This window comes from Cajanus cajan, chromosome 7, assembly GCF_000230855.2.
Source record: "Cajanus cajan strain Asha chromosome 7, NIPB_CcT2T_4, whole genome shotgun sequence".
NCBI classification, from domain to species: domain Eukaryota; kingdom Viridiplantae; phylum Streptophyta; class Magnoliopsida; order Fabales; family Fabaceae; genus Cajanus; species Cajanus cajan.
In genome coordinates, this window is record NC_138523.1 from 49,062,018 (window position 1) to 49,132,192 (window position 70,175).

Below are 70,175 nucleotides of genomic sequence, written 5' to 3' on the forward strand. Positions count from 1 at the left end.
TGGTGTTGAAAGTAGCCATGTTATGTTGTCAATGCTGATGCATGTAGTTGATTTGTGTTTGTTGACTTAGGACTAAAGGAGAAATATAATTTTAAAAACTCTTGTTGATCAGGATGATGTATAATGGTATTTAAGTTTCTTAAAGTTATATGTTGTCAATGCTTGATGCATGTAGTTGATTTGGTGTTGTAGTGCTCTAAAAGCCTAATTGTTGAAAAACTCTTGTTGAGTATAGTTGTCTCTTGAAGTGAAGTGTTAAGTCTCCTATAAGTCTTTAGTTGATATAGTATTGGGATCAGGTTGAGCCATACTGATTAAAAGTGATCAATGTAGAACTGTATGGGGGCAATGTCAAACCATACGTGTATGAAGTGACTAATCGAGTAAGGCATAATATCACACCCAAGTTGTTCTATCTTCGACAATGGTATTAGACCTTTTTAGTTTAAGTTGTGAAATGCGAGAAACCATATTGTGTTGTGAATTGATATTCAAATTTGTTGTTGATCTAGCAAGTCTAAAAATATCGCATTGTTAAGTTGGTTTGGTATGGTTAAGACATTTAGATTGTTCACTTGTTATAAGAGATCTCTTAGTTGAAATGCATGATGATGTATCATGTTGTTGTTTTGATATATGTTGCTATGTTGTAGGGTTGTTTAAGTTGTTATGTTTGATTACATGTTGTGTTGTAAAATGGTATTAATGATAAATTCACGTTGAGAGTGATTAAGTGGAGAATTATGTTGTTAAGTTGGGCTTTGAGCCATAACTGTGTTGATATGATGATGTTGAGAAAATAGTTTTATATATATATATATATGGGGAATGCTAATATACTCCCACCTATTTTTTAGTGGGAGTATGTTAACAACCTACACCAAAATTTTAGGACAAAAAAACTACTCATTTCTTTTGATTTGGTTAATTTATATAAATGATGTTATAGTAATTTAATTTAATTTTAAATGAAAATAAATATATTTTCTCTCTCTTATTAATTTCATTCTCTAAGTCATTTATCTCTCCTATTAAATTTCTTCTCCAACTCATTTCTTTTTCTTATTAAATTCTTTCTCTAACTTATTTATCTCTCTCCTATTAAATTCATTCTTTAACTCATTTCTCTCTCATCTCTCATGATGTCTCCTCCCCCTCTCTGAACAAATAAAAAATAATTAATAGAAAAAATATTTTATTTTCATTTAAAATTAAATTAAATTACTATAATATCCTTTGTACGAATTAACCAAATCAAAAGAAATGAGTGGTTTTTTTGTTCTAAAATTTTGGTGTAGGTTGCTAACATGAATTAAGATTAAATTTGAGCTATTAGATATATCTAATGGCTATTAATGTTGCAGGAGAGAGGCTGGAGAGAGAATATTGCAAAAGAGGATCCAAATTGTGCTAACATACTCCCACTAAAAAATAAATTGTTTTATCTTCTATATGCTTACCCTAATATTTTATTGTTGTTGGATTGTAATAATTATACTTATTATGAGAGGATGATAGGAATATGGTGGAGGATGAGTATGTTTTAAGGGCTATGTTGGAAGATGGTCATGTTGGTTTGGGTTTACTCTAATGTAACTTATAGATAATAGATATCTGATCGACAACTGATGATTTATGTTTTTAATTTTAAATTATTATATATATATATATATATATGATTGTGATATAATTCCATTAAAAAACATTTATGTTTTTAATAAATTATTTTCTATATATATAGTGTTGCATGTATATAAAAAATTACTTGCATGGTGGTCGTAGGAGTCTTTACTATTGAAAATCTCCTTTGACAGTAGTATGTGGCAGAGACATATTTCTTTCTAAGTTTCTAGTAATTTAACAACTGTCAAAAAAAATTTAATATATGATTTTACATTTCACTTTCACTCGTGTGGAAGTTTTAAAAAACTTTGAACTAACATAGTTATTTAGTAACTTTTTTTGGTTTATTAAGAAAGTATAACTTCTTCCCATTGGAGTGGTCCTTTAGAAATAGTGATATTTTAGTTGCAATCTGATATCTAAACTATGAATTAAACTTTGACCATTAATTAAGGATCATAAATATTATTGAATCATTTGAACTAATATATTATATTAGTTAATAATATATGGCTGTTTATTTGAGAACAATATTTACCTTTTTAATTATCCCAACAAACTATATAACTTTTTAAATGATTGAAAAACATACGGTTATAATTTACATTTATTATTAATATAAAGATTTTTCATTACCAATTAATTAAAAATCACGTTAAATATAATATTTAAAATAATTATTGAAAAATTACAATTTTTCTGAACACAACCACTTATAATTGAATGACTATAAATTTTTTATATGTCAAGAATTATAATAATGATAATAAAATTCAACTTTAGAATTCTCAACATATTATCTTAACTCTACTATTCGACCGATTTTAACTATTTCCACATTCAATTACTTATGTGCTTGCATGACAAATATAATTAAAATTTAAACAATTAATTCTTCAACCAATAATATGAACCTTATACAACTTGAACTTCCGATTTCCTTCTAGAAGATGATATACATGATATGATTCTCTAAGGGTATTGAATGGTGGTGCCTATGATTCTGGCAACTTGGTAGGATTCAGCATTGGACCAAAGAGACGGCTTGCCAAGCTTGACTTGGCACTCTTGTCCTCTCCCATAAAACCGAAAAACAATGGCAAATAGGAAAACCTAACTTTTCTCTTTTAAAAATAAAAATAAATAGAGAAGGTTATCATCATCAAATGCCCTTTCCTTGTTATGATACAATCAATAAGACGGCTCACACTATGCCTCATCACTTCCAATTGTCTTTTGGTGCAAAAGAGAATTTTTAGCCTATGTAATTATTCTGTTGCCGTCAACACAAGCTCAATAGTTACAAGGAATTAACTCGACAGTTCTTCCACCATTGTTTTTAATTTATGCACTCAACTATTAGAGTGTCTTGAAGGACATTCTTGTGGGTTTGGCTAATGCAGAAAATTAATAAACAGAAATTTTCACACATCAAGGGAAATCAATATATAATTATTCATACATAAGCCTAATAATGAATCCATTAATTTAGTCACTCAAATTTTTTTAATATGTTTAAAATCTTATATATACTACTTCAACTTTCATCACTAAATCGTTTCTAGTAATTTAAAAGTATTATAATCATGATAATATATTTTAAAAAAATTCTATTAATAACATATGTTCCTCCCCTAGATATATGAAAAAGAGTTTGTGATAAAAATTCAAATTGAGATACTCACATATATAATAAACAATGAATTGATATATCAATTAGATACTATGTATTATTTACATAATGTAAAGATAATTTATTTAATAATAAATTTTATATTTGATCTCAATCACTTAGAGCATGTGGGAGATGCTTGTGCGTTTCTTAACGCCACGTGAGCGTTACTTATTAAAATTTTCTATTGGAGAGACACAATGACTTTCTTAAATTTTTGCAACGTTACTTATATAAGCTTTGTTGCTTAAGAAAAAAAAGGAAGAATTTATTATAAAATGTAGTATAAGTTATCAAAAAGTGTAGTATGAGTTGTAAAAAAATAGAAGTGCTTATAAACATTTTATTGAAACAAAATATAGTATAAATTATTTATGAGTAACATGGCACAATGAGATCCATTTAAAGTGATTGAGAGTCATTTTAGATGTTTTTATAATCAAGTCTCCCTTTATATATATATAAATAAAAGATTTGAACTCAATACATTATTTAAGAGAATTGAATACAATACTACTTATACGATCAATTTATTGGTGATATAGCAAATGTTTTGAATTTGAGGTGAGAAATTCTTATTATATGAATACTATAACGTTGAAGTTAATATTAAAATACTTTGATTATGGTTTTTATTATTATCTTTATTATTTGATATTATTTGAACGTTTGGTTAATTGTATCTATAAAACATTTTAAGTGTGTAAAATTATTCATCCGTTTGAATTGGGGTCAACAACCAACGTTTTATTTTATATTTTCTGCATACATGAAACATGTGACCATTTCAAAACCATGTCCGTATTCGACATTTCATCACGGGAAGGCAACATCTATGTTTTCTCTGACTTAGTCAATCTTGTGCTCCAAACAATTAATCACTATTGATATCTGAATATTAAATAAAAATTTTAATTAGTTGAAATCAAATAAAGTAAAATTATAATAAGGACGTTATTTTTTAATTCTTTTTTATTATCTTAGAATGTCTATAATACGATGGGGTTAATTTTGAATATTTTTTTAAAATGTATAAAACTTGAATGGAAATATTCTTAAAGAAAACCATGATAGTACTGCCTCATATAAGTATGGGTTTTAAATTTTTTTTATATGATCTTGATTGATTCGTGGACATCTTTGTTTTATCTTATATTATTTGTCATTTAAAATAGTGTATACTTTTAAAATCTATGAGAAAAAATACAAGACCCATTTGAGATGATTTTTAGTTGTAAGTTGTAAAAATTATAATGAGTTTTTAGTTTTTCTTAAAAAATAATGTTTTTTTTTTCATTTTTCAGTTTCAAAGTCAACTCATTTAAATTTTTTTATATATTGTTAAAAATAGTTTAAGGAAACATTTGTATTGTGAGGATAAGAGCAAATTTCTTAAACAAAAGAGTAGTTCAAGTAATACATAAACAAAAGAATGTTTCATCAAAGCACGAAAACTCATGAAATGAAAGCATTAATACCATGGGAAAATAAAAAATTAAGCTATGAATAGTGTTAATGTGACCCACGATATTGATTAAGAATCCAAGATTGGATTTCCTTCTGAATTGTGTCGCTTTTGGTGGTGTTTTTATTCCCACTAGAAGCTTCGTGGGGGAAGGGTGACAGCAGCCCTTGGAAAAACCGAAACTTCACATGAAAGTAACAGTTTGGTCAATGGATGTATATATTATGGACCATACTCATTGCTTCAATCTCATCATTATCATCCATCTTCTTCACAATGCTTATTTCATCCGTCAAAAGAAAAATCGAAGGCTCTTGTTGACTTTAAAGTCATTTAAATTTAATTTTACAAACTAAAATTATTTATGAGTGCTCTATACGTTCTCCCAATTTCGTTTTATTTGATTGCATGAAATTTACTGCGTAGGAAACTCCATGGACTCGCTTGGATATGAGAATTTTGGAAAGAAATTTCGTTTACTTAGTAAAATTAAAACATATTCCCTTCTTTTTTTCTCTTCAAAAAGGGCTACAAATATGATAGATTTTCAGTTTCGAAACAATAGAAATGTTTATGATTTGTTGTTATACGAGCCATTAGGCCAATTAAAAAGATTTTTGATTTCATATATGGGATAAGTTTTATGTTGTGAGTTTAAGCATATTAAGTATCAATTTAGTATCACATGACTCAAATTTAAATTTTATGTAAATAACATAGGTGTCCAAGATATGTTGAACTCCCTTAACAAATAACGTGCACTCTCATATTTTCTTCCTTGACCTTCTTATTTTGACACCTTTATAATTAGTTACGCAATATTTTTCCTTTGTTTTGATTAGTTTCATCCAAACATGTCCTTCAGTAGCAATCTTAATTATGACATGCCCTCATCGAATGGTTCAAAATTGTTCTCCTTTAATTAATTTAATTGAAGCTTGACGGTTTGTGTGGGACATGGCACTGGCTATGAAGTTAATAGTGAGTGGAAATAATGGCGGCCGCTGAGAAAATACCCAAATAAAGAAAGATAGAGATCCCTTTTCTTTAGCAACATACATACCTTACTAGATCAAACTATATAATAGCAAACGATTTTTTTTTCTCACTTATACTACATATATATACTGTACCGGAAGGACCCTCTCGGCCACGTGGATCGGCCACGTGGATCGGCACGTCATGTCCTATCAGATATTGATGCGGCCCAAACATCACCTCGGCCCGACCACGTGGATCGGCCACGTGGACCGACACGTAACACGACGCAGCCTAGATACCACTTCGGCTCGACAAGGAGTTCAAAACTGTACTCCACCCCTATCGGCTCGGCCGGAAGCCGAGAGAAAACGTTTCGGTCGTTTTGTATCGGCTCGGCCAAAAGTCAACATTGAGTAACTAGAATAGCGATCATGGTTAACAAGGGACAAAGCACAATTAAGGCATAACCTGCCGATTAACATCGTATTACCTAATTTGGTAAGTGTCAGAGTAGTCCCACCACGCTCAGGTCCATGTCAGGTGTTATAAATAGGTCGCTTGTAGCGAGGTATGTCACTGTTCATTTAATTACCCTAGAAAATAATGCTTGCCCTAACTTGAGCGTCGGAGTGCCTTTTGCAAATACCTCCCTCCTCCTCCGAAGAGTGCATTAGAAGATCTCGTTCGGCCCTTCCCCACAGAAGATTGAGTGTGCCCTCTAACAGGTACATATACCATCCAATGATAATCTTATTAACTCGAATAAGACTATCATGAATTACAAAACTCCTCTTTTTAAATATTTAAAATAATTACATATTTAAAATTTCTAATTAATTTGAAAACAATAGTGCACCAATCACACACTCTTCAGTTAGCAAAGAAACTTTTGTGTTTAAAAAATTTAAACTTTAATATTATCTTTAAATTTAACATTTATGATGAAGTTTATGTCTAATATCTCCCAATTGCTCCTTTATAGTAAAAATATTCCTTGTTTGCTTCTTACTAGAACCAAAAGATGCCTAATAAGTGACATAATGCTCATCCACTTAATCTAATTTTAGTTATGACAGAAAAATAAGTATTCATCTCATTACGGGGAAAAATTTAGAAAGAATATTCTAATCCAAAAAAGTAAATAAGAAACAGTTATTATGGAATTGATCGGATCTACGAGGCACATGCATGGTATAACTTGTCCAAGGAAATAAACCTTTGATTTAAATACATCCTTTTTTTTCTTTCTTGAATTTAAGATAAATTTATTTTAAGTCTCTTAAATTTAAAATTATTTTTTTTATAATCTTAAAAAAAATTATTTTATTTTTTAAACTCAAATTTTGTTAAAAAAATTGTTAAATATTATTTTATAAAATTTATTTATTGATATTTTTATTAATAAAAACATCACATTAAAAACTAATGTGTATAACTGTCTCAATATGTATTTAATTGTGATCTAAAAAATTAAAAATTATAGGAACTAAAAATAATAATTTTAAATTTGAAAAACTAAAAAAAAAAAATTCTTAAATTTGAATGACTAAAAACATATTTATATTTAAGTCTTTTTATTTTTTCAAAAATTATTTTAAAACAAAAAATAGAGTAAAAGTTTGATTTGAATTTAGAAAAAAAAAAAAAAAAAAAAGTGGACACGTTAGCCCTTAAATAATATATTGAAAATTTCGCACTCATGAATAATATATATATAATTTATATTAATTTAAGATAATTTTATATCTCATTCATATAGAACAAAATTAAGGTAATATATACATTTTAAAGTATACTAAAATTTAAATATTTTGATTACCTTTAAATACTTGTTTAATTTTAACAAAATTTAATATTTTTTTGGTTCGTCTCTGGAGTATCCACCGCCGACAGCAGTGACTAATCTCCTCGCTATGTTGGAGGCACCTCAAAGGGTGGGATAGCTGGCCCCAAGTAACAAAATTTAATATAAATATGTAAGTTGAGATGAACTTATAAGTCAATAATTAGATCAATAAAATTTATTTTTAATATAAAGTTATTTAGTAGTGTAATAGTTAATAAAATTTGTAAGAACAAAAACAAATTTATCCTAAATTTGAGAGATTAAAAAAATATTTAAATCAAATAAAAATTATAAACTTATTTTATATTAACTAATTTTTAAACTAATAAATTAAATAGAAAAATATATATTATCAAAATAATAATATTATAACAAATAAAATTATAAAAAAATTGCAGTTTAGAAATTGGTTAGTTAACTAATTTCTCAATGCATAAATACAAATATATATATATATATATATATATATATATATATATATATATATATATATATAGAGAGAGAGAGAGAGAGAGAGAGAGAGAGAGAGAGAGAGAGAGAGAGAGAGAGAGAGAGAGAGAGAGAGAGAGAGAGAGAGAGAGAGAGAGAGAGAGATAAAAAATTGGTTAGTAGGAGACCAAAATTTAAACATGAATAATCAATGTAACAATTAGATAAATATATTTTTAGGTATAATATTTTGGGAAAAATTTTTAATATTTAAATAAAAAGTCGTTTTTTGAGCATAAATTCGATTCATTGTGTGTGATATCAATGTTGTTTTTTTTAAGCAGTAAATCACACCGAAATTTTATGAAATTGGACAAATACTTTTTTATTATTTTAAAAGTAATATTTTTTATACAGTTTTATAATGTAATATTTTTAAATAACTAAGGAGTTATAAATTGAAAAACATGAACGTTAAGATTAAATAATTCGTATGTTCAAACTTCAAATCTCACTTCACTTAAAAAAACAAAAAAAAAACCTCATATACTAACATAAAAATTATCATATAATAACATGTACTCTATAAAAATACAATATTTATTACTAAAAAGTATTTTTATTTAAAAAATATATTAAATTTTCTTTAAAATATATATTAAAATTATGTATAATTATATATCAAAATAAATAAATAAATATATATATATATATAATTTATAATAATACCTTTTGTATGTCATTATATATAATATATGTTTTAAATATTTTACCATGATATAAGAAAACAAAAATGGAAAACAAGAACTCTGAAAATCCTCTATTTGCTACTATAATGTTTAAATCAACTCCAGGTAACGTGTTTTTAATATCTCAATTAACATGAACTTCAAAAACCAAATATTTATATATCAATTATTAATTTCTAAAAGAGAGAAATAATATGGCTAACGCTTCACAAGTCAACCGTGTGATGCATATGTCATGCTCCAATAAAGTAATCTCGTCCAAAATGTTTGATAGGACCACGCAACAAATTACGATAAGATCAACCATAATGTTGTGGCTTCCTCACGTATATTCGATTCATGGAATTTCAATATAGCTGTATAACTTAAATCAACTTAGTGGAGAATATATAATAACTGTAATATCATCTTTCAGAATTTTAAACCTCCCTTATTGAATTTCTTGTCTGCATATCTCCTTGATATTCTTGGTATCAAACAAGAATACCTTTCATGCAACCTGTTGTTAGATATTAATTCTTTTTAAAATAAAGAAATTACTAAAATAAGTGTTTATCTATTTTAATAAAGTCTTCTTTATATACACAACTAAAGAAAGCAACTCAAGTGAGAGCGAGAAAGCATGGCTTATTTATATATAATATATATACTTGGAAATGAATTTGTCTTTTATTATCGATCAGAAAAGATAGTTATTGTGGAAAATATTGTATGGGTGATTGTGATATACGATGGATGAAACTGATATTAGTCTAAAGTCCAACTATGGTGAAGTTGTGGTGGGGCAGTGGCATAAGAAAGAGACTAGGAGAAGGAGTATTGACTTGAGGGTTGGAAGTTTTTTAATAAAAATTAGGAGTGGTTTATATTGAAGACAAGGAAAGAGACATACAAATACAATGACTCATATATGGAAGAGGAAGTGTCATAATGACGAATGGGTCAAGACCACAACCAAATTAATGGAATCATTATTTAATTTTATTAACATATGTCTTTTTTGTTTTATAAAAATTAATAATAAATATTTAAGGGGTTTCCACTCTCTTAAACAAACTTTTAGTATAATTTTTTTTAACTTGAATTAATTAAAGATTATTATAGATGTAATTTTTAAAATAGTTATTATAAAAATTACCAAATTTATCACACAAATACTAATATGTAATTAAATAATAGTGTGAAATAATTACACTATAAGTATTTTAATTAAATCCATTTTTAACTAGAATACTTGAAACGGTGTGACGCAAAAATTTGTTTTTTATTTAATGTAAATGACTACGTGTCAAACTTTAATTAATGCGCATGTTCAAATTGATTAATTTTAAATAAATATTTTTTTTTTTTTATATTTATGAAGATTACAAAATTAATTTCTTTTCCATATAAATTGTAAACAAATGTGAAATTAATCGACTTATTAGGCAAGTTGTGTGAATTTACATAAAGTTTTCGTCATCTTGGAAGCCAAATAAGGCACTGCATGTTTGAGGTTAAGGGCTTATTTGAAGAAACTTTTCATAAGCACTTAAATTGTCAAATAAAGGTATTAGCCCATTGTTAATTAATACAATAATAAAAAAAATGTTCAACAAAACTTAATAATGATGTATAGACAATGAAAAATATTTTTTTTATAATCATAATATTAGTTTGAAGTATATAGAACAATGAAAAAAAATTAATTTACTATTGTAATAATATACTTAAATTATTGTTGTAGTTTGTGCACCAAAAATAGTGAAAATTCAATTTTTGTGTTGAAATCATCAAAAAAAAAAAAAATCATTTTTTCAGTAAAGTTATTTTTAATATACACATACGATTTAGGATATGATTATTTTGATAAACATACTTAAGAGACCGAATATCAAATTACATTATTATTTTATTATCATAAATTATAAATTTATCGAAAATATGGTTTTATACGTGTGTCACTTTTAATTTTCCCTTCACATTCTTGTCTTATTCTTGATTGATTTTAAGCCTCTATCACTGGCATGCCATCTGCTTGGAATATACTTAATCAAGTTGCAAGCAAAACCATCAATTTTTTAGTTAGAGAGTTCACACGGCATGGTCGTCAACTTGTTTCTTTTGACTGTTGAAGAGCCAAATTGGATCGTGTAACACAAAAATAAACCAATAAATCGAACATAAGAAAATAAATTATGTATTATTAAGTTAGATTTTGTTGTTGTTGTTGTTCAATGCAAACCAAACATATAAAAAGAGGATGACTAATATTTTTTTTCCAATTTAAATGAAATATATAGTTTTATACTTCTAAGTTCTAACCAACGTTAATTAAGTTGTAATATCGTTGAAAATAATTAATTTTCATGATAATTATGCACTGTGAATATATTTTTTTTAACATTCTTAATTAATTAAAAATATTATAGATATGATTTTTAAATCAATTATTAAAAAAGTTTTTTTTTATCACAAATGACAACTCATAATTAAATAATTGTGTAAACAAGTTTATATTATTAACACATTATAATTGAATTCTTACTTTTAAAATGTTATGCAATTAAATGATACACGTGTATCAAAATTAAACTTTGTGAATTGGTTCACAAAATCAGTTGCTCGCTCCTAACTAACTTACTTTTATCATCTTCAATCTGATTATTTAAATTCATAACTTATAAGGGATCTCCACCTATTATATCACTATTGTTTTTTTCTACCTCTTTAAAAAATAAGTAGTATTGGACAAATATAGAGTTAATCATCTATATATTGTCAATGTAAAGTTTTTTTATACTGGCAACTAATCATATCTTTTACTAATATCATGTTAGTTGCTTATTTAATGAAATAATAATAAAATAAGCAACTTTAAAATATATGATTGGTTGCCAGTGTAAAAAACTTTACACTGACAATGTATAAATGATTAACTCTTCGTATTATTCGTTCAACATACAAAATCCTAATGTGTTATACTTAGAAGAAAATGTTTAATGTAGAAGTAAATTGAGTAAAAGGGTGAAATAAAGTAATGCTCTTAAATATTACAATATTTACATAAAGATTGTTATAAAACAAATTAATTACCTACTAAAGTCAATTTCTATCAAAGGACTATTTAGAGGGAGGAAGACATGTGGTGTGTGAGATGCAAAAATGAAGTGGAATCAATTAAGATAATTTGTTCCATGAGTTCTTATAGTTCTTCCATGTTTGATCACTTTGTTTAAATTGGGTGAATTGCAAATCTGTTTTACATAAAGAGACTCAAGTTTAATTTTATCAATTCATGAGTTTGGTGGATAACAAGGATATAAACACGGAATGATGGAGGAGAATTTGGTTTGTTGTCCTGTGGGCTTTGCGGAAACCTCAAAATGTCATAGTGTTCCAAGATAAATAGAATAAGTTGATAGATATAGTAGAATCAACAAATATGAAATTTTGAAGTTGGTTGAGAGTGAGGAGAAGTAGATATACTCAATAGGCAGGGACGGAGCCAGGATTTCAATACTGGGGGTGCCATATAGGGGGTGCCATATAGTAATATACATATGAGTTTATATTAAAAATATGAGTTTATATTAAAAATAGGGGGTGCCATATAGTAATATATATGTATATAAAAAAAAATTAAAATTGTTGGGGGGGCCGTGGCACCCGTAGGTCCCCCCTTGGCTCCGTCCTTGTCAATAGGCTCTTCGATATTAAACCTAATGACATGTTTATAGGTGTGTATTGATTAGGTGAAGCATTCTTTCATTTTTCTAAAATTCTTTCTCTTTTCTTTCCTGTAGTTGAATCACTTAACTGAGTTGGAAATTTGAAGCTTGTGGAGCCAAAAACCTCATGTCAAAGATCGTACGAAGCTCATTTCTTTATTCTTTTCCTCATTTTCTTGATTGGATCGACAAGAGGTAAGAGAAACTTTGTATTTAATTTTTTTGTATTGTATTTGGTGATTTGGTGTTTGATTTCATTATTGATGACCGTTTTGGATTGAAAATTTGAATGAGATGATGAATAATGATGTTGGGGCCTTTGATTGTGTTTTGAAAAAGATGTGGTGACTTATGATTTATGGTGGTTGTATGTTGCAAATAAGGTTGTTTGTGGTACTTAGATGTTGTATGATGTGTTGTATGTTGGTGGATTGTTGATTTTCAGGTGAATTGGGCAATTTTGAGTTTTGCATTAGGATGTTATATAGAGGTGCCAACCAGTGATAGGATTATTTTTCTTATAATTGTGTAATTATGTGAATGATATATGTGTACATGGTATATGTATAGCTCTAAACAAAGATTTATGTTTCAGTTATTTTATTTAATGTCTTATACATGTGCAGATTGCATAAATAACTTGGTAATTATTAACTTGATAACCCTATATTGTAAGTTGTATGTTGTTTAACCTTTTTATTACATAGTAGCTAAATTATAATAAGTGTATGACTGTCTGAGTCGTTACACCTATACATTAAAAATTAAAATAAATATTATTTATGAATTTTTAATATTTATTGTATATATAAAATTTTATAATATTTAAATTTAAATTTTAATAAAATATAACAATGTGTATTATTAATAACAAATTTACTTAATATAATATAAATTATATAAAAAATATTAATAAAAAATGTGTTCGATTGTTGTCACATTGAAAACTTTTCAGGTCATCGAGAGCACATTACTGCGAATAGAATTTGTCTTTGTACCAATAGACTGGAAATATATCTGACAGGATAAAAATAAATAATTTATTTATTTATATTTTCCTTATGTCTCTAACTTACATGAAGTTTATTATTACTATTATTATATATATATATATATCTTGTGGGTATGATCAAATCTCATGAACACCACATTCCAGGCAGTAGCAAAGATTAGTGAAAACTCAAAAAGGCGAAATGCTCTTCGTTTTACAGATTCGGATCATGCTGAATCTCTCTTCATACTGATTTTTTAATCTCTATTTTGTTTCTTCTCCATTCTTTATAGGATTTCATTGGCACACCACCATGCGACGAATACAGAAAAATTCCTCTTTATAATTGTTTTCTATACAATATTAATAATAATAATAATAATAATAATAAAAAGCTATGTTGCGGTCCAATTTGATACAGCCTAGCAATAAGAATAATAATATTTTAGATAGATTAGGAAAAGAATAATAGCATAGTTTGTTAGATTATAATGTAGACACGAATAAATATTAAATAATAAATACAAATTATATTAAATTATTCTTTTATTCTTACAAATAAATTTTCAAAAATTTAGTAAGGGAAAGATAAATGTCAATTTAAGTTTTAGCATGAGAAATTGAAGGACAACTTATAGCTAGATTTTCAAATACACGTTTAAGTTTACAAATTCTACTGTATACTTATTGATCATATGTTTCCTGGGTTGATCAATAAATAAATATGAGTAGATCAATTTGAAAATAAATAATTATAGTTATTTCCTTAATAAAGTCCGACAAAAATAATGTTAAGAAGAAAAAAGGTGTATCAACAAAGTTACAAAAAAAATTTTAAGACAGTTTAGAATTTAATTTGCATTTTCAACACAAGAAATTTGCATTTTCTACGTATGAAAATTTAAATTTTATGATTATTTCCTAACATGTTTTTCTAAAATTAATTTACTGTGTTAAAATTGATTTTTTTTAATCTAAACAAAATTAAATATCATATATTTTTTTAATAAATTTACTCAAACAAAAATTAATTTTAATATCAATAATTATAACAATAACTAATTATGTATATAATCGGATACTCAAATAATCTAATTGTCATCGTTGTACAAACGTTACTATGAATATGTCCTTAGTTTAAGGGTTAAGTGAGTACTTTTGGTTTTTGCCTAATATTTATCCAACAATGATGGGAATAACATGTTTCTCTATTTGATTAAAAAAAACATGTTTCTTTATCAAACGAGAATAAAGTAGGCTTATATGGCTCTTTACATTAAACAAATATAAAAGTAAGGTTTGGTTTGCATGGAAGGTCATTCTAATTTGATTCTCTTTGGGTTAGGATGTTACTTAATCAATTTGATTAATCATCAATAATGCATGCCAAGCTTCAAGCTCAAATCCTAAACCCATTCATTATGAGCACTTTGCCCACATTTATATATATGTAACAGCTCACTTTAAGTGTTAATTATGCCCTTATTTTTCATGATCTGATTGTGAATAAAATGGTCTTATTTATGGTTGGGGTTCAATTGTGAGATAAAGGAGCCACTTAGATTACACCGGCTATTTTTTTTTTCTAATTTAAAATTATTGTAATAATCGTTTGGACACAGGTTTAAAAAGATTTTTAAGAATGTCTCTATTAAAAAATATTTTTTTCCGATTTTTTTTTTAAAAAAATCTCTTTTGAACCGATCCAAATAGACCCTATAATTAAGCTTGTTTAGTCAGACAAGTAATGAATAAAATGTTTTGCATAGAAAACCTCGATTCAATTTAAATTGCGCAATGCAATCTTTGGCTAGCAACATATATGTCAGTAAAATTGTTTATTATTTCAGATTTATTTTAAAGTTTAATCAGGAGTTGGTCGGGAGTTAGGAGTGGTTGTTGATTTTTTATTTTTTATTTTATTTTTAACCTAATGCATGAGAACCAAATCATAACTGATAAACTATTTACCAACATTTGACTAATTAATGAAATATTTAGAGAATGTGGTACCAATCAGCTTACATGTGAAAAGAAGTGGCGAATTCGAATTCATTTAAGGTTTGGCTGACGCGTAGAACACGGTCAACATGTTCATTGTAATATTTTTTATTTTTTTTATCAAACATACATAATTTCCGTTAAAATATTTTATTTTCCCTTTCTTTTTAAATCCTTACATCTATTTGTGGGTAACATTGGTTTCTCTATGATTCAAGTTAAAGGATTTTAAGATTATGAGAAATGATAAACTTGGATCGAGAGTAATAATAATTAAATACAATATATATTCTCTATTTTATCCTCTATTTAGATGGAGTTATTGTAAAATTGAATGGAAAAATGTAAGATAATTATGTTTCATGTGGAAAATATGTAATATATAAAGGGACTAATAAATAAATAATTAAATAATTAAAGACTAAATCATAAATGGGTTTAATGGAGCATTTATGAGAATAATTGTTATTTGATGGAAATAACAATATTTAGGGATTATAAATATCCACTAATGTGAGACAAGGTCCACACCCCTGACAGAAAGTATTCTCTCAAACCCTAGCCATCACGAAAGATAGAGAGAGTAGAAAGAAAAATCAAAGGAAGTGAAATCTTGTTTCTCTTCAAGAAGATCAAAGCACTCTAAAGATCAAATGAGTTTTCTACTATGGAGAAAGGTACACACTTTCTTATTATTATTATGTGAGTATCATGAATTTCAAAGATCCTTTAATTTTTCTATAATTGATGTATTAGAAAATCATAGAACTTACAAAAAAGTCCAACAAAAAAAATAGAAAAAGATGGTTATTTAAAAATATATTTTCTTTATTAATGATTATAGATAAAACTATTATTTAAATAAATTTCTTTCATAAATGTTTAAAAAATAAAATAAAAAATTGATAAGGTACAATGTATTAAGCTTTTCCATAAGTTAACTTATGTATGTTAATTTTTGGGAAGTTAAATGAAAATAATTTCTATAAATGTAAGTGCATATATAATTAGTAGGCTTTATCTTATGCAATAAACTCAATTCATTTAATTTTTTTTAATAAAAAAATTATTCAGACAAGATCATAGAGATTAACTTATTCGATTACAATATTAGGAATAAAAAATGGTTTTTTAAGTGATTAATGGCAATAATATTTCCAAAATTAGGAATACATTATATTAATTTTATGCAAAATGAAATAAAAAAAATCATCAGATTTATGTTTGTAAGAGAAAAAAAAAAGTTAATAAATTCATTGATTTAGTATTTTTTATTTTTATTTTTTAAGTATAAATTTTATAATAAGTATGTTATAATTAATATGTTGTTCATTATTTTTTCAAATGGTTTAACACTTATTTAATGAGGATTTTTCAACAACTGATATTCCAAAGTGTCACACCAATATTCTTACAATGTGATCTAACTTTCAAAAACATTCAATATTTTAGTCCTAAGTCAATCAACATTCTTAATGTCTATAACATTCTCAGCATCACACCTCAACAACATACATTTATATGGATTACCTAGGTCAATGTATATAGAATTATCAACATAAATCAATTTGTGGCATATCAATACATCTCAACAATCGAACCATACAATCATCTATTTATGCTATCCTTGATCAACATATATAGAACAATTACCACCAATCAACATATAACATGCAATAGATTCACCTAACTTATTTATGTTCACCATTTAATTCATCAAACAACAATATATCATCAAGCAACTCGTGCTCAACACCACAAATCCAAAGCCTGACGCCATTAAGGCAGGAGCTTTTTGCCTTGCCCACTCCTAGCGTCCCACAACCCATGCTTGACGTGGATTAAGTGGATACCCCCTTGGCCCTTGCGCCTAGTGTGGCAAGGTTCCATGCCCAATGTCAATCTAAGTATAGTCAATTCTTTTCGTCTCACACTCGATGTCATTCAAACAATACCTGACGTGACCAAGTCAAAAACTATTCTCTCACCTCACAATTAACGTCACCAATCATGCATCCAACATGAGCAAGACAGAGGCCCTTGATTTAAGCCACGAAGGTACACCTAGTGCAATGATGAGTTTTGCACTTGCATACTCACGAATTTAGCTCAAACTACTTGAAAGACAAAAAGATTCCAAGCATGTTAAACAAGATAACACCTATATATATTATCCATAACTCAATTCGCACCAAAATGGCTACATGCAATAACAACTCAAATAAATCACCAAGATTCACCTCCATGAACTCAAACCACCCAAGTTCAACAAACAACAATCTACACCTCCGAATCATTCATACAATCATGCATTAAACAAATTCAAGGCACATACAACTCATCAATCCGTTAAAGATCCAGGTTCTAGCTTTCTTTATATCAATTCAGAGAGAATGAGAAAATAGGAGAAGAAGAAGAAAAAACAACTTCAAGTTAACCTCGAAAGCTTTGCACCAACTTAAATTCTCAACTTCTCAGCTTAAATCTCAACTTCTACTATGCCAGCTAGCCAATAGGGGAATAAAAGGAATCTTCCAGTGAAATCGGATTGACTTCGATGGCCTCAAAACACTTGTCTGTAACTTCTCTCTAAAATTCTAGAATGATAAACTTATAAAATTTACTTATCAAAATCTACCTTATATACTTCAGCCTCCCTAAATCAATTCTTACACATTTAAACTACAATAATAAAATAGCACGAAATAAAATATTTAATTACATATATTTTAAATATACATAATTAAAAAATATGGTATTATATATATATATATATATATAACTTTTTTTTATATACCTTAAACCCTGACCCTAAAGTTTATATGCCTTTTTTTTTCTTTCAAAAAGGATGAGTAATTTTATATTTTTCATTTCATCCGATAACAATGTAAATTTGATCAAAACTTTGACTTTTTTTAAAATCTTGCAGCATCATTCTTTCGATTAACATGAGTTAGCTAAGGGTCAATTCCAATAGGCAAAGACCAGAGTGCAGTTTGATTCGGTTGAAAGGATCACGAATACACATTTCGAGAAGAACTGTAGATACAGTCATAATCTAAGCATCTAAAACTTTGAACAAGATATATACAACGATTTTCTGCAGTAGTTAATACCCCAATTAAATTTTGTTTATTCTTCTGATCATTTCTGACAATGAGACTAATAATGTATTAGTTTTGGAACATGATTTATTGTATTTTATTTCATCTAAAACTTTGAACAAGATATATACAACGATTTTCTGTAGTAGTTAATACCCCAATTAAATTTTGTTTATTCTACAGATCATTTCTGACAATGTGACTAATAATTTATTAGTTTTGGAACATGATTTATTGTATTTTATTTTCCCGAACGCTTCCATTGAAATTTGGCAGCCGATTGTAGAAGATTTTGCTGGGGAAGGTTTATTATGTGGGCACTATATCTGCCAATAAATATTTATGTAATTTCTTTGATTTATTACTAGAAGCTTAACTTAAAAGGTTTGACAAACAAGTTGAGTTGATAAAAACCATGCCTTTTGAGTTTTGAATATTCGTGCTTGGAGACCAATTATCAATTGCCCTTCTCCATCTCTCTGTCAACTTGAATATCAAGGATTACTACGAACACATCCATGTATTATTCTAATTTAATTAATAGTTATAATTGTAAATCATCGAATATACATGCAAGTGTTTTAAATATTTGGATAAAAAACTTTATCGATTATAATGATTATATTTCACTCGAACATAATTATTTATCGCAAGTAATACACATGATTTACAAATAGAAATAAAAAGAAACTTAAGTATTAAGTATTCATGTTTTGAATAATTTTGTCCAATTCTCTTGATAATCTTAACTTTCTTATTTGAGTTAATCACTTATATGTGTAAAATTTATTTACATTGACAATTAATTATATTTTTTAATTATATTTACATTTATATTTTTTAATTATATTATGTTACTAACTAGATAAATCAATGTTAATTTTTTTTTAATAGAAAGCATTCAAATTGGAATTGGGAAGTGTGAAAGTGAAAAAGACCTGACTTTATTCTGAAACTTCTTGGTTGGAACCGAGTTGTCCTGTGGGGTTCAACAAATAAACAAGTATGGTCCCATATTTCATATCTGGTATACCTTGCAATTTCATTGCTAGCTTCTTGTCTTTTTTTAATTGGAACTTTTTAAGGCTGTTTTGTATTTATGTAACTCTTTGCCTCTTAAGCACACAAAGTAGGAGGGGCTACGAGAGAACAATGGTTATCTCTTATTAGATCATTTTGGATATATATTTAATGACAAAAAATATTAATTAGAATAATATAATGGAAAGGGGAAAAAAAACAAGATAAAGAACCTTTTCCCCCCTCAGTGTAAACACTGTCCATATTCTCCCTCCACCACACCACAAAGAGAAATGAAATAAAAAATATATAATAATTCGTTTCAACTCCCTATCCGACGTTACATTATGTATCCCCAACCAACATAATTAATCACCAATTAAATTAAGTAAAAGAGCTTTTAGAGAACCGTATTTATTGAAATATATAATTGACATTTGTGGCCATGATATTGTCTCGTGCCAGATATCCAAATACGTAGAGCTGGTTCTTGTAAAGCATAAGTTGGTATGTTAGTCATTTATCGTTTAACTTTTCCTTTTATAATTTTAATAATGATATATTCTTATCTCATGGCTGGGTTGTCCTCATTTTATAAATAATATTCCAGGCTGTATGAACCTTGGGTCTTTTGTTTATCAAACCAAACAATTTTGAGCTCTTCAAGGAGCCATGTCAAGCATTTTGAATGTGTATCTTTGCCCTATGCATAGAACATTTCATTTTTGTGCTTGAAAATAATTCATTTAAAACAAAATGATTCACAAGTTCTTAAAAGAAAAAATATCAAGGATTGGATCTAAAGAAAAGGGCTACTCTCCCACACAGGGATGAATTATAGTTCAACTTTTTTATTGAAGAAATGATATCATTCGATGTTCAATCTTAAATTGAGCAAAATTAAAAGAAATACTCAAAAGAATGTACAATTCTTAAATAATAAAATATTAAACACAAAATATTTTGAAAAAAGATTTAATTATAAAATTAAACGAATTTTAAATTACTTCTTTCGTTTTTTATTCATAGTCGTTTTCGCATTATTTTTTTTCTTTTTTATTGTTATTTTTCTAAAATCAATGATTTAACTGAATAATGTGTCTATTTATTTTTTAATATACTTATTTCTTCCCCAACCACTTAAATAGTATAACAGGAAAATAAATAATAAATACTTTGAAAAACTAAAATATCAATCATTTTCTTAATTCTTGTACATAACTTAAAAAAAAAAAAACGGAAGGAGAAATTCATAGTTGTTAAAATTCATTCATCTTTAAAACTTTTGGGTATCCCAAGGTGAAGGCCTTGAGGCTTTAAAGCCATATTCTAGATAAAATAGCCCAGCTTGAAAATAATGAGGTCCAAGTTGAATTTGTAATGTTATATTTTTTACAAAAAAATCCCATAAAAAATCAAGTGAAATCTAATTAAAAGAATACAAAAATTGTTCATTGAAAAAACTCTTAAGGTAACTAATCATAGTCCAACCTTTTCCTTTTAATTGAATTCATTTTGCAAATTTGGAATTTTACAAACATCTAAAAGAACTACCCAAGCAATTAAGCAAAGCAAGACAAGGAATTGACGTAGACTTCCAAGATTTGGATTCCATATCTATTTTATCAAAACTAACTATTACTTGTCAATCGAATTGAAACTATAAACAATCGGGAAATTATCAGCACAAATAAACAAGTGAAACAACTGTTTTGATTACAAATGAACATGCCTTGAAATAGATTCTGTAAAAGCACAATAAAGATACACCTAATATTTTAACAAGTTTTACACGTAACACAATTTCATCAGTAATATCCATCTTATTACACGTTCCATCTACATTAGAATCAATCATGTGTTTCAAATTCTATTCTTAGTCATGACACCCACAACGTGACAAGACAAAATAGAATCTACAAGGAAACTATAACACGGTACAGAGCAAGAATGTTCCCTGACCCAATTGTTCCCTGTCGTGGACACACACACACACAACATTTATGTATCAAACACTAGATTATGGAATCAGTTGTACCATTCAGATTCAGATCATCAAAAACAGTACAAGCTTTTTGTTATACACATGAAGCTTGGGGTTAAACCAACGACTGAGATGAATGAGTGAGACATGCTCTGAGCCAATGGGTATCAGTTGTTGGTCCGGATTTTTAAGCTGTGTTTGTTTGATTTTGTCATAAACTCGTAATGATCATCGCTTTCTATTTTGATTTTGCGTGATATACGGTTTGCTGAAAAGCTATGTAAATATTATTTTTCACAATGCAATTCCACAGTTCTAACACCAATTTCATGCAAGCTTATCCAAATCAGATAAATATATATAATATATCACGCTCGCAGGTCAGCATACAGATCCTGGACCTACAATCCAACAAATACAGGTACATATTTTTCTTTCTAAAGAAAAAATAAATAAATAAAAGAATGACCAACTCTTATTTCATGAAAGCAACATAATATGAAAAATTCAATATATACAAAAGAACTCAACTCAATGAGTCAAGCACATACTAAGCAAAAAGGAAGAGAAGAACAAAAACAGAACAATATTTACCATTGGAGTATTTTCAAGTTAATTATCCCCACCCCTATGAAAATAAAAAAGGAAGCAGAGATTGAATTTATTTTTTAAACATCCTTGTACAGTATCTGGTATTTTGGTACACGTTCAGGCGGGAGAGGACATTTCACAATAAGCTTTCCCTTCATTGCTCCTCTAAATATTGTCTGCAGAAATTTCATGAATACTGATAATAAATACCTTGGAAGTAGACAATTCAATTAGAATACTGGGGAATTTTACAAATAATTAGTAAAACAAAAAAAAACATTTAAAATACTGAAATTTAAATATTGCCAAAGAAAGATGTTCTCAATATATCAAGGGACGGATCTAGTTATTGTGTTTTAAAAAAGAAAAACTAAAATTTTAAATATTTATGTGAAATGATGACAGAGCAAAATTCCCTTAGTTTATCTATTGAGTGAACCACTTTCTCCTTTTCTACTAGTCTAGTGGGTTTACTTAGATTAAAACTTTAGGATTTTTTCTGTATTAACTTTTATTATTCATTTTCATTAGAAATTAGAAATGAAAGACAAGGATGGCTCTGCTCCGTAGCAAGGACTCCTATATATTGAAGGATTTAGAATGAAAAGGAACAGAAAATTGATCTATAACAGCAGTTATAACAAAATATCTTCCCGGAGTTCCCCTTGCAGTTATTACGATACAACACTAAAATAAGGTAAAGTTATGTAAAAGCTAACCTAACACCAAATAAATAAACTCCAGATATTCAATTATTCATCCCATCCCCTATCCAATTATCAAGGCAAATGAGAAAAGAAAAGGAAAGAACAAAAAAAAAATCAAATACTTGAATATTGAAATCAGTTTGCAAATTGTGAAGCCAGTAAAAATAAATACAATTAATAAAAAGGGAAAACATCCTAGCAAATAGCAGTGCTCCCACAAGCCAGTAAGTCATTTTTAAGCATTCTTGATTTTATCCACCAACCAAAAGGGTCTGCTGTGTCCTCTTGACAAAATTAAAACTAGCAATCAAACAAAGATTTTTCTGATTGAATATTTCAAAAGGCCTCTTGATTATACTATGATGTTTAGATAAAAAAAAGATTTATGAAACAAAAATCAGAGAAAAAAGAAGCAAATGCTGACAAAAAAGTAGGGAAAAGTTAGTAAGTTCACTTTATATCTTCTTATTGCTAATTTTAGTATCTACAAGACTAAAAGCATAGCTTTATGCTTTTACTTCACAGTCTTAGTTACTGCTTTAAGAATAAATTTAGTGCTAAATAATAAATAATTAGCAGTTAAAAGTAATTTATGATCATACCAATTGGATCAAAGATCTACATGAATAATATTATTAGTCAAACAAACCAAAATAGATACCTCTACAACATCTATGAAGTCTTGCTTTGTGTAAAAAGAACCAACCCATTTAGTATGATCAGCAGTCCTACATACAGTAGCAAAAATGTCAAAGACTTGCTCTGTAAATTTATTCATACAAGTCAGAAAAGAATACAAGATAGACACAGCTCAAAAATTGGGTGGGGGTATCTTTTCTGTAAAACAGTGCTGACAAGATTACAACATGATAGGTTCCAACTGATATGATAGAAAGATTGAAATTATTGAAAAGAATTTAAGCACGAGCCTTTCTGTATTATTGAGTAATCCTCCTAATCAAAACAACCAAAGTAAATACAATGAGGTATTCGAGAGACCTCTCCTCTCCTACAACTTTTGTTATAACTTTCTACCCCCACTAACACTCTTTCCATTCCCTATTTAAAGACTATTCAGTTACAATTGAATTTCTCCCTCTATGCCTTACATACACCCTCTTAATCATTGGTCTCCTATCACAACACTTTACCAATACAATTCTTTTTCAAATTTTACAAAATAAGAGATTAGAAAATAAAAAGGCAATATTATGTTTTTACACCAATAAAACTCTCCTATCAGCATGCTGTGTGGCATGACAAATTGTATGGCGCAACAGTGTGGAACTAGCTCTCCCCTGCCAGTAAATTTTTTTTTTCCTTACGTGTGCATGTTTTCGATATTGTGGGTTTCTATGAATAGAGCACACTAGCTAATCCATGTCTTGCAAAAACTCACTATCCATTACTCTCTCAAAGAACAACAACAACAACAATAGAATGAAAATCTCATCACTTTTGGAAATTATCATTTTTTCCTGTATCCAGCAACACTTTTAATCTAACACAAAATCTACCACTTAAACAAACACACTGAAATGAAACAATCACACATGAAGCTGCAATAGTATGCGATAAATTGAAGCTAAAAAACAAAGCAGAGACCATACCCATAATCCATTTTCATGTGATGGGCATTGAAAAAAAACACTGTAGATGGTATCAAAGTGATGTCAAAATACTTGATATAGACTTGAATCTCCTCGGAGTCAACATCAACCAATGCCACAGTTGCAAACTTAGAGACCTCCCTTGCTGCTTTCGAAAGCTGTATCAACAAGCCACGAGAAATGAAAAGAAATAATCGTTATTGCGGGGAAGTGTGAAAAAAATAAATAAATTTGAAATGAATGAGAAACAGATGATGAATGAAAATCATACAATGTGATCTAGCTGGAGACAAAGTGTTTCAGTAGCACGACCAAAGCGGAGAACCAGGACCTCATCGAGGGTGTCTCTGATGATGGTATCCACCTCTATCTTCTTCGTCAATGTTGGTAACACGTGGCTCATCTTCCTAGATCAAATTCTTTGGACATTTGATCAAATATTGAAACACACTATTAGGTTTTCCAAAGTGTCACCGAAATTTTCAATGATGAAGAAAAAAGATTGATAGAGACAGGTTTTAGTAGTGTAAGGTTTTCCAAAACTTACTGTATGTGAATTGTAAAGATACCTTGAATCGAAACATGGTATCCTCAAATATGATATAAGCAAGTTTAATTAACAGAAAAACAGAACTTAAAACTAATGCATATGAAATCATAGTGATAGCTAAACATAGGAGGACGAATTTCATTGATTCGATTCCTAAACATAGAACGCGAATTTCATACATTGAATACCTAAACATAGAAGGAGGAGAAAGAGAGAACCTGACTTGAGAAGTGATTTCCCTCTGCCCACACAAAATAAACGCAGAGTTTTCACTTTGTTTTTCTCTCAGCTTCTCCTCTCTCCAAATTTTTATTTCATCGCCATTTGATTTTTTCTTAATGTGCATAGTGCCACCAAGAAGGTTTTCCATGTTAGTTACATTACATGTAAATACTGCTTTCATTTTTTTTCACCGAAATTTTCCTAAAATATGTTATTATATTATTATTCTTTTAATTAAAAGAAATATTGATATATAATTATAACAATTAAGTAATTACAAATATATATATATATATATTCAAAATATACTAAAATTTAAATAATTTAATTATTTTTAAATTATTGTTCAATTTTAACAAAATTTGACAAAAACATACAATGTAATATAAAGTTATAATTCAATTGTTAAATTGACAAAATTCACATTTAATATAAAATTATTGAACGATATAAAATAATAAAAAGTTACATCAATGTCATTTGAATCTTCTTATATATTTTTGAGAGTGAGAGAAAGAGGAGGGATTCACTTATGCTAAAAATAAGTCTATTTAAACTTAATTTACTCAACAACTCATACTTTATATCAAATTTTAACGATCTAATCATTGAAATAAGAATTCTTAATTCATATATCAAGTCTACAAAGTTATTAAAATATTGAAAACTGTTTTGATATATATATATATATATATATATATATATATATATATATATGTGTGTGTGTGTGTGTGGGATGTTTAAGTAGAAACCTCTTAATATAAGAAATGAAAACTATTGATAATAATCATTGGATTAAAATAGAAAGGTCACATTAAAAGGAAAAAAAACAAAATTATCATGTACTATCATATTATTAAATAATTGTCATTACAACTTTCATTGTCACAATAACCATTATTGTCTCTACTACACCATTACCACCACTACCATCATCATAATTATTATTGTTGTTGTTGCTACCACTGTTGTAATCTTTGCCACTATCATCACCATTGCCTTTGTCATCACTATTATTGCAATCATCATTACCATCATCGTCATCAAAATCATTGTTGTCGTTACCACCATACTTCCCTTTGTCGTTGTCGTTGTCATCGCTACCACCACCACTACTAGTTGCAACAACAATAGTGGTGCAACTGCCATAACCACAACTATCATCATCGTCATTGCAACAAGAATAATAGTAGTGGTTATCACACATTTCAACTTAAGGATCTCTTACAACATATGTGAATAGTTTAAGTGGTTTGATCTTATCGAAATAATACAGTCTCACCCTTTTGGCTTGTTAGGTCAACAACTAAGTTGGATACCAATCCATTTTCAATATAACATGATTTCTCAAATTTCGTCACTTTCACTAGAAATGTTTAGTACTAGGTTTCAGGTATAACGTAGTTTGGATGTGGGTCCATCACGATATTGACATGCATTAACTAAGTCACATATGGGTATAAACTGCTAATTATCCTATCGATACCATGCACTCTTCTAGTAATTAGTTAAGGATTTCACCCCTCAAATTTATATCTTACTCAATTTGGTTACTTATAAGCTAGTATGGCTCAACTTGTTTACCATATAATATCAACTAAGAATTTAGAGGAGACTCAACACTCCACTTCAAGAGACAATATACCTAAGATTTTTTTATAAATAAAATTGGACTCCTAGAACACCATAACACATCCACACAATGAGATATCTCACCTTTTAAAAACAACACTCTCCCCTCTAGTTTTAAGTTCACAACACAACTGAATAACATAGTTATACAACACAACTGAACAACATAACTATATAACATAGTTCAACAACATAGTTATACAACACAACTCATCTCAACAACATGCATCATGTATTCTCAACACAACACAACATTCACAACACTTGGTAATATTATTCAATTCAACACAAATCATCTCAACTTGCTTCATATAAATATTTTACAACATAATCTTTCATTATAAACAACACGATACAACACCACTTCCCAATTATTCAACTTACAACACCAAGTACATCGAAATATTCAACTTAAACAACTTGACATAGTTTATCTTTAAATTCTACAATAACACAGTTGAGGTGAAAATTGGTTAAGTCAAACTCGTCTTGCTAAACCAATTTAAGAGAAATACACAAGAGGCCAAAATTAGATAAGTCAAACTTGTCTAACTAAGTCAATGTAACAAAAACATAACAAATGCCAACATTAGCTAAGTCAAACTTTTTAGCCAAGCTAACAAACCCATAAAACTTTTTATCTAAGGATTTTCAAAGCCCCAAATCCTTATCTCTTTCACTCAAAAACAACAATCTAAACCATCAAAATCATATAAACTCAACATGCAATCATCAATTTTTAACATTTTCACGACTTCTACAACTTAGATTCACCGAAATAATTATATAAACAAAATGCAACAACAACATGATCTAAGATCATTCATTCTTCTTCTTTCATCGAGAAAACCACGAGAACAAAACACTTAGGATTCAACCCTTCAAAATTCAACATAATAACATCAATTAAGCATGAATTCAACACAAAAATTCATCATATTCATTATAAGAATGTTAAACTACAAGCTTCTTTTACCTAAATTGTTCTTGAATCAAGGAAAGGTAGGACGAAAAAGAGAAATCCTATAACCTTTTATATGATGACTTCCCTCTTAGATTCTTAGCTTCTCAGCTTGAATTGTGGCTTCTACTAAACTAACTATGTTGATCAGGAGAAGGAAATAGATGTTTTGGCAAAATTGGACGAAGGATCAAACTCTGTTGGATTTAGAGCACCTTTATCTAACTTCTCTTTAAAATTTTAGAATTATAAAATTTTCATTCATTTTTTAGAATCCATATTATATACATTCAATATTCCTTTGATCAACTCTAACTTTCATTCTACATAAGATAAAAATAGCATAAATTATCACTCTTAATTATATATGTCATTAATATATAATTAAAAAAAATACAGTGATGCATATATATATATATATATATATATATATATATATATATAATATATATTATTTCATAAAGCAATTTTTGAAACTACGTATAATTTATTAAATCATAATCCTAAAAATTATTTTCTAGAACTATTTATCTTGTTAAAATATTGTTTTGAAAGCTACTTCTTAGAAATGTACTTTTGGGTGAAACGAAACAGTTTTTACACATGAAAGAGAGGGGTTATTCGAATAAAAAATATATTTTAAGTATTGTATTAAAAAAAGTAATATAATAGGTGTGTATTAAGTACATAGGGGGTGTAAGTGGGGGTGTAAATAGCAAAAGCTCAACGGCGAGTAGCGAATAAAACATAAGTCCACAGTCGAAAAAAAATTGTCCAACACGAAATTCGGGTTAAACTGGCCGCTGAACTTAAGCGCAGACTAAACATTTAAAAGATGGATAATGATATATACACTCCTTTTTCTTTTTTTATATAAGTACACCTCTTTATAAAAAAAATTCTAAAATATTCATAATTATTTTTATTTTTAAAATTTTTAATTTTACATCTTTAACTTTTAATTTATTATTTTTTCTTTTCACACATCTTTTTTTTTTTTTACATGCACCATCTTGTCTTTTTCTAATTCATCACATATTTCAGTGAGTAGTTTTAATTCTCGATTTTTATATTACTCTCTTATTTTCTTACCTTTTTCACTTTTTCACATGCACCCAAATCATAGAACTGGAAGGCGACAATATTGTAGGTACTTATAGCTTCCTTGACAGTTTATATCAAATTAGACACGCATTTTTTCTTCCAACACTTTCTTTCCTTTCACCCCTCCAAAAACCTTAACATTAAGTTTAGTGTTATAAAAAAAACATTTTCACTATTTTAGAGTACTATAAAAGTAGTAAAATCAATGAGAAAACTAAAAGAGAAAAGAAAAAAGAATAATACAAAATTAAAATAATTAAAATTACTTATCAAAATAAGTGAGGGCAAAGAAAAATTAAGGAAGTGCATATGAAAATAAGGGAAAGATATATGTAAAAAAAGTACTAAATTAAATGTTAGGAGTATAAAATTAAAAAATAAAAAATAAAAAATAAAAATATTTTAAAATTTTAATTATTTTATTTTAAAAGAGAGAATATACTTATTAAAAAAAAAAGGTATATATATCATAATCCTTAAAAGACTGGCTCAAAAGAGCCAATTGGCCCAAACAGCCCACTTTAAATTTCAATTAGCTTTAGAATCCTCTATCTCTCCCTCTTCCTGCTTCCCAACATACTCTTTAATAAAATTTCTTAAACCCTATTTAATTTCAGTCGAAATTCATGGAAAGTAAAAACATTTGCGTGACTCAATTCTTATTTGATTTTTTTTAATGTGTATCTGAGACACACTTTAATAATTATTAAAATCCACTATTTAATGTTTTTTTTAATATATTTATTATGTGAGAGAATAAATAATAATAAATAATATTAACTCTGATTTTTAAAATTAATTTGATGTCATTTTTAACCTTTCCCTTCCGTTTGCTCTTTTCACTTCCAATCAAAACAATAATGAAATAGATTTTAACAATATTTTACTTAAAGTATTAAACATTATTTTATATTTTTTTAAACTTTGTTATGTTTTTGTTGTTGTTGGTTTAATAATATTTTATATTAATAAATAAAATATTATGTGATAATATTTAATAATTTTTTTTAATTAAATTAAAATTTGAATATAAGAATTAAAATAAATATTTTTTAAAATTATAAAAATAAAAAATATTAATTTAAAATTTGAAAGACTGAAAAAAGTTATTTTAAATTTAAATGATTAAAAATATATTTAAATTTCATCAAAAACTAATATGATTATCTCAAGTAATACTTATATTATATGTAATATTTTATTTGTATGTGATATATGTAAATTTTTTTATAAAATTTAAAATGTGTTATATATCTTAAAATGATTGTTAAAAAAATAATAACTTTAAATTTTAAAAGAATAAAAATAAATAAAAAAAATTGTACAAATAATTAAAACACTTTATTTTATCTGGAGTAAAAAATATATTTAAATCAATTTTTTTTTTTACATGTTATTTATTCTTTTTAAATTTTTAATTTTTATTTTCATCAAAACAGAAAAATAATTTTTATAAAATTATTCATAGACTCCAGTATAATACTAGAAAATGAGGAACATAACACACTGTACTATAATACCAATATAATTTGAAACATACCTCATAGCAATGGTAATAGAAAAAATCAGTAGCAACAAAAACATAATAGAGTTTAAAAAAATAAAATTATGTCAAATACTTTAAGTGAAATATTGTTAAAATATGTTTTATTATTATTTTGATTCGGAGTAAAAAAAATAAATAGAAGGACAGGATTAAAATTGACATCAAATTAGTTTTAAAGTTCAGAGTTAATACTATTTATTAATGTTTACTCTTTCACATAATAAATATACTAATAAAAGAGATTGGATAGTAGATTTTAATAATTGTTAAAGTGTGCCATAGGTTATATGTTAGAAAAACCGTAAAAAATATAAAATAATGTCTAATACTTTAAGTGAAATATTGTTAAAATTTATTTTATTATTATTTTGATTAGGAGTGAAAAAAATAAATGGAATGACAGAATTAAAAATGACATCATATTAATTTTAAAACTAGAATTAATACTATTAATTATTGTTTTCTCTCACGCATAATAAATATACTAAAAATGACATTGAATATTAGATTTTAATAATTATTAAAGTGTGCCAGCAACATACATTAGAAAAACCGATTCTTATTTAATAAGGTACATTAATGACTGCATTATTTATTTATGATTATTATCACTAGAAGATTGTCATGACACACACCTTGTAGTGAGACTATACATGTCACTAAAAATTACTTTTACCCACACAATAATTATAATATATGTTGATAAATTATTAAAAAGTGTGAGTATAGGCATACACGAAATATATTGTTAAATCTCATTTAAAATCAACACTAAAATTGTGTGTAACTTTATGTAAAATATATATATATATTGTATTTTTGTCTGTATGTAACATTTCTTGTAGTATTGTTTGTAGGGGTTTCAATTTTGTGTTTCGGCGTGATGGTTTTATTCACAATGTCGTTTTATTCTTCAGTTTTTATTCTTGCAGCAACTCTTCAGTTTTTTTTAATCACTACTTTTATTTTTCTTGATTTTTTGAGTTTAGTGATCAATTATTTTCTGATATTTTTTTTAAAATTAAATTGACACGCGTTTGTTGCTCGTGTGAATTGGTGGCTCTCCATCAAATTGAGGAATTTTGATTGAGGTTATGAGTAAATGGACAAAGTCTCATGTTATCAATATAATTGTAAAAAAAACATAATAATTTTGTGAAAATTGATGCGTGTGATTCTTATTTACATATGTCCTTTAAAAATATTGTTGACAATTGTTTTAATTTATTTATATTATTTAATATATGAAAAGAAAATAGTTATTGATAACTTACAATTCAATTATAATATAAATATTAAATTGTTTTTATTTTAAAATTTAAATATAAAATATCTTTTAAATATTACAACATATTTCTGCCACACATAATTTATCACATCATATCACATAAAAGTTAACTCAAATAAATATAACATTTAACATAAATTGTACTAACATTTAATCATATTAATTATGTATTCTTAAATTCATACTGTTCGTTTCATTCACTTAATTTCGTTTACAATATTTGCTTGATGTTAAATTAATGAATTCCGCAAAAATATTAGTGAAATAATTTGTGAGTTCTTTTAATTAGTTAAAAACAATTTTCTCACTTTCATATGCTATGATGTTTATCTTGTCTATGAAAACTCATTAACCTGAAGAAAGCAAACACTATAACTAACCAAATCGTCCATATATGTTTTTTAAACATAAAAAAATCTCTCTCCTACAATTCACCATGGTTGCACCGTTCAGTTATTATTAAATAATATTGAATCAACATGTTGCATGGCACCTGGCACCCATGCTTCAGCATTTCTGGAAAAACATAAGAATATGTTAGAACACAAGTTATACCAAAAGAAGTCATAGGTTCATGTCATAAAGTTGTGAGTCATCCAACTACACAACCTAAACATGCATTGCTTTCAACTTTTTATTGGTATTTTTTTTTTTATCTTTTGTGATGGACCCAAAAATTGTTTTTATAGAACTTTAAGATAATAACTTTATTGTAGTTTAAGTAGTTTCACATTTAGAATCTTTAACTAGAGATCATAGTTTAATTTTTAAGTTGAATATATAAAGTTACAATTGGAATACGGAAATACCACTCTGCTTATAACTCTTTATGAAAGTCAATTCAATGAAAATGAGTTATCACTCTTTATAAAAATAAGTAAATAAATAAATAAATGAACTGAACAGCTATGTTGAACAACTTGGAGCTTGGCTCGTACCCCACGATGGTTAACTAGGCAACAAAAGCTGGTCCACACTCCACGATATTTTTTTTGGGCATAGTTTTAATATATAATACTCTTTATCTATAAATAAGAAGAAAAAAAAGGGTTATTGAATGAAAACATTTTCATGAAATTTTTTCCAAGGAAAGTGTTTGTAGGATTTATTTTAATCTTATATTTCTTATTTATAATTTTTATTTTATAAATTAAATCTTAATTTTTTTAAAATAAATTATTAACAATTAAAATAAATATTATATATAAAAAATAAAAATATTATTTATGTTTAAAATTATTTATTTATCACGAATTTTATTAATAATATAATTTATATATTAAATAAATTTTAGTTATATGAATAAGAACTTATCTTGTGCATTGTGCACCTTAAAATACTATTAAATAATAATAAATAAATTAAAATACAATAATATAAAAATTATAAACTGTAAACTTAATATTTGTAGGGCACAAGGTACCAGGCTACTTTTGAAATAAAAGAGGTGAATTTATTTTTAATTTAAAAGTAAATAAAGGAAATATATAATGAGAATTTCATTTTGACAAGAAAGAAATGAACTCATAAGAAAAATTAAAAAGTTCATGAAAATATTGATTTTCGAATGAATGACATTATTTTTTAAGTTTAAAATTTAGAATTAAAGAAGCTTAATTTTTTTTTATTTTAAAATCTTAATCATAGATTGATAATGAAGGATTTTGCTCATATATCCACTACCAGTGAAGTAGAACCTTAAAAATAAGGCAATTTTTTTTAAAAAATAAAATAATCGAGAATCGATTAATTATATATTTTGAAAACAAATTCTTTTATAAGACAGCCAACACAAATAACTCTTCTAAAATATTTACACATTTTTGGGAACTAAATTATATTATTCATTTTTGTTTTGTGAATCCAATTCACTTGGGAAAAAATATCTTCTCGAAATGAATTTTTAATAAATGTCTAGTATTGAAAGAAAGCTAAATTTGAGTTATATATATAATTTTGCAACTAGTTCTTAATAATTCACTAGGCTTGTTTTTGTATAATTTTGAGTCCATGATATATGAAGTGTTTGGTCAATTGAAGAATTTGCGTGGTTGATAGTTGCCATTGCCCATTTGCAATGCAAATGAATTAAGGAACAGAGCCACCGATGGCTTATGTTGTTGTCTGGCTGGTAGTAAACATGAGGAGGGCCCACCACTTTAATTTTCGAGGTAGGGGAAGAAGAGGCTGCTTCCTTGCAACTACTCTATTATACACGATAACTATGTTTGTCAAGTAATATAATTTTTTCATTTTATTCTTCAAATTTTTAATTAAATAATTTTGGTTTATAAAATATTATAATTATGCAATTTTAATCATTAAATTTTAAATAAATAATTTTTAACATTTTAAATATTATAAGTGTGTGATTTTAGTTCTTAAAATATGGTAATTATACAACTTTTAATTTATTTAAGTTTCATATACTATAATTTTCATTTATGTTAAATTATATATATATATATATATATATATATATATATATATATATATATATATATATAATCTAACATAATATGTGAATATCGTTGGATAATTTTTTTTTTTTGACAGCATGGATGATCTAAATTTTTACTTTTTATAATAATCAAATGTTTTCATAACAGAGTCGCTATATTCATTCACGATAATCAAATATTTTTATAAGAGTTTCTCTGTATATAACATATGTTCACATGGCGTAAAAAAAAACATATGTTCGCAGTAATCAAATGTTTTTCAAGAGTTTCCCTATATATAAATCCAGATTTATAATTTATATTTTGTGTATGTGATATTGATGACCATCTATTAACGTTTATTTATGATATAGATTTATTGTTATAGTTTCTTTTTTATTGTTTACCATGATCAAATATTTGTTCACAGAGAACAATATATATCCAAAATTATAGCTTTATTTTTCACAATAATCAAATATTCTTACAAGTATTTTTCATAATAATCAAATATTATCAAAAGAGTCTTCCCATAAATATGTCACATAAAATTGGTCCATAATAATTATATTTTGGTGTATATAATAATTGTTTTGTTTGATAGTATTTTTGCTTTTCTTATATATTTTCTTTCAGAAGTAACCATAATTAGTTGAGACAGATGAGATATAACCTTAGTTTGCTACGAAAGATTTATTAGCATATTTACATTATAATACAAACAATATATTATAAAATATATTATTTGTGAATTAATTTCATTTTTGAAATACTTAATATTAAATTTATTTTACAAGTAAAAAATAATACGTTTATATAATAGAAATACAAATATTTTATAATAAATTATATAATTTATCATTTAATGTAATATATTCACACAATAAAATATAACCATATATGTAATCTCTTTTGTCTTTCTTGTTTTTTTTTTTGTTTTTTTTATTTTAAATCTCATTGTCTTATAGTTTTTCACATATATATCATTAATGTTATATTATATATAATTTTTAATATTTATATGTAATATAACACATAGTTTTAACATATAATCCCTATATCTTACGATGTGTTTGGATTGATTTCATGATAAGAAATAATCAAGTTTAGACAATAGCAGAACTTGGATAAAAAATTTGGAAATGCTAAATTAATCTTTTTATATATAAATTAAATGTTTTATTAATTAAAAAATAATAAATTTTTTCATTTTTTATACTTAAAATAAACATACATAATAATAAAATTAAAAAAACATTATCATTTATTAGTCATTTCATAAAATAATTATATAAATAAACAGTTTTTTTTAATATAAATAAAGCACAAAACTTTTTGTCTTATTTTTCTCTTTGCAATCTTTTTAATATAAAAAATGTATAAATTTTTCCATCATTACATTTTAAAATTAAATCTTTCACCTCTAAAATAACTTCAAAGACTAAAACTATTATTAATAAATGAATAGAGGAAATATTCTAATCACAACTTGTCCATAAGAATTTGTTTAACACATTCAACAGGATTGACAGTTCACTAACAAAAAATAAAAGAAAAGGTAATAACATGTTTATCAGAGATTATTTGAATCGTGAATAAGGTTCAGTCTTAATTAATTTCGCTAACAAAATTAAGCATTATGTTTTCAAGTTTTGATCCCTAAATTCATGTGTATATAATAATACTTGTTGGAAGAATTTAGTTTCTTAAATAAATCACAATATACCTTAAGTATTAATATTTACAGAGAAAAATGTCTTAGATTCATCACCAACAACAAAATTCTGCTACATCAAAATTAATTATTAACATTTATTATTCACAAAAATCTCATATTCACATGCTAAGATAGTTGTCCTTGCTACGTGGCTCTTTTTTCCCCATGTAACAAACCTCAACTCAACTTAATTTTGAAGGAAATTAACACTTTTCCTTTTCCTTCTATTTTAATCTTCTTTAATATACACACGGAGTCACCGAGTGAGTGAGAAATTAACGTACGAAACGTAACGTGTATAAAAACAAGACAGTTATAGTAATCAGAATAAAGCAAGGAAATCTTCAAAGATATTTGTTCACATGCATGCATCGTCAAAGCTAGTTTAAAATAACTACATGATAAGAAACGATTGTATAATTAACGAGTTTAAACTTGTTACAACTATTATTGTAATTCAAAACAATTATATAATAAGTCTTTAAGTATTTAAAAACTGTCTAGTCAAAAATGTGTAGCGTCCCGTTCCCACCATTTTTTTTATAATCAGCGAAAATGATGGATGATTAGTTATATATTATAGAGTAATTCGTATTACACGAAATTTTTCAATATCATAATAGTATGAACGGGTTTCGCAAGAATTTCTATGAATTTCAGAATAATCAATCACAGTTTATATTTTATATCAATGTTATAGATTAAAATATATTTACTGTGCAATTAATGCATAAAACAAAGATTATTTAATATAAATAAAATTCATAATAAATAAATACTTCCAAATATATAAATTATATTATAATTAAAAAGTTCACAATAAATAAATACTACAAATATATAAATCATATTTTAAATTTATAATAAATAATTTGTTCTACAATATAAATTATTTTTAATTATTATTAGTATTTTAGTATGTGTAATATGTACATGTTAAATATTTATTATATATAACTAAAAAATGAAAATAAAACATGTATATAAATGAATACTATATTTAAATGTATAAATTATATTTTAAATTTATGATAAATAATTTATATTATAGTACAATATTATTTTATGGTTGTTAAAACTTAACACTAAAACAGGATGTTAGTTAGACCAAATTAATTAAGGGTAGAGGACACACAGATGGTGGTTAAGAATTGACACTGACACTAAAATTCGATAACAATGTCATTCCAAATTTAAAATAATACCTAATTAGTTCCTCACTCGTTTCATATTCGTATAATAAATTCTGAACCATATATATACTTATCCTCTAGTCAAATATTCAAACTCATCAAACCAATTTTCTGTTTTCTTAGTCTTCTTGGCGGCTTGTCTTTCTTTCACGTGAATATACATGATTTTTCTGGGTTTACAAAAATAATAAAAATAAATCACATCCTGAATGTTCATTATCTAACACACACAGTTTGGAGAGTGAACTTTTGATTTCCTACTTCTTTAATAATTCATATACATGTGGATTTCGCACTAAGTACTTTCATAACTAGTACAATAATTTACCCCTCTCAATCGTTTATCTGTATCTATATATTAATTTTATTTTCTTAATCATTCATATTTTATTCCTTCTCTAAAATAATTTTAATATTTTTTAAAAATTAATAATAATTACAAAAAAAATTATATAATTTTTTTAAGTATTCATTATAAATCTAAAATATAATCTATATATTTAAAAATATATTTAATCGCATAAAAATAAATATTTATATTGTACATATACTGAAAACTAGTTCTAGAACGAAGGAAAATGGTGTATAGATTAAAAGGTTAAAGCTCATAGTTGACTAATTAAAAATAAATAAATGAGAGGGATGAGGTCGAAGTCTCACTCTGCATACATATGCATATTCACTAACCCAAAAAAGGGTTTCTCGCAAATAATGACGTATTTGCGGGACACGTCATGGCAGAGAAATTCACTGCGTTTTAGATGCTCTAATTTCTCAACACGTGTTTATTAACACGTAGTGTATCATCTATTATTACTCTCTATATCATATATAATTACATGTTATTAATTTTTATTATCGTAAATTAACAAAAAAAATTAAATATTATGTAGAGTTTAATCGAGACCTGACGATCTTAAAATGTCTAATAACATTCTCATTAATAAAGAATTATTAGACGGTTCATGACAATATATGTATATTCCCAAATGTTTTTTATTTTAATTTTATTTTACATCATATATTATTAACTTGATATCAATAGTTTTATTTTTTTTATATAAAAAATTAAATACTACTATAGACTGATTAGGATACATTTGATAGTCATAAAGTCATAATTTCTTTCTCTGTATTAATTTTAATTAATTTTTTTTTGTAATAATAAGAAAGATTACAAAGATGGTCTCAATGAAAATTGAACTAGATCCTCGTGCTTTTAACTATTCTAATCCTTTCTCACCTAACTATTATGATAACCCTAGTGTTATTAATTTTAATTAGTTAAGTACTATTTGTGTAGCTCAAATGAGTGTAGCGAGGTTGGTTCCTACATTATGTTGTTAATAGATAGTATTGTAAATATAATATTTAATGTTTAGAGATTAGGGTTTAATTTGTTTGGTATCCTTGTTCTGCCACGTGACGGTAGAAACACACTTGTACCCAGTTACGAAAGTTACGTTGTGGTTTACATTCTTCGAATAGCTAGCGCAGTCAACGTGCAAGGACAAGTCTAAAACCGCGTAAAGCAACGGTAGATGAATCATTAATAAACGGTTTAAATATTTATTGTAAAAGAAAACATGATTTTGATGGTGAAAATATATAGTAGAGTTAGTTCAATCCATCTATAAAAGGAGGAGAAGAAGAAAGCAGGTGGCAGGAATTGTTTGAGTGAGTTTCTTCTTACAAACAGCTTATTAAATTAATTGAGAGAGGTATGTATAACGAAGTCCTTACTCCTCTAGTTTCACTTTTCAGATATATAGATATGTATGTTAATATTAATGAATAATGATGAATGCATTAATATATTAATTCTTACGTAAATTTGATTGTGTTTATTGGCTCAGAAATATAGATGGATAGTGTGGTAAGCACAGTGATGGTGGTGTTGGCAATGGCAATGGCATTGGCATGCAGCCTCATGCAAATGCATGCAAGAAGAAGAAAATCGAACTACAAGCTTCCACCGGGACCCTCCCTAGTGAGCATAATCAGAAACTCGTTGGAACTGTACAAGAAGCCACAGCAGACAATGGCGAAGCTAGCCAAGGTGTACGGCCCAATAATGCGTTTCAAGATAGGCCAATCAACGACAGTAATAATCTCTTCCACAGACGCAGCCAAAGAGATTCTCCAAACCCACGACACGTTATTCTCGGACAGAACAAACCCCGACATCACCACAGCCTACAACCACAACCATTACAGCTTGGTCTTTCTCCCCGTTTCACCCCTCTGGCAAGAACTCAGAAAAATCTGCCACGGAAACTTGTTTTCCACCAAAACCCTCGACGCTAGCCAAGACCTTAGACGCAAGAAACTGCAGGAACTCCTGGCTGATATCCGCCATAGCAGCCTCAATGAAGAAACTGTGGACGTTGGAAGAGCAGCTTTCATGGCCTGCATTAACTTTCTGTCTTACGCCTTTGTCTCTCAGGATTTTGTTCCCTCTGTAGGTGATGGCGAGTACAAGCACATAGTGGGGACTCTCTTGAAAGCAACTGGTACACCAAACTTGGTGGATTACTTCCCCATGTTGAGGATTTTCGATCCACAAGGCATCAGAAGGCACACCACCAATTACATTGACAAGCTGTTCGACGTGTTGGAACCCTTAATTGACCAACGCATGAAGATGAGGCGAGAGAAGAAGGATTATGTCACAAACCACGACATGTTAGATATCTTGTTGGAAGTTTCTGAAAGGAGCAGCGACAAGATACATAAGAAGCAGATCAAACATTTGTTCCTTGTATGTATATACTTAATTTTCCACATGCAGATAATGAGCTTTTTTAATTACTAATTATATATGTTTAATTTGTAATAATATATATATAGGATCTTTTGGTTGCGGGAACTGACACAACAGCGTATGGATTAGAAAGGACAATGAGTGAACTGATGCACAACCCTGAGGCGATGTCAAAGGTGAAAAAGGAGTTAGCAGAAACCATTGGAGTAGGCAAAGCTGTTGAGGAATCGGACGTGGCAAGGCTTCCTTACTTACAAGCAGTGATCAAAGAGAGTTTACGTATGCACCCACCAGCACCACTGTTACTGCCACGTAGAGCCAAGAGAGACGTTCAAGTGTGTGGATACACCGTCCCAAAGGGTGCCCAAGTCCTGATCAACGAGTGGGCCATTGGTAGGAACCCACAGGTATGGGATAACGCTCATGTTTTCTCCCCAGAAAGATTTTTAGACTCTGATATTGACGTCAAGGGTCGACATTTTAAGCTCACACCATTTGGCAGTGGAAGACGCATATGCCCTGGCTCTCCTCTTGCGCTCAGAATGTTGCATCTCATGTTGGGTTCTTTGATCAACTGTTTTGACTGGAAACTCCAAAACAACATGGATCCTAAGGATATGGATTTGGATCTCTCCCTCACAGCTCTTCCTGTTATCGTAAACACCAACTAATTCATTACTTATACCTCGCTCTATAACAACATAAATAATAAGCACCCTTTCAGTTCAATGCAGAAACCCTAGGATTTTATGTATTTCTGTAACGTTCTTCTACTTTCATTTTATTTTCTATCCATATGTAAAATAGTGCCGGCTTGAAAAAACTCAATATTGCTCTCTAAATTTTTTCCATCTTGTCCAATTATTATTTTATTTTATTTTCTCGCTTGCTTTGTCGTTTGGTTTAATTAAATTTTAATCATCCTACATAATTAACTAGGATTAGTCTTAACTATAATTTTATATTATAGAATTTGTACTTTTGCTAAAAGTTGATCTTGTACAATGTTAAAATATCTTATCCATACGTGAGGAAAATATCTTATCCTATACGTTGTGGCCCAAAAGTGAGGAAGACTAGACTGCATGCTCACACTCACTTCATTTGTCATTATTAGACACACAAGCTAATCAATTGATGTCCACATATTACTTCGGTGCATGTTTTACACGATATCTTGGTCCTCTCCATTATTTTCTTTATATATATAAGTAAAAAATATTTAAATTCTTTTAACTAAAATATAAATAAATTTTCATCAAAATAATTTTATTTAATGTTCTTAATTCAAAAATATTCTTAAAATAATAAATAAGAGCATTATTCACTATGTATGATTATGAATACTATAAAATAAAACTGTGTACAAAGCAATTAATATAGTGTGAAATTTTATATTAGACATAAATATAATTCATATTTATAATTTATTGCAATGTCAAAATGATTTTTTTACTTCTAGTAAAAATTATTTTTTTAAACAATGCACAATATCATACAAATATTCTATGCAATTAGATAAATGAGTTGTAAAAACTGTCCACAAAAAAATTAAAATCATATTAATACAGATAATATTGTATTCTTCAATTAATTATTTTGAATATTAAACTATAAAAAAATATATGAAATATTAATTTTATGCGATTAAATATATCTTAACATATATTATATTTTATATTTATAATGAATACTTAAAAAAATTAAATAAATAAGACCTTCCAAAATTCTTCTTTGATTTGAACTTATCGAGTTCAAAATCTTGACCAAAATGATGTAATGTAATTCAAAAATTAAAATAAAAATTCATAACATATCATAAATTCAAAGACAGAAACATGGTTCAGAAACTGAAAACAAAAATTCATAGCATAACATATACTAAAAAAGTTCAAAGAAATTACTGAGAATGCACATGAAATAACATATACTGAAAAAGTTCAAAAATTCATCCTTGACTGTATAGTGTCAATTTGGTAGTAAGTGGTTCACTCCAGTTTGACTAACAATGAAATAAAATCTGCTACCATTGTTCTTAGTTGCATCGTCCTTAATGATATACTGTATAGCCTAAATGTTTAACAATTGAAGTTATCAATCCCCATTGACAATATTACCAAATCTAGTGCTTGATATACAAAATTTACACACCAAGAATACAACTAGAACGGGTCGTTCTGGTTTCAGAACGGGCCGTTCTGATTCCAGGTGTATTCAAGACATTTTAGATCCATCTACGTGGCATCCATGTGACATCCACATGGTCACCAGTTAATTCTGTTGAAATCATTTGGACGGAAGTCCCAAATTGCAATAATTTAAATTATTAGGGACCAAATTAAAACCAAAAATTAAAGTGAGATTAAATTGAAACAAAAAAATATTATAAGGGACCAAATAAAGGTTTTAACCGATATTTTTTGTAAATGGAACATGTACTATCCATACCGCTATGTCGAGCTCGAGCTCGGCATCACAACGTGGAGTGACCTCGGACACACGCTAGGCGACATCGACTCGCTATCCAATTAGGTCATAAACTGATCTCGGGCCCAAGGCCCAACAAAACCCTAATACACACAAAGGTACGTGCGTTACTTATACGAGACATATACTCACACAAACCCTAACTTTAGCATCGGAGTCTCTTTTGCAGGTACCACCCCCGTCTTGGAGCAGCAAGCGTACCAATGAAGGAGGCTCACCGATCATACCCAATAGATTGTCCCCTACGACCGATCTCCGGTAAGAACATTTGGCGCCCACCGTGGGGCCGATCAAGACAGCTCTTATCGGCCACGCTTATGGTATTCACCCGAAGTCATAGTAGACGCGCAACAGATGGCGCAGATCGCACAACAAGCATGGTCAACGAAGCAGCATTGAGAAGGCTGATCGAACAAGTCGAGCAGATGAGGCAACAACACACCGCCGATCTGTAAAACATTCGTGCCAAGCACGAAACTGACCTAGCGGTGCTGCGTACCGCGAATGAGGTTGACCTAGCGGCGTCGCGCGCCGAGAACGAGCGTATCCGCGCCCAGCTTCCTCGGTGCCTTTCTGATCAGCCCCCTTAACCGATGAACACATTGACTTATACGTCACACAGGTAAACCTATACACTAATGAAGATGCTATTCTGTGTGGGGTTTTTCAAACCTCGCTCAAGGGATCGGCACTCGCCTAGTATACCCAATTGCCAATGGGATAAGTCGATAGCTTCGACACTCTGGTGAGGTGATTCACGGCGCAATACGCAACGAGCCGACCTCATCACATCACATCCGCCGCCTTGGCCAGCCTCAGACAGGGCAACGACGAACCATTAAGGACATTCATGGAGCGCTTCACTAGCGTCTCTGTCAAAATTCGTAACTTAAACCCCGAGGTCGCACTGCACTCCATGCTCATGGCGTTAAAGCCAGGACCTTTCGTCGACAGCCTTTGCCGACAACCTCCTCCCAATGTGGACGAGCTCCGAGCTCGAGCTGTTGGGTACATCCAGATGGAGGAGCATGCCGAGTTCCGCAAGGCAATTCGCGACAAACCACAAGGAAAGCAAGACCAAGGTCAGGCCACGAACATTTAAAGTTGGCGACCTTGTTTAGCGATTACGGGGAGAAGCAAGAACAGACCCATCCAAAGGAAAATTTGGAACTTGGAATTCCACCCACCTCAAATTTTATTTCTCTTAACTTGTAAATTCAGGTGATGTACTCTTTTTCCTCCTCAGCCTTTTTTCCCACTAAAGAAAAGGGTTTTTGGCCAATGAAGGTTTTAACGAGGCACACCTCAGAAATAAATCAACAAAGCAACTCCATTCCCATACATTTTCGGGATTGGCACATTAACCATGACGACTTGCCAAGATCGAGTTCGAACCTTGACGTTAAATTCGGGTTCGAACCTTCAAATACAAATTTTGTTGCCAAGGTCGAATCCGAACCTTGATGCCAAGGTCGAGTTCGAACCTTGAGATCACATTTTCTTAACCAAGGTCGAGTTCGAACCTTGATATGCCAAGGTCGAGTCCGAACCTTGAGATCACATTTTCTTAACCAAGGTCGAGTTTGAACCTTGATATGCCAAGGTTGAGTCCGAACCTTGAGATCACATTTTCTTAACCAAGGTCAAGTTCGAACCTTGATATGTCAAGGTCGAGTCCGAACCTTGAGATCAAATCTACTTAACAAGGTCGAATTTGAACCTTCAAACAACAAATTTGGGAACTCCTCAGAAGCCCCTTTGCTCTTACATCACTCGGTGCTTGGGGGGCAAGTGTACTGGCCAGCCGAGTTGCCGACTTGTCCCTCACCAATCTGTTGACTCGGTCAAAGGTTTACCAGCCTAACCAAGTAGTAAGCTCATTATTGTCGAGCTCCTCAGCCCGACCATGAAACAAGGACATCGGAATACCACATCGGCCCAAAGAGGTCACGTCATCAAACAAATAAAAATACAATCTTGTCACCGCGCCGCCCACGCGTTATGGGAACGAGGTGACAGTTATGACACATGGCGTCATGACAAATAGGCGTACGCGAAAAGTCACGACCCCTTGTCGAGCTCGGTCTTAACTCCTCGACCTACGGTCTTCGGAGCTCGGGGGGCTAGTGTACTATCTGTACCGCTATGTCAAGCTCGAGCTCGGCATCACAACGCGGAGTGACCTCGGACACGCGCTAGGCGACATCGGCTCGCTATCCAATTAGGTCATAAACTGATCTCGGGCCCAAGGCCCAACAAAACCCTAATACACATAAAGGTACGTGCATTACTTATACGAGACATATACTCACACAAACCCTAACTTTAGCATCAACGTCTCTTTTGCAGGTACCACCCCCATCTTGGAGCAGCAAGCGTACCAGCGAAGGAGACTCACCGATCTTACCCAACAGATCGTCCCCTACGACCGATTTCCGGTAAGAACATAACACATTTTTTTTCGGATGGGAAACTATTTGAATTTCATGTCAGGCATCAATTGACAACTACTTTTGTTTTCCTGTCGAGAAACAGGTTTGGATGAAAAACGAATTTTATTTAGCTTACAAGTTTCAACCCTTTCTATCCATGCATGTAAAATACTGCCGGCTTGAAAAAACTCAATATTGCTCTCTAAATTTTTTCTATCTTTATCTAATTATTATTTTATTTTATTTTCTCGCTTGGTTAGTCGATTGATTTAATTGACATCATTAAATTTTAATCATCCAACATAATTAGAATTAATCTTAACCATAATTTTATATTATATAATTCGTATTTTTTCACTACAAGAAATGTGATTTTTTTTTACTATTGTTAGTGATGAAAGTAAAACTTGTCACTAATAATATATTATTAGTGACTAAATTTTATTTTGTCACTAGTGTTATTTACAATAGCGACAAAAAAAATAAGTTGTCACTATAATATTATTAATAGTGACTAAAATATCTTTGTCACAAAAATTTGACACTAATATCTATAAATTTTGTTTTCTTAACTTAAAATCGTCACTAATACAAATTTTATTATATATATAAATGTTTTTGTCACAAAAAGTTAACTTTGTCACAAATATTTTAATTCATGATTGATTATTATAAAAATTATGACTTATTTTTAATTACAAGTGACAAATTATTCATAAAAAATATGAAGTGTTTCTATGAATATTTATTGTTATTGTATTAGCAAGTTATAAAAATCAAATTAAAATAGTTAGTTCTATAATATACTCATTTAGTGGCCAATTAACCTTCTAGCCCTCAAAAATTAACTCAACTAATATAAAAATAGAGAAACACAAATTGAATTGACCAAATAGATAAATATTAAAAAAATATATCGTCTATAAATCATGGTTTGAACATGACCTTTTTCACTTACTATCATCATTGATTTATGTTTTGAATATTTATTTGTCTATATACTTACTTTTATAATTAATAATCTATTGATTTCTATTTAAAATTAATATTATGACATAATTTAAATTATTTTTAATAAATTTAAAACTTTAAATAATAATTTATATATTTTAAAATATTTATTTTATAATTTTTAATAATATAATTTATAAAATTATAAATGCTTGTTTATTACATATTAAATCTTATTTATATATAAATACTTATAATTGAACCCCAAGCGTGTGGTTCAGCGATAGGGGTTGATCCATGTTTAAACAAGGTCAAGGGTTCGAATCCTGCCTTGTGTATGCAGCCGTGATAAAATATTAGTCATATTTATTTATAAATTAAATTTTAATATTTTAAATAAATTATTAATAATTAGCTTAATATATTTATTTATCTTAATTTAAAATATAATTAATATATTTAAAATTATTTATTTATATAATTTATTATAAAGTTAAAAGAAGAAAATAACCACTAAACTAAAGTTAATTTTATATTTTTAAGTGAAAGTTTTAAATTATAAAAAAAAATTAGTATAAAATTTAAAAAAATTGTATTTTCCTTATTTTATTTTCTAATTATCAAATATTCATAAAATAATAATTTAAAATCTTAACTAATTATATCATAATATTTTCATATCAAATTTAAAGTCAATTATTAACTATACAAAAATATTAAGATCATATTGTAAATTTTTGATAAGATTATAGTTAGATAATTTAAAATACTTAATTTATCAACTAAATTCTTATCAAATAATTTATTCTAGTTCTAATCAATTTTCCTCTATATTAATTATTAGTAAAAATTAAATTATATATTATTTCTTAGAATATTTATTTAAATTTTAAAACATTATTTTTATACTTAATATATTTTTTGTTATTATATAATATCATTATACTATAAGTACTATTTTATGATTGCATACATAGTTAAAATTATAGTTATCTTGATATATTAGTATATTATTTATATTCAAGGTATTTATCTCCTAATATTTATATATCAAATTAAATATTTAATTTATTATGTCTATCAATTCATTGTTATAAATATAAATTTAGCATATTAATTATATCCAAGCTATTTATCTCTTAATATTTATATATCAAATTAAATTTTTGATTTATCATCTCTATCAATTCATTGTTATAAATATAAATTAAATAGTTTAAATTTTTAATTTTATTAAAAGTTTTTCAAAATAAATACTTCTAGAAGATTTATAATATTATATATAAAAATTTAAATCTAATCTATACCCAAAACAAAATAATTGAATTATAATGCTAGACTCGTATATATGCAAAAATTTGCAATACAATAAACATAATTTGTAATTAAAAAAATACTAAACATAATAATCATCATCAGTATCATCTTCCTCAATATCAATACTTTCTTCATCTTCTATTAAATGAATATTCTCGTCGTCACTTTCTTCATCAATATTGTCAACAACTTCTCCAGGTACTATTGGTTTTCCATTAGATGTGGATTGAGCTAAGTCATTCCTACTTAAAGACAACCCTTGTTCATTATCTAGAGCATTAGATGTAAAGGGGATCAAGTCCATATCTTCATTTTCTTGACAAGCCTCATCTATGGCTTCCTCGAGCATGTCATACAAATCTCGAGGCTTTGTGTTCACAACAACTAGCCAATTAGAATCTTTGGTATCTATAACACTCTTTTCCATTCATTATGCTGTACTAGTTAACTTGATCCTAAAAAATTAAACTAACATTTTTTTAAAATATTTTATTTTATTATCTCATACAACAAAATTTAAAACTATTAAGGTAAAGAGTTTGATGTGAATCAAAACATTTTCTTCTTACGAAGATTAAAAGCTTTTTTATCTTTTCAAATTTTTTATTTTGTAAGTTTGTTTCAAAATTCTAATGAAAAAAAAGATTTGTTAACCAATCCTTACAAAATTAATTTAAAATAAAATAAAATGTTATTTTACTTTTATTCTCTAAGAATAATTTATTTAAATCCAAAAGAAATATATTTAATTTTTTTTATTATTTATTATCACCTATTTTCAAAAATAAAATTCAAAATTAAATCAAGACACAATACTTCTTTTAGAAAATTGATTTTTTGTTTTATTTTTAAATTACCAAATCATCTAAGACAATGAACAAAGAGAAACATGTCAATATGCATCACACCATATAGCAAAAAAGCTAGATCAAATAACACATATATTATCAATTTAAAATGTCAAATTTAATAAAAAATTTACTAACCTTTGTATATATATATATTTTTTTGTAGAATCCACAATTAAAACAATCTTCCTCTTGTGATAGATATCTTTTTTCAAGTACTCAATCCAACTGCATATCAATGACTCAGACTTGAAATTATAGTAAAGGAAAATATTATGCATTCTCATGTACTTATCATGACTATATATAGAACATTCAAACCTGAAAAAAAAAAACTTTTATTAACAAATTATCTATGATGATAACATTATCCAAATTAAGATAATAACATTATCTCTATTAATAAAAAATGTTAAAATATAACAAATATTATCTAAATGATAATTAAATCAAATAATTTAAATAAGATTATTTTAGTTGTTAATTAAATAGTCTTTTTCATTTATTTACTTAATAACATTTAAGTTTGTCCATTGCACATAATATTTATATTATGAATTAAAATATTATAATAAATAAATATTTTAAAATTTATTACCTAACTCTAAAAAAATATCAAATAAAATTAAACTAGTTTATTTTCTCTGTATAACTAAAATAATTATCTTGAATGGAAGTGATGAGAATATTTTTAGGATATTTTAGAATAAATATTTTTAAAATTATTTTACATTTTAAAATGATTTTCTTAAATTAAAATTTTAGAAATTTGCATACCTTCCGTATATTTTTAGTTACCAAACAAACCTTTCATGTTTTATTTTGTTACAAAACACACTTTTCATTCTCTTTTTTTTTGTTACAAAACATACCTTTTTTGTGTTTTATTTTCTTTTATAAATCATACATTCTTTCTTTTAATATGCAACTAGATTTTTTTTTTAAGGTTGGAGCATCTGAATGTGTTGCCCTCATGGTGTTACTTTATTATTGTTGTGTATAAGGAAGGACCTACTTGAAAGTTAAGGAGAATCCTGGCCCCTATCATTTTGCACCTTCTAATTTTTTTAATATATTATGTTAATCCTCATGCTATGGACAATTTATTTTAGTAAATTAGATAAAATGATATATAATTAATTTTGTAAATAAAAATTGACAACAAAAATATATGCAAAGTATAATTATATTAAGAATAAGTAAAAACTAATATTAAAAAATAAATATAAATTAACTTGTTATAAATTATTGAACATTTTTTTATATATAAATTATAGCCTATATTTGAATGAAATGTTAGCATATGAAGGAGATAATGATAACCTAAGTATATACATATCTTGACATCAATTTGACTACTTGACATGACTTTTCTTTCTAAAACATATTTTTCCTAATAGTAATATATTAGTAATAGAAATTTTTATAATTATTCTTTTGATATTTTAAAGAAAAAGAATTGTTGCAGAAGTTGTTTCTTGCATATATTCATTATTTTTTAGTATATAATAGTAATAATAATTATTATTCTTATGTAAATTTTATAATTACTTTTACTTTAAAATGACGATAATTTAAAAATAATGTAATTAATGTTTTATGATACTTTTTGTATTATTTTATTTTATTTTTATAATTAAAATTTATATAAAAAAGTTTTTTTTTGAGAGTTTTTGAGGAAGTTGTTGAAGAACATCTTTCCTTTATATTGTTAAATTAATAGATTATATTCCTTATATTAACATAATACATAATAATTTTTATAATTATTTTTTTTGATATTTTAAAGAAAAAATAGTTATTCCTGAAATTGTTCACTTTATGAATGTGTGTTATTTTGTTCGTTAATATTCATTAGTTTTAGCATATAACCGTAATTGTTTTTAATAATTAATTTTTATGTAAATTTTATAATTGTTTTTACTTTAAAAACTATAATAATTTAAAATTAATGTAACTAATGAATTTTTGAGAAAAATAATTGCAGAAGAAGTTATTTCTTGTATATTTACTAATGTTATATTATATATATATATATATATATATATATATATATATATATTATTTTTTAAAAATAATTTAAAACTGGAATAATTAATACTTTTATATAAATTTATGTTTAATTACATTTCTTATATTAAAAAAAATAAATAATAGTTTTTATAACTACTATTTATGATATTTTAGGGAAAAAATTGTTACAAAAGTTGTTCACTATGTTAATGTGATATTTTTACCGTTAATATTCATTATATTTTAGCATATAATTATAAATATTTTTATATTAATTTTTAATTACTTAATTACAATAATTTAAAATTAATATGATTAATGTATTATGATACCAGTATAGTATTAATAAGTTATTCTATTATATAATTTTTATAAAAAATAGAGTTTTAATTTTATTTTATAAAATTTGTATATAGAAATATGTTGGAAGGAAGTACTTACTGCACAACTTATTCTCTTCATATTATTAGTAGATAATATGTTATTTAATATATGTAATACAATAATATTTTTAGTGTTTGAATTATATTGTTTTGAGAATTAAAAAATTAATTATTAACTTTTACAATATGACAAACTTGCAAATATTTTATAAAAATTTTAAAATTTATACCTTTTGAGACACACTAATAAATGTTTTTTATTTCAACTACTATTAATCTTTCTATCAACTTTTATAATAATAACAAAAAATATTAATGACATAAAATTAATTATTGAAATTTGTAATCTTAGGTCTTTGAAAAAATGCGTAGCTTATTTTTTTTTTTATGAAAATTTAATTTATATAACATAATCTTGAATTATTTAATAAAAACAATAATAAATAATATCCTTATTTTAAGGAATTAAAATTTATTTTTTTATTTATAATTTTTTTATTATTTTATTTATTTATTGTTTAACTTTTTTACTTAACCTAAAACAAATTCACGAGGCACACTGCACACTGATAAACAAGCGTGAATAGGTAACCTCCCACTTTCTTATTTTTCAGGAGACACACTGATAAACTAGCGAGAAGGAAAAAGATTTTAGGTAACCTCCCTCTTTTCTTTTTATTTTCTCTCTCATCAAGAACGTTGAAGAAAACGAAGAGCGTGGAAAAATCTAAGGTAACATTCCAACTTTATTCTCTTTTTCCTCTTGTCAAGAAAGTTTGGTTCGCCTTTTGCAATCAGAAACATTGTACGGTATTTTTATTTTCTTTATATCATCATTCTCTCTTTCCCAATTCAATTCTCTTGATTATTGTAATTAGGTCATCATCAATTTCCATTCTATTGATTGTTGTAATAAGTTTCTCTGGACAGTAAACTAATAACTAAACCCTATCACAAAATGATAAACAAAGATTGTGATATATGATTAAAAAAATGTACAATTGGAAAAAGAAGAATCAATAATTTCAAAGATTGATTTTTTTTTACTGTTCCAATTGGATTCTTAAATGCTAATATAAACTTAATATATCTAATATTGAAAGGTTTATTATTTGTAGTGAAGAAGAGAAAAACAATGTCAAAGCTTGAAACTTTCAAGTATGAGGAGCAGAGGATGAAAAAAATTGCAGAAAATAGAGCAAGATTAGAGGCTCTTGGGTTGCCCCAAATCTCCTCCATTTTTAAGGGTCTGATTCAAAATTCTAAGAAGAGAGATAAAGAGAAAGTTGAAAAGGATGATGAAGACTACATACTTGAAGGTGAAGAAGAACTTGGATCAAATTTTTCTAGTGAGGATAACAACGATAATGATTTTACTGTTGAAAATGCTTTTGGGTCACGAAAAAGAAAGGCAAGTGTTGAAATTTTTTTTCATTGTAATTCTAATATGCATTATTTTGTTATTGAATTATGGTAGATTGTATTAGAGTAATTTATTTTGTTAATCATTTAAGTTAATAACATATGCATTTAGGAAAAACTTTTCCTATCAAATATTACTAATCCCTAAAATTTATAGTTTACAAGTTTATTGATGATAGTCTTTCAACCAAGCATGGTGTCTCATAATCTTATATGCTCATACAAAATTTTTTAAAAACCTTTGTATAGATAGTCACTTTGTAGTTCTTAGAGAACACCAATTTTAGACAAATCTTATCATTTTAGATTGATACTTGAAATGCACAGACAATTCATCAATTTGATATGACATTCTTTTTTACTTATTTAATAATGTAATTTGTATTTACCTTTAATTTTTATAATTAATTATTCTAATTGATAGGTGATAAGACCATTGAGATTGAATTCTAAAAGAGTCTCTAATGGTCCATTTACACACGTTGAAAAACAAGTGAATGAGTCTCAACTCAATAGGACAGCTCAAGCCTCAGAAACTATGAATGTAGAACAAGTTGAATTTAATTCAGGTACTTTTATGACACTTTTTTAGGAGAAAATAAAATAATATTATTATAAAATACTATTAATTTATCTTATTTATTTTAGGTGATCATACCATAAGGAAAGGACATGGACATACAATTAATGCAAAATTTAAAAAGAAAAAAGAAAGGCCTATGGCAAAAGGAAAAAATATTGATATTCAATTTCCTCCACCATTTTATAAGATATGTGGAAAACATGCAATATATTTTAAGTCAGAGGCACAAGTTTGTATACGCCAGAAAGCTCCTTTGCAAGTTAATAGTTGGAGTGAAATAGCTAAAGATGATGTAGATGAAATGTGGAAACATATGAAGGTTAGTATGGTTACTACTTTCATTCAACATAATTTATATTTTTAAACTTCATTTGATAATGTTTTGTTTTTGTTTCTCTTATAATATTCATGTGACATAGGATGCATTAAGTTTATCTGATGAGGTTAAGGAATATGCAATGAAGCAAATTCAATCTCAATACAAAAATATGCTTTATCATTTACATCAACTATATCTCAAAAAGAAGGGAAGGCCAAAAAATGTATCTCCTGATGATTGGAATTGGTTAATCAATAATAAGTGGAGTGATTTAAAATTTCAGGTAAAATTACTTAAATATTTTGAGTTTAAATTTATTTGTTATAATTTTATATTTATAAGATTATAAATAATTTTTATTCATATGCAAGAAATGAGCTTAAAAAATAAAGTTAATCGAAGCAAGCAAGAGATGAAATCAATTACCGGTACAAAATCAATTGTGCAAAAGGCATTTGAAATGGTAATATTTCATGTAAAATTCTTTGTACATTATATAAAACAATTGCCCTTTTTATTTTCATTAGAATAAGATATCAATAAATGTAAGGTTTGCAAATTTATAAAGTCATTCAACACTAAATTTTATTTTTGATAATTTAATCATTAATTTACTTGTATTATTTTATTATTTTATTTTAATAGAAACAAGAATCCAAAGCTGATGAATGGTCAAACGCTATGGAAGTTTGGAAAGCAACACGTATGAGATCTAATAGGACTTGGTGCATTCCAAATGGAGAACAAATTATGGTAAGTAAAAAGATATTTTATAGAATTTATGTTGTTATTAAATATAAAACATTAATTATATATGTTGTATGTGACATATTATATATAGTTGCAATTTTCTTTATGTGTTGATAGTTAGTAATAATGCTTTTATGCAATTTTTTAATATCTATTTGTGAACTAGTATAGTGAAACTTTAATGACATCATAATTTTTTTTATATTTTTTATAGGAAGATTTGAAGAATGTAAGTGATACATATCAGGAAAATATTTCAAAGGCCCGTGTACCATTTGTGGAAGACTTTGCCATTGTTTTAGGAAGAAAACCAAATCACTCTATAGGTGTTGGCAGTTCAGGAATAACTAAGAAATTTTCACAAAAACAATTTTTTCAAAATCAACTTGAGAATGTTCAAAATCGAGCAAATAATTTAGATTTAAAAGTGCAAAAACTGACTGATATTACTAAAAAGCAAGAGGAGACCAATATTCAACTACAAATTGAATTGCAATCTCAAAGAGAATTGATTGATGCTCAACAAGAGCAAATGAAGTAAAATGTTGAGAATGAAGTGAAGCGTCACATAACTAACTTGTTAGGAGAAATGTGATGCCATAGACTCTACTGACTCAAGTGCTTAAGTTAAAAATGTAAGTTTTTTTTTGAAATATTTTATTAATTAATATTTTATAATAACTTATATATGATTAAATTTTAAAAAAACACCAATTATTTTATTTTTCTACATAATTATTATTATTTCTTATATTTATTTGCAGGACTGGAAATTCATGAAGATGTTGCCTTTTTACTTGGAGAATAGTCTATTTAATTTAAAATTTATGAAATGTTAGTAGTTGTAATAGTTTAATATACGATATTTTGGATTTAAAATTTTGTTGTTATTATGTTTCAATTTTTGTTATTAAACATGTAATGGTTCATTTATATTTAGTGATTTAGTGTTTTAACTTGTGTCCAATACTGATGCATTTACTCTAATAAATATTTTTGTATTTTAGTTCATTATTGTACATGTACTGCATTATATATATATATATATATATATATATATATATATATATATATTAATGTTATATTTGAATTATTTAATCATGTATTTACTTTAATTCATTTTCAATTTAACATTTAAAAAAGTGACGAGTGCATTATTTTTAAATTAAATAAATAGTGATAATCAAACAATATAAATTATTATAAAAAAATTGTCATAAAATTCTATCGATTAAAATTAATAATCAGTGACAAAAAATTGACATTTAATAGCATAATAATAATAATAATTTGTTATTATTATTATTATTATCATTATTAATTTTTAGTAGTGACGATTAAATTATCACTATATAGTCTCGTATACTTGTGACAACATGAGTTTGTCATTATTGTGTATGAGTACTAGTGACGATATTTTTATCACAATAAATATTTTATTTGTGACATCTAGAAAATAGTCACTAATGAAATAGTGACTCGCATATTAGTGACGACTGGTGACAAATCAAAATTTCGTCACAAGATATATGTAGTGACGATTTTTTAAGGTTATAGTGACAAATATTATCATCATAAAAATCATTTTTTCTTGTAGTGTTTCTAATTGCTCACGATTCTAGGTTCAAAATTTGAAGTTATCATTGTAATTTTAATGCATCAAAAAAGATATTATAATTTGTATTTTTTCTTTCATTTCCTCGGTCATGATTATTACTCTTCTCTGAAATGCAAATAAAACAATTACTTTCCTATTATGCGGGTCTGAGGAAAGGGGATCCCCTTTCTCCATACCTTTGTCTTCTACATGGAGAAATTGGGCAACATGATAAGATTAGTTGCGAAGGAAGGTTCTTGGAAACCTTTCAAGGTCACAAGACACAGGCCTACAATCTTAGACCTGTTTTTTTAAAGCTTTTGTCTCAACCTGAGTTATAAGTCGAAAGATGCAGAAGATTGTAGAGATTATTGATATTAATTAAGTTCACTTATAATCTAAAGAAATATTTGGATTTCCCATTGCACATTGAAAAGTAACCCGCAAACACTTCAACAAAGTGATTAACAAGAAATAGAAAGGTTGACATCGTGAAAGAAATATTTGGATTTCTTTGAACTTTTTTAGTATATGTTATGTTATGAATTTTTGTTTTCCGTTTCTGAACCATGTTTCTGTCTTTGAATTTATGATATGTTATGAATTTTTATTTTTATTTTTTGAATTACATTACAACATTTTGGTCAAGATTTTAAACTCGATAAGTTCAAATCAAAGAAGGATTTTGGTAGGTCTTATTTATTTAATTTTTTTTAAGTATTCATTATAAATATAAAATATAATATATATTTTAAGATGTATTTAATCGCATAAAATTAATATTTCATATTTTTTTTATAGTTTAATATTCAAAATAATTAATTGAAGAATACAATATTATCTGTATTAATATGATTTTAATTTTTTGTGGACAGTTTTTATAACTCATTTATCTAATTGCATAGAATATTTGTATCATATTGTGCATTGTTTAAAAAAATAATTTTTACTAGAAGTAAAACGATCATTTTGACATTGCAATAAATTATAAATATGAATTATATTTATGTCTAATATAAAATTTCACACTATATTAATTGCTTTGTACACAGTTTTATTTTATAGTATTCATAATCATACATAGTGAATAATGCTCTTATTTATTATTTTAAGAATATTTTTGAATTAAGAACATTAAATAAAATTATTTTGATGAAAATTTATTTATATTTTAGTTAAAAGAATTTAAATATTTTTTACTTATATATATAAAGAAAATAATGGAGAGGACCAAGATATCGTGTAAAACATGCACCGAAGTAATATGTGGACATCAATTGATTAGCTTGTGTGTCTAATAATGACAAATGAAGTGAGTGTGAGCATGCAGTCTAGTCTTCCTCACTTTTGGGCCACAACGTATAGGATAAGATATTTTCCTCACGTATGGATAAGATATTTTAACATTGTACAAGATCAACTTTTAGCAAAAGTACAAATTCTATAATATAAAATTATAGTTAAGACTAATCCTAGTTAATTATGTAGGATGATTAAAATTTAATTAAACCAAACGACAAAGCAAGCGAGAAAATAAAATAAAATAATAATTGGACAAGATGGAAAAAATTTAGAGAGCAATATTGAGTTTTTTCAAGCCGGCACTATTTTACATATGGATAGAAAATAAAATGAAAGTAGAAGAACGTTACAGAAATACATAAAATCCTAGGGTTTCTGCATTGAACTGAAAGGGTGCTTATTATTTATGTTGTTATAGAGCGAGGTATAAGTAATGAATTAGTTGGTGTTTACGATAACAGGAAGAGCTGTGAGGGAGAGATCCAAATCCATATCCTTAGGATCCATGTTGTTTTGGAGTTTCCAGTCAAAACAGTTGATCAAAGAACCCAACATGAGATGCAACATTCTGAGCGCAAGAGGAGAGCCAGGGCATATGCGTCTTCCACTGCCAAATGGTGTGAGCTTAAAATGTCGACCCTTGACGTCAATATCAGAGTCTAAAAATCTTTCTGGGGAGAAAACATGAGCGTTATCCCATACCTGTGGGTTCCTACCAATGGCCCACTCGTTGACCAGGACTTGGGCACCCTTTGGGACGGTGTATCCACACACTTGAACGTCTCTCTTGGCTCTACGTGGCAGTAACAGTGGTGCTGGTGGGTGCATACGTAAACTCTCTTTGATCACTGCTTGTAAGTAAGGAAGCCTTGCCACGTCCGATTCCTCAACAGCTTTGCCTACTCCAATGGTTTCTGCTAACTCCTTTTTCACCTTTGACATCGCCTCAGGGTTGTGCATCAGTTCACTCATTGTCCTTTCTAATCCATACGCTGTTGTGTCAGTTCCCGCAACCAAAAGATCCTATATATATATTATTACAAATTAAACATATATAATTAGTAATTAAAAAAGCTCATTATCTGCATGTGGAAAATTAAGTATATACATACAAGGAACAAATGTTTGATCTGCTTCTTATGTATCTTGTCGCTGCTCCTTTCAGAAACTTCCAACAAGATATCTAACATGTCGTGGTTTGTGACATAATCCTTCTTCTCTCGCCTCATCTTCATGCGTTGGTCAATTAAGGGTTCCAACACGTCGAACAGCTTGTCAATGTAATTGGTGGTGTGCCTTCTGATGCCTTGTGGATCGAAAATCCTCAACATGGGGAAGTAATCCACCAAGTTTGGTGTACCAGTTGCTTTCAAGAGAGTCCCCACTATGTGCTTGTACTCGCCATCACCTACAGAGGGAACAAAATCCTGAGAGACAAAGGCGTAAGACAGAAAGTTAATGCAGGCCATGAAAGCTGCTCTTCCAACGTCCACAGTTTCTTCATTGAGGCTGCTATGGCGGATATCAGCCAGGAGTTCCTGCAGTTTCTTGCGTCTAAGGTCTTGGCTAGCGTCGAGGGTTTTGGTGGAAAACAAGTTTCCGTGGCAGATTTTTCTGAGTTCTTGCCAGAGGGGTGAAACGGGGAGAAAGACCAAGCTGTAATGGTTGTGGTTGTAGGCTGTGGTGATGTCGGGGTTTGTTCTGTCCGAGAATAACGTGTCGTGGGTTTGGAGAATCTCTTTGGCTGCGTCTGTGGAAGAGATTATTACTGTCGTTGATTGGCCTATCTTGAAACGCATTATTGGGCCGTACACCTTGGCTAGCTTCGCCATTGTCTGCTGTGGCTTCTTGTACAGTTCCAACGAGTTTCTGATTATGCTCACTAGGGAGGGTCCCGGTGGAAGCTTGTAGTTCGATTTTCTTCTTCTTGCATGCATTTGCATGAGGCTGCATGCCAATGCCATTGCCATTGCCAACACCACCATCACTGTGCTTACCACACTATCCATCTATATTTCTGAGCCAATAAACACAATCAAATTTACGTAAGAATTAATATATTAATGCATTCATCATTATTCATTAATATTAACATACATATCTATATATCTGAAAAGTGAAACTAGAGGAGTAAGGACTTCGTTATACATACCTCTCTCAATTAATTTAATAAGCTGTTTGTAAGAAGAAACTCACTCAAACAATTCCTGCCACCTGCTTTCTTCTTCTCCTCCTTTTATAGATGGATTGAACTAACTCTACTATATATTTTCACCATCAAAATCATGTTTTCTTTTACAATAAATATTTAAACCGTTTATTAATGATTCATCTACCGTTGCTTTACGCGGTTTTAGACTTGTCCTTGCACGTTGACTGCGCTAGCTATTCGAAGAATGTAAACCACAACGTAACTTTCGTAACTGGGTACAAGTGTGTTTCTACCGTCACGTGGCAGAACAAGGATACCAAACAAATTAAACCCTAATCTCTAAACATTAAATATTATATTTACAATACTATCTATTAACAACATAATGTAGGAACCAACCTCGCTACACTCATTTGAGCTACACAAATAGTACTTAACTAATTAAAATTAATAACACTAGGGTTATTATAATAGTTGGGTGAGAAAGGATTAGAATAGTTAAAAGCATGAGGATCTAGTTCAATCTTCATTGAGACCCTCTTTGTAATCTTTCTTATTATTACAAAAAAAAATTAATTAAAATTAATACAGAGAAAGAAATTATGACTTTATGACTATCAAATGTATCCTAATCAGTCTATAGTAGTATTTATTTTTTTATAAAAAAAAAAAAACTATTGATATCAAGTTAATAATATATCATGTAAAATAAAATTAAAATAAAAAACATTTGGGAATATACATATATTGTCATGAACCGTCTAATAATTCTTTATTAATGGGAATGTTATTAGACATTTTAAGATCGTCAGGTCTCGATTAAACTCTACATAATATTTAATTTTTTTTGTTAATTTACGATAATAAAAATTAATAACATGTAATTATATATGATATAGAGAGTAATAATAGATGATACACTACGTGTTAATAAACACGTGTTGAGAAATTAGAGCATCTAAAACGCAGTGAATTTCTCTGCCATGACGTGTCCCGCAAATACGTCATTATTTGCAAGAAACTAAGTTTTGGGTTAGTGAATATGCATATGTATGCAGAGTGAGACTTCGACCTCATCCCTCTCATTTATTTATTTTTAATTAGTCAACTATGAGCTTTAACCTTTTAATCTATACACCATTTTCCTTCGTTCTAGAACTAGTTTTCAGTATATGTACAATATAAATATTTATTTTTATGCGATTAAATATATTTTTAAATATATAGATTATATTTTAGATTTATAATGAATACTTAAAAAAATTATATAATTTATTTTGTAATTATTATTAATTTTTAAAAAATATTAAAATTATTTTAGAGAAGGAATAAATATGAATGATTAAGAAAATAAAATTAATATATAGATACAGATAAACGATTGAGAGGGGTAAATTATTGTACTAGTTATGAAAGTACTTAGTGCGAAATCCACATGTATATGAATTATTAAAGAAGTAGGAAATCAAAAGTTCACTCTCCAAACTGTGTGTGTTAGATAATGAACATTCAGGATGTGATTTATTTTTATTATTTTTGTAAACCCAGAAAAATCATGTATATTCACGTGAAAGAAAGACAAGCCGCCAAGAAGACTAAGAAAACAGAAAATTGGTTTGATGAGTTTGAATATTTGACTAGAGGATAAGTATATATATGGTTCAGAATTTATTATACGAATATGAAACGAGTGAGGAACTAATTAGGTATTATTTTAAATTTGGAATGACATTGTTATCGAATTTTAGTGTCAGTGTCAATTCTTAACCACCATCTGTGTGTCCTCTACCCTTAATTAATTTGGTCTAACTAACATCCTGTTTTAGTGTTAAGTTTTAACAACCATAAAATAATATTGTACTATAATATAAATTATTTATCATAAATTTAAAATATAATTTATACATTTAAATATAGTATTCATTTATATACATGTTTTATTTTCATTTTTTAGTTATATATAATAAATATTTAACATGTACATATTACACATACTAAAATACTAATAATAATTAAAAATAATTTATATTGTAGAACAAATTATTTATTATAAATTTAAAATATGATTTATATATTTATAGTATTTATTTATTGTGAACTTTTTAAATTAATCTCATACACTATTTATCTATTTAAATTAAGACTTATCTTTCTCTTAACTAATTAGACTTATTCAGTGGGTACAGAGGTCCAGTGGGACGTGATTGGCTCTTGACTTGTTTGTACCTCGGGAGCATCTTCAGATCCCACCGTTGATTAATTGAATCACGAAGTTAGTATATTAAATTTAAATCTAAATGCTCGTCACTTTTTTATCATGTGTCGTAGTTAGATAGTTACGTTTGGCTTATGAGTCCATCCAAGACCCTTCCTATTTCGGAATCCACGCCAATTTTTTCTCATGTAAGTTCCTTCACTCGCGTGTAACATCATTTTCCATGTCTAAATCAAAATTATGCCTATCTTATCCTCGTGTTTCACAAAGAAAAATAAATAAATAAAATGAGTTAATTTCACCGATTTCATGACCTAACAAACATGCATACTAGTCCACACAGGTTCACTTAATTCGATTTCTTTTATTTAAATTTTAAATTATAATATTATTTTTCAACAGTTTGTACCTAGGGAGCATCTTCAGGGCCGGGGGCACGTGATTGTCTATTGCTGTTTGTACCTTGGGAGCATCTTCAGATCCCACCGTTGATTAATTGAATCACGAAGTTAGTACATTAAATTTAAATCTAAATGCCCGTCACTTTTTTTTTTCATGTGTAAGAGCACCTATAATGGGAGTTGCTCTTAACCACTTTAAATGAGTCTCAGTATGCCACATCATTCTTAAGCAACTCATACTATATTTTTATAATTTTCTCTAATGAAAGTTGCTTATAAGCATCCCCATTTTTTTACAACTCATACTACACTTTTTGACACCTCACACTACACTTTATTATAAATTTTTAAAAAATTAATTATTATAAATAATATATAAATATGAATAACAAATAAAAGAAATTACATAATAAAAAAATTACAATAATAAAAAGAAGTAACTTAGTATATTCTACAATGAAAAATTAAAAGACTATTTTATTTGAGAAAATATTTTCTATTTTTATCTTTAAAAATAATTTTTATTTTTAAATTTTTAGATTTAGAAAACTTGTTTACTTTGAGTTCTTGTTTTCATTCTATTTAGAAAATAGAAATACTAAAAATGTGTTTGATTTAATTATTTTTAATAAAATTTTACAAAATTTATTTTTTTTACTATAAAATATAAAAAATAAAACATAAAAATAAAAAATAAACGTCTCTCTTTCTCTCTTTCTCTCAAGCTCTCTTTTTTCTTTCTCTCAATCTCTCTCTCGTCTCTCATTCTCTCTTGTGGTTGGTGGCTAGTGGGTGTTGGCCGTGGCTGGTGGCTGGGGGCTGGTCGGGGGGAGCGCGCGCGACTGAGGGGGTTCGGTTGGGGGTTTCCAAAAAGGTGCATCAACAGATCTCATAGCTTCACTATAAGTTTTAGGATCATTTTCAAGTAAGAAAGAATAAAATTCATGACCAAAATCTTTAGCTTTTCTAATTATTTTACTAATTCTAGGTTCAAAATCCTTGTTAGCAGTACTACTAGAAGATAAAACAGAGCTAGAAGTATCATAAACAGGTTTAGACAATTTATTCTTCAAAGGAAAAATATTTTCAAAGAAAACAACATCTCTAGATTCCATAATTATATTATTAGAAATTTCAGAAACTTCAGATTTAATAACTAAAAATCTATAAGTAGTACTATGTAAAGAGTATCCTAGAAAAACACAATCAACCGTCTTGGGACCAATTTTTCTTTTCTTATTAATAGGAATATTCACCTTTAATTTGCAAGACACCCCCACACTTTGAGATATTTCAAATTTGGTTTTCTATTTTTCCAAAGTTCATAAGGGGTTTTATCAAAATTTTTATAAGGAATTTTATTCAAAATGTGACATGCAGTAAACAAAGCTTCCCCCCACAAATTATCAGGCAAACCAGAACTTATAAGCATAGCGTTAATCATGTCTAATAAAGTACAATTTTTTCTTTCAGCAATTCCATTAGATTGAGGAGCATAGGGAGGAGTGACTTCATGAATTATGCCATGTGTTTCAAAAAATTCACCCATTTCATTAGAAGAATATTCCCCTCCTCTATCAGAACAAAGAATTTTAATACTCCTTTCTAATTGATTTTCAACTTCTGCTTTATAAACCTTGAATTTTTCGAATAACTCACTTTTATGAATAATCAAGTATACATAACAATATTTAGAGAAGTCATCAATGAAGGAAATAAAGTATTTCTTTCCACCACGAGTAATAACACCATTACTATCACATATATCACTATGAATGAGTTCAAGCACACAAGTTTCCTTTTGGACAGAATTTTGAAAAGATTTTCTAGGTTGTTTGGCTTGAACACAAACTTCACATTTTTGTTTCAATTCATTAAAAGATTTAGGAATAAGATCAAGTGTCATCATTCTTTTAATAGAATTCAAGTTAACATGTCCAAGTCTACCATGCCAAATGTCACAACATTCAACATTTGAAATAGAAGATGAAGAAATGCTAGAATTTTTATTAATAAAGGAAGACATGATACTAAGTTTAAATAAACCACCACAGATATATCCTTTCCAACCAAAAGAACCATGTCGAGAAATTACAACTTTATTGGATTCAAAAACAACTTTAAAACCTTGTTGAACTAACAAAGCAGCACTAATCAATTTTTTTCTAATTTCAGAAACATGAAAAACTTCATCTAAAACAAGACAATTTCCAGAAGATAATTATAATTCTTCTCGGCCTAGACTAATGACGCGCGCTAGGCTCCCATTCCTCATGCTTTCAGTACGTGTGCCACATTCCTGATATGAAGAAAATAATTTTTTATCAGCACACACATGAACATTAGCTCCCGAGTCAATCCACCAATCATTTGAGTTATAAATAAAATTTAACTCTGGGCTAGTGACATGATATTTGTTAGATGGGGAATCCGAGCTAGCATTAGCGATAATAACATTGGCTTGAGGCCGAGACAAAGATTTGGGATCAGATGTAATGTCTTTTGGTTGACGACGACGATGAAAACAATCTTTAGCAAAATGATTGTTTCTTCCACAAACAAAGCAAAAGGACTCATTTCCTTGATTTTTACTCTTTGGTTTGTAGTTGTTATTAAACGCTTTGTTTTTATTTTTAGAGAAATGAGAGCTCTGACCAAATTTATTATTATTGGAAAAACCAGATTTTTTGAAAAATTTTTGTTTAGGCTTATTAGCGTTTTCCACTAAATGAGCCTTAGCCTGAAAAGGGGTTTTATTAGAAACCTTTTGTGAAATACGATGTTTATCTTCAATTCGCAAGGTAACCAATAAATCAGATAAAGTGAAATGATCGGGTTTATGTTTAAGGCTTCTTGCAAATTCAGACCAAGAAGGAGGCAATTTAGAAATTAACAAACTAACAAGCATTATGTTAGGCAAAGTAATTTCTTTCATTTTCATATCATAAATAATATTTTCAAATTCATGAACTTGGTCAGAGAAAGGTTTTCCATCTTCCATTTGAAAATAAATCATCATTTCACAAGATTATTTTCTTAAACCCTTTTCAGCAAAACCATACTTTAGTTCAAGAGCGTCCCATAACTCCAAAGCATTTTTTGTATGACAAAATATTTTATAAATATTATCAGATAGAGCACTCAAAATACGACCATGACACAAAATATCTTTATCAATGGAAGAACCAGCTTCAACCAAGGCACATTCAAAAGATTTTTCAGATTTTCCATTTAAAATAACAGAAAATAAATTCAACTCTGTAAGCCAAAATTTCATCTATTGTTGCCAACATAAAAAATTTTCACCAGTAAATTTTTTTGGCTTACTACTCAAAGAATTTAAAATATCCATTGCAGACATGTTGATATTGAACAAGAAAAGAAAAAATTTTCTCTCTAAGATTGTTAGAGAAATAATTTTGATATAGCACAATAAAAATAAATATTTAGATTTATCAATAAAACCAATATCAACAACACAATGAATATTATAAAATTAAGAACAATCAGTAACAACTAATTAAACACAAAGAGCAAATTATAATATTAAATAATAGGTTTAGAGTAGCTTGAGTTGAAGCACGCAGAGTGCTATCCTTAAAGAGAAAACGCCCCCACTGCACTGGTAATTTAGAGTCTTAAAGTGTCCTCCTCTCCCAAGATACATCAACCTGTTAGACCGTTTAAGTGCAGCAAAAGATCCCCGAACCAAAGAACACCGCTCCAAAATTAGAATTTTGTAGTAAAAATAATATTGAGGGATAGAGATAAAAAAAACTTGCCGTGTGTTTTCTGATTTTTGATACCATTTCTCACGTATATAAATATATATATATGTTCCGGCCACGAGGTGCGCTAGGGTTTTTTCCTAGATTGTGCCTCAAAGCCAGAGCATTCAAAAGTGTAATCTGCCCCCTCAACTCTAGGGTTTTAGGTCTTATAGTACGTCGTTCATGGGCCGCTTGGGCCCTGAGGATCAAGGGATTTTCCGAACCGCTCTTGCCACGATGACTCTTGGTTAGTGGGAACGATCTTGATCGGAATCCGACCGAACGGCCCTGAACCGAGGGTCTAGTAAGGCGAATGCCGAGTGACCCCCTTGTAGGCAAGCAGAGCCGAACTTAAGGAGCCTAGTCGGTATACGGTCGACTAGGACTGTACTGAGCCCCTAGGGTCGGTCGATTACCGAGTGAGGGTGGTTGTCCCCCTATCTCCGAGAAGTCTAGGTCGGAATCCGACCTGGACGGTACACTTGCCTTCCAGCCCTGAGCGTGTCAAGGCGATAGGGCTTAGGTCATGCAATTCCGGTCGGTCGATTACCGAGTGAGGGTGGTTGTCCCCCTATTTCCGAGAAGTCTAGGTCGGAATCCGACCTGGACGGTACACTTGCCTTCCAGCCCTGAGCCTGTCAAGGCGATAGGGCTTAGGTCATGCAATTCCGGTCGGTCGATTACCGAGTGAGAGGATTTTATCGTCCTATCGCCGAAAGTGATGTGAAACTCGAATCATCACCTGAGCTGTGAATTTCCGAGGCATGAAAAGGTGTGTCTCTTCACCTCACTCGAGCAGAGAGAGACGTGCATTCAATGCAAAACCGGCGTGGCAGGGGTGCGAATAACGGGGATGCCACGTGGTCAAGCGTGTTGCTAAAGTTAATGGTGTGGGTCCCCCCCCTTTTGCCCCTTAGGTTTTAGGTCGCTACGTTCCACGCGCGGTGCAACCCTTGGGTTCCCCCCTCCACGTGCGACCTTTGGCCTCTTATAAATAGGGGTGGTCTTCATCATTTGTAACCTTTTTGCTTTTTCCCTTTCTGCGTTCTCGCCCCTCCGTCGAAGGCCTTTGCTCCGCTTTGAACCACGGTGGTGTACGGCGTTCCGGTGGCAGTTGTTGAGTGAAAAAGAGTCTTTTTTGTGTGTTTAGGTACGCTTATCTAAACCCTTTTAGCCTTACTTCATTATAGAGGACCCTTAGTTTCCCCTGTAAGTTCGAACTTGATTATACCATGGAAACCATAAGTTATAAAGATTCGTATAAGTGGGTTAAAGAGGACGTGCTTCGTTGTACATCTCTAATGAATTCGTGGGCTAAAATGGACAGTTTCTGTAGGGAGCATGTAGTGTGCATCGGGGGTGATAATGCGCTTATTTGTGAGCCTTGTGTGGACGGGGAACCCGTGTGTATTAGTGGTGGTAGTGTGGAGAGCTTTACATTTTGCTATGCCACTTTAATCTCTAAGCTTAAAGTTAGGTGGCCACTGTCCGACTTTCAAAAAGGGGGTCCTGAACGCCTTGAATGTGGCACCTACGCAATTGCACCCTAATAGTTGGGCGTTTGTCCGAGCCTTCGAAATTTTGTGCAGGGGTCTCGGTATAATGCCGACTGTAGAAAAGTTTTTTTATTTTTTTGAATGTCGTGTCAACAAACGCAGTGGTTGGTTGTCCATTCACGGGGTATCAGGTCGGGGAATGTTGACCCTTTTTCAGTCGTCCTACAAGGACTTCAAGAAATACTATTTCCGAGTTCGTTGTACGCCTGGCAACGAGAGCTTACTTAGGGGGTATCCCTTGTACTGGAACGAGAAAACAAACTCCTGTGGAGGGTTAAGTCCTGAGAAGGTTCCCGAGATCAAGAGGATGTTAGGAAACTCGAGGAAATGAAAACGGTTTTCAACACCGCCAAACTGTTAGACTTAGAAAATAGGCCCTATGAATTGAAAATATATATAGGTAATCGGTTTCTCACCGATCACCCTTTGTATCTTGTCGTTTCTTTGTGATGCTTTATTTTTTTATGTTAATGTAATGTTTACTTGATCACCATGCAGATAGGATGGCGAGTATGAGCAATCGGGAGTTGGCCAAACTTTGGAAGCAGCAGAGAGCCTCCCAAGCTGCTGGGATCGACGCATCGGCGACCGAGAAAGGCGCGGAGATCGCCAATCCAGTCACCGTGGCAAAAGGAACTGGTGAATCTTCCCACAAGCGGCGACGCGAAGGCGAGAAGTCCGTGTCCGTGGTGAATTTGGAGACTGTGGTAGTTCTCGAGTCCGACAAGGGCGATGCCGAGGTCCAATCTGTAGAAAGGACCGTTAGCGCTTGCCTTGGGGAAAATTGGGAACCTGTGGATCATGACGCCAACCCTGTCGGCACCGTTTCATTTTGGGATGAGAAGTTTAATCACTCCGCACATATTCGGGGTACCGACCTGCTCGAAGGTGATAGAAGTGACTTGGAAAAAATGAGCCCTTTCTCCATTGCTAAGGGGATCGAGTCCCTTACTAATCGCCTTTCTGCTCTCTCGTTGGTCAATGAGGATAAGATCCGAGGGCTGGTGCGGGAAACTAAACTTTAAGGGAAAAAGATTCCGTCCCTTGAGGAGGGCTTAGCTAAGAGCAAAGCTGATTTTAATTGGTTAGCTAATGAGCGAGATAACTTGCTCGAAGGGCGACGTGGCTTTGATGAGGAGAGGAAGATTTGGACTTCCGAGAAGGCACCCCTTGAGAAAGAGTTGGTGGAGGTCCGACTTGCTCGCGACAAAAGCGCCGATGCGGCTCAAGTCTTCGAGAGTGAATTGACCTTGGTGAAATTGGAGGTCGAGCGGTTGCAAAGTGATATTCATGCCGCGAAGATGGACTCACTGAAAAAGTTTACTGAAGGTTTCGATGCTGCCGCTAACCAAGTGAAGTTTCTCTATGCCGATGTCGACCTTGGGGGACTCGGGTATTTCAAGGAGATTGTAAACGGCGAGCTCGTGGATCCTCCCGAAGACGATTGAATTTGTTTTTAGGATCTTGTCTCGCCTTTACATTTTGTAGCTTTTATTGCATTTTCCTTTGAGAACTTTTATTGTCTTGCTGTTGGGTCGCTTATGAAACTTTTCTCCTTGTGTGCAATATCGTGCTTTGTTATCTTCGCATATGATTCTTGCCTCTTAGAAGTAGTTGGAATGAACGGGAATTTTTTGTAAGTTTAAAAGCAAGCATACTCGGCAAAAATCCGACTTTCCCCGATGAATAAACTTTTTCCTAGGAAATTTTTTCTAAGTTTAAAAGCAAGCATACTCGGCAAAAATCCGACCTTCCCGATGAGTAAACTTTTTCCTAGGAAATTTTTTCTAAGTTTAAAAGCAAGCCTACTCGGCAAAAATCCGACTTTCCCGATGAATAAACTTTTTCCTAGGAAATTGTTTCTAAGTTTAAAAGCAAGCATACTCGGCAAAAATCCGACCTTCCCGATGAGTAAACTTTTTCCTAGGGAATTTTTTCTAAGTTTAAAAGCAAGCATACTCGGCAAAAATCCGACTTACAACATGATCACGCGACCACCCGTTTCTAATTTGTAAAGATGAAGAAATTTTTCAAGTTAAACATGATTTCTAATCGGCCAAATTCCCATCAAGAAATATGATGAACGCTTCTTCACTCGGTCAGTGGGCATCTTGTGGTACCTCTGAAGTAGGAAAAATATGAGGGTCACTTTGGATACATTGAGCCACCAGTTCCAATATATCCTAGTCGCGTTAGGAATTGAAGCGGATACCGAGCCGGGTCTGCTTAAAATGCTTAAAACAAATTGGTCGGGAAGGTTGAGATCATCAAAAGCTCTAGATCTGGTGAACCGAACTATGGTTTTCACTATATGGAAACAAACGATCTGCTTAAAATGCTTAAAACAAATTGGTCTGGAAGGTTGAGATCATCAAAAGCTCTAGATCTGGTGAACCGAACTATGGTTTTCACTATATGGAAACAAACGATTTGCAGTCGGTGGTTGATTAGTATCTTATCTTGCTACACGAGTTCTTCGAGTTATTCATACTCGCCCAGTCGAAATTTGACCGATCAATCACGAGTTTCAGTCTTCGAGTTATTTATACTCGCCCAGTCGGAATTTGACCGATCAATCACGAGTTTCAGTCTTCGAGTTGTTTATACTCGCCCAGTCGGAATTTAACCGATCAATCACGAGTTCTTCGAGTTATTTATACTCGCCCAGTCGGAATTTGACCGATCAATCACGAGTTTCAGTCTTCGAGTTATTTATACTCGCCCAGTCAGAATTTAACCGATCAATCACGAGTTTCAGTCTTCGAGTTATTTATACTCGCCCAGTCAGAATTTAACCGATCAATCACGAGTTCTTCGAGTTATTTATACTCGCCCAGTCGGAATTTGACCGATCAATCACGAGTTTCAATCTTCGAGTTGTTTATACTCGCCCAGTCGGAATTTAACCGATCAATCACGAGTTCTTCGAGTTATTTATACTCGCCCATTCGGAATTTGACCGATCAATCACGAGTTTCAGTCTTCGAGTTATTTATACTCGCCCAGTCGGAATTTGACCGATCAATCACGAGTTTCAATCTTCGAGTTATTTATACTCGCCCAGTCGGAATTTAACCGATCAATCACGAGTTCTTCGAGTTCTTTATACTCGCCCAGTCGGAATTTGACCGATCAATCACGAGTTTCAATCTTCGAGTTGTTTATACTCGCCCAGTCGGAATTTAACCGATCAATCACGAGTTTCAGTCTTCGAGTTATTTATACTCGCCCAGTCGGAATTTAACCGATCAATCACGAGTTCTTCGAGTTATTTATACTCGCCCAGTCGGAATTTGACCGATCAATCACGAGTTTCAGTCTTCGAGTTGTTTATACTCGCACAGTCGGAATTTAACCGATCAATCACGAGTTTCAGTCTTCGAGTTATTTATACTCGCCCAATCGGAATTTAACCGATCAATCACGAGTTCTTCGAGTTATTTATACTCGCCCAGTCGGAATTTGACCGATCAATCACGAGTTTCAATCTTCGAGTTGTTTATACTCGCCCAGTCGGAATTTAACCGATCAATCACGAGTTCTTCGAGTTATTTATACTCGCCCAGTCGGAATTTGACCGATCAATCACGAGTTTCAGTCTTCGAGTTATTTATACTCGCCCAGTCGGAATTTAACCGATCAATCACGAGTTTCAGTCTTCGAGTTATTTATACTCGCCCAGTCAGAATTTGACCGATCAATCACGAGTTCTTCGAGTCTTTAAAATAAAGTAAAGCGTGTTAAGAATCATAGAAAAAATCAATGAGATGACATTT

At 28.9% G+C, this 70,175-nt stretch overlaps 4 protein-coding genes across 8 annotated transcripts; 2 read left to right on the forward strand and 2 right to left on the reverse strand.

The window, feature by feature from the left end:
* Window positions 1–22,028: 22,028 nt before the first annotated feature.
* Window positions 22,029–25,418, reverse strand: LOC109805094 (mRNA splicing factor, thioredoxin-like U5 snRNP). 5 transcript variants are annotated; one of them, XM_020367051.3, is made up of 5 exons: window positions 25,252–25,418; window positions 24,755–24,890; window positions 24,484–24,641; window positions 23,535–23,601; window positions 22,029–22,342 (listed from the first exon to the last, which is right to left on the reverse strand). In XM_020367051.3, the coding sequence occupies exons 1-5, from the start codon at window positions 25,401–25,403 to the stop codon at window positions 22,244–22,246; spliced, it is 612 nt and encodes a 203-aa protein (XP_020222640.2). In that variant the 5' UTR covers window positions 25,404–25,418; the 3' UTR covers window positions 22,029–22,243. The 5 variants fall into 5 exon arrangements, with proteins under 5 accessions (XP_020222640.2, XP_082916077.1, XP_020222641.1 ...); XM_083059951.1 differs by having other exon boundaries at window positions 25,222–25,418; XM_020367052.3 differs by having other exon boundaries at window positions 24,755–24,902; window positions 25,252–25,409.
* Window positions 25,419–38,700: 13,282 nt separating this feature from the next.
* On the forward strand, window positions 38,701–40,750 carry LOC109794383 (geraniol 8-hydroxylase). Its single transcript, XM_020353833.3, has 3 exons — window positions 38,701–38,858; window positions 38,994–39,898; window positions 39,988–40,750. Exons 2-3 carry the CDS (start codon window positions 39,002–39,004, stop codon window positions 40,570–40,572), a joined length of 1,482 nt encoding a protein of 493 aa, XP_020209422.1. The 5' UTR covers window positions 38,701–38,858; window positions 38,994–39,001; the 3' UTR covers window positions 40,573–40,750.
* Window positions 40,751–51,454: 10,704 nt separating this feature from the next.
* Window positions 51,455–54,284, forward strand: LOC145949456 (uncharacterized). Its single transcript, XM_083059383.1, has 6 exons — window positions 51,455–51,743; window positions 52,179–52,323; window positions 52,403–52,656; window positions 52,757–53,119; window positions 53,302–54,041; window positions 54,171–54,284. The coding sequence occupies exons 1-4, from the start codon at window positions 51,468–51,470 to the stop codon at window positions 53,003–53,005; spliced, it is 924 nt and encodes a 307-aa protein (XP_082915509.1). The 5' UTR covers window positions 51,455–51,467; the 3' UTR covers window positions 53,006–53,119; window positions 53,302–54,041; window positions 54,171–54,284.
* A 2,281-nt stretch (window positions 54,285–56,565) lies between these two features.
* On the reverse strand, window positions 56,566–58,615 carry LOC145949587 (geraniol 8-hydroxylase). The gene is made up of 3 exons (XM_083059953.1): window positions 58,458–58,615; window positions 57,418–58,322; window positions 56,566–57,328 (listed from the first exon to the last, which is right to left on the reverse strand). The coding sequence occupies exons 2-3, from the start codon at window positions 58,312–58,314 to the stop codon at window positions 56,744–56,746; spliced, it is 1,482 nt and encodes a 493-aa protein (XP_082916079.1). The 5' UTR covers window positions 58,315–58,322; window positions 58,458–58,615; the 3' UTR covers window positions 56,566–56,743.
* Between the last annotated feature and the right edge of the window lie 11,560 nt (window positions 58,616–70,175).

What these genes read in the sequence shown, in the direction of transcription:
- LOC109805094 (XM_083059951.1), bottom strand. Translation starts at nt 25,403, where the DNA reads ATGGAAAACCTTCTTGGTGGCACTATGCACATTAAGAAAAAATCAAAT. An exon ending in GTCTCCAGCTAGATCACATT is followed by an intron (nt 24,642 to 24,754) that starts GTATGATTTTCA and finishes TTGTTGATACAG; the next exon opens with CTTTCGAAAGCAGCAAGGGA. An exon ending in ACTTCATAGATGTTGTAGAG is followed by an intron (nt 22,343 to 23,534) that starts GTATCTATTTTG and finishes AAATTTCTGCAG; the next exon opens with ACAATATTTAGAGGAGCAAT.
- LOC109794383 (XM_020353833.3), top strand. Translation starts at nt 39,002, where the DNA reads ATGGATAGTGTGGTAAGCACAGTGATGGTGGTGTTGGCAATGGCAATG. An exon ending in AGATCAAACATTTGTTCCTT is followed by an intron (nt 39,899 to 39,987) that starts GTATGTATATAC and finishes ATATATATATAG; the next exon opens with GATCTTTTGGTTGCGGGAAC.
- LOC145949456 (XM_083059383.1), top strand. Translation starts at nt 51,468, where the DNA reads ATGTCAAAGCTTGAAACTTTCAAGTATGAGGAGCAGAGGATGAAAAAA. An exon ending in ACAAGTTGAATTTAATTCAG is followed by an intron (nt 52,324 to 52,402) that starts GTACTTTTATGA and finishes TATTTATTTTAG; the next exon opens with GTGATCATACCATAAGGAAA. An exon ending in AAATGTGGAAACATATGAAG is followed by an intron (nt 52,657 to 52,756) that starts GTTAGTATGGTT and finishes CATGTGACATAG; the next exon opens with GATGCATTAAGTTTATCTGA.
- LOC145949587 (XM_083059953.1), bottom strand. Translation starts at nt 58,314, where the DNA reads ATGGATAGTGTGGTAAGCACAGTGATGGTGGTGTTGGCAATGGCAATG. An exon ending in AGATCAAACATTTGTTCCTT is followed by an intron (nt 57,329 to 57,417) that starts GTATGTATATAC and finishes ATATATATATAG; the next exon opens with GATCTTTTGGTTGCGGGAAC.